Below are 72,089 nucleotides of genomic sequence, written 5' to 3' on the forward strand. Positions count from 1 at the left end.
GGCCAATATCAGATTTCCAGTGTGAACAGATCATGGTCCTAAGCTGACCCGCATGCGCAAAAGTACAATTACGGATAGCACAAACTGTCTAATTATGCAGTATGAAGTAAGCAAATTGTCAGATTATGCTCAATAGGATTATTGCCCTTTTCACAGACAACCATGGAGTATTTTATGAACTGTAAAGGGTTGAACTACATAACCGTTCACACTGCAGTCGCATTGCAAAACATCAGATCTGTATCTGAGTCACATCAGGGCAAAAAAACCTGTAATGTGAACATAGTCTAACATTAACTGATGGAACAGTTTTTAACTATTTATCAATACACTCTCATTCAACTGCCGTCTAATCTATGCATGTTAGCTAGTTAGTTAACAAACTGACCAGTCACAGTTTTCTCCATTTCCTGCTGCTGGCATGACTGTGGCTCAGTGTCTTGAAGAACACGTGCACACAAGTCAGCTAGCAAAGGCACTGCAGCTTGAAGGACATCATCCTCACTACAGTCGGACGTGGCACAGGCTGTAGGGACGTCGTCAATACTCTGAGCTGCAGCATGGTCTGGAGTTTGGAGGGTCGGTGTAGTGTTGGGAGAATGGAGGACATCACTGTGGTCGTCAACATGGACTGGACAGCCACTGGTGCTTGGTTCCTCCGATGACAGGTGTTCAGTCCTGCCATCAATTTCTCGACCTAAAAAGAGAACAAATATATAATAACTAAGGATTGTTTTATTCACATTTGATAAATGAAATATTAATTAGCCATATTAATGGTTGATATCAATTATGAAGTGACTATGTGGGGTTTAGTTTTGTGGTTTCAACATGCATGGATGTGTTGGTCATGCTTTTTGTGTTTTTACAGCTCCTATAAGTAAAGAATTGAGTTGCCAAGTCATTTCATCATAAAGAAAACCACCTTAAGTTCAGCTTAAAGCAATGAATTTCAGTTTTGTGTAAATGCATGACAATATGAACATGTATGCTACTGTAAGTAATAAACTGTAGGATGTTGAGTTTATTTCTGAGTTTTGTAATACAATATCTATTATACTGTACTGCATTACAGATTTTCACTTTGGTATATTTATTAAATCAAAATTGAAATTCTCAAAGCCGCTTATTCAGCCTCTATACTATACAGATTGTTACAGATTAAATTAGATACTGTTCATTTATTTCACCTATGAGACGTATAAAACCAAAAGATTTCCTGCACATGAGTTGTGATGAAAACTGCCCAGAGCTTCAAAAACATTGTAAACAGGCAAACTTGATCTAAATGTTTAAACAAGTTTATCCAGGAACTTGACGTGCTGGGTTAGAAATATGGAGAATAACTGAAGAAATATACTAACTCGACTGTAAATACACAATCGACTGTGTGTTTCAGACTTTATAAAACTGATTAATAAAACTAAATAAATATAGTTGTTAAATTAATAATAAAATACTTCAACGATAACGAGTGTAGGGCCCTATATGCAGACTTTGGTGCCGTTACAACATCGTTATATAATTTACCATCACTGGTCATCGTTGGTGGAGTGTTTATCTCCACGGGTTCTTCTCGATCTGAGTGGGGTTTGTTGACTGTCCTTCCCCGCAGGACTAAAGCAATTACTCCGAGTAATGTAAACATTTTCAAAGAGTAAATAGTCTAAAACACGAGAAAATTCGAAAAGTACAACAAAGATACGAACAATTAACTCAGTAAAGCCGATCTATCAAAGAGTCTTCGTATATCTGCACAGTACCAGTGAATTGTGAGTAATGGCGCAGAAATTCAGCAGAACGCCAACTTTAGAACGTGATGGAACATCAAATGACATTCTAAATTCCAATAACAAAAAGCTGCAACGTGATTGGCCCGTTTAAAAATGTATAAAAAAATTCAATACAAAGTAATAGGCAATCATTTTAGTGGCTTTTTTTCGTGTGTGTGTGTGTGTGTGGGGGGGGGGGGGGGGGGTATTTGGAGGGGTCTCATCGAGTCTTAGTTTTTGTATTCACATAAACAATCTCATGTAATAATATATCTTTTATATACTGCATATTTACAAAGTCAGGACTGGAAACATTTTATTTCGGCATTTTCTGCAAATGGCCTAAATTTAATTTTAAAAAGAAAAAGAAAAAAACGGGTGAAACTGACAATGTTTAGATAAGATTTCAGTTAAGTTAACTAATTAAGTTATAATATTATATAACCTTAGTATATTTACGAACATGAACTAATAATGAACAACGCTTAACTAGCATTTTGGGCTAATCATATTTCGACATTTAATAATGCAAAATTACAATTCAAAATATACTTGTTAAGTTAATGCATTAATGTTAATACACTATTATAATTATTATATAATAAAATTAATGTTAACAAGCTAACAACGAACAACTTCATTTTCTTTAAAAATGAATGAATAGCCTACTCTAATAAATGTGTTGTTTAGGCCCAACTGTTTGTTCATGTTTGTAAATACATTAACTAATGGACCTTCATTTTGTGTGTTTTGTCATTTTGTGCGATATATATAAAGTCCGTTTTTTCCTCTTCCTTTGTTTATTAAAATGTTTTATGTAGTCCACAAAAATAAAACGTTTTTGAACTCAAAGTGATTCTTCTGTGGTACCATAAAAAAACCCCATTCTGGAACATTTTATTTGTAATTTTAGGAGTCTAGAGAGTAAAAGGTGTTTATTCCTGCTAAAACAAATCACCACGTAAATAAAAAGTCAAGTTGACTTTATTGAATGAACATTAAAGGATGTAAATAGTCAAGTAGTCTGAATCCTCAAGCAATAGTTCTGTCCATCGTTATTGTCCCAGTATTCTCCGTGATCAGTCCGACAATAAACTGCGAAATGCACCGACGAGTCTTGCTTAGAACTGAGCGGCGCGTCCAAAGTAAAGTCGAACTGTTCCCAGAGCAGCTCTTCTTCATTCATTCTCGGTGAAGCCTGTATATCCGCAAAGGTCAGCCAGTTATTTAAAGTATACCTGACTCCAACTTCTCTTCTTCCTGCGTGTCTCTGTGTAACTATAATCACACCCTTCACTTCAGAAGCAGTTATTGAGACACTCTCCAGCGCGACTCCAAGACGACGAGACTTCATGTCAAACTCGGACAAACTCACGGGTAATTGAAAGAGCGGAAGTACTCGCTGCTGAAGCTCTTGATTTGAAGGATGATTCCGAAGTGCAGATGTATCATAGGCATCGTAAGAAAAGTGTCTGACGTTTTCCAGGTTCAGCCCCATCATGTCCGCAAACTGCACTCTCTTTCGATTGTGTGAGGAAGCTTCGTCCTGATACAGATCTGCAGGCAGAGATTTAGCTCTTTGTCTGTCCATTTGTACAGTTTTAGGTGAAAAGGGTGACAATTGATCATATTTTGATGCGTGTTTTGGTTCAGACAGAGCCTCGGTCTCGCCTGAAGGTTGAGTTTCCTCATTAGCGTTCATCATATCGAATGAGGCTGCTGTAAATGAGAAACAGAAAGCCTTTTAAATATAACAAAACTGGACCTGGAGACTTTGCGTAATAAAGATGTTGGACAAATACTACGAGCGCAGGAGTTGCGTCAAAGCAACGTCACCATTTACAAACACTTCTGTGATGGTGACCAATAAGCGAAATTGAAATTTAAAGTAGATATAGCCAAGGGCTCTTACGTAATCGACATCTTAGTTATTTAATAAAAGTGATTTAAATCAATTTATTATTAACACATTTTTATGTGTTGACTAAGTAGGCTAATCTTAACTCTATCAGCTCTCTTTTAAAATGTTGGCTATTCATTTTCATTAAAGACACTGTTTTAAGAATAATTGTTTGATAATTGTGATCATTTATATTTTTCTCAGCCCAAAAACTGATGGACACTGATGAAATAATATAGCTACTGAACTATATTTGTTGCTTATAATACTACTACTACTACAATAAACAAAATAATGATAATAACAACAACAATAATAGTCTTTTAAAGCCTCATATGTTAATGTAACCTAGAAAACGTCCTGTCAATCATTGCCTATAGCGCAGAAACACGATGACGACATGCTGAGTGTTTGTGCGCACATGTCAGAGCGAGCACATTTTTCTGCACGTGGATCTGTTTACACTTGATGGCGCAATAGCGTGTAGTTGCTTTTACTAGTATATGATGCACTGTAGTAGGCGTCTTCCACAAGAAACGAGTCGAGTGCGCTGGGAAGTTACAAGTGCAGGCATATTTGTTTTTTTTATTCACAGCTGCCATCAGTGTCCCAAGTAGCCTAAACGCAAGGAAGATCCTTACATGATTTATCTGTATTATTTTGTTTATGAAAATAGAAATTCTATCTATCTATCTATCTATCTATCTATCTATCTATCTATCTATCTATCTATCTATCTATCTATCTATCTATCTATCTATCTATCTATCTATCTATCTATCTATCTATCTACAGTCATTAATTTTCTTTTCAGCTTAGTCACTTTATTAATCTGGGGTCGCCACAGGACAATGAATCGCTAATTTATCCAGCACATGTTTTACAAAGCGGATGCCCTTTAATGCAGTATGCAGTAATGCAGTATTGGAAAACATCCATACACACTCATTCACACACATACACTTCGGCCAATTCACCTATAGCGCATGTCTTTGGACTTGTGGCGGAAACCAGAGCACGATGAAGAAACCCACGCAAACACTGGGAGAATATGCAAACTCGACATAGAAATGCCTACTGACCCAGCCGAGACTCGAACCAGTGACCTTCTTGTTGTGAGGCGACAGTGCTATCCACTGAGCCACCGTGTCACCTATATAAAAATGACTAGTGGGGGACACAGGGGAGTGTTTAGTTTTTTAGGTACATTTTTTAACTTGCATAATATAAAGTTGCAGTTCTCTATATTAATGATAGTTTTAGATGGAAATAGTTGTAAGTCATCATCAAATAATGTGTGAATATTATTTCAGCAAATTACTATTACTGCTCCCATGTGTTACCACTCACCCCAGTAGTGTGGTAGGTTGTAACTATGTAACTTGGCCTTAACTCACATCTGTAATTATGTAATACAGTTCAAGTCCAATAGTATCTATGTGCAGACTTGGATTTGCAAGCTGAGACTGCAAATCTCAGAGATGCAATGTCAGACACAATGCACTCAGTGGAGCTGGTGACATCACTGTGAGGGGCAGGGTTTATTTAGAGTAATATTTAAAATAGACACATTTGCCTACAATGTATGAAAGTTTGTGAGGTTTAGCCATAGACTGTAAAATAGGGTTTAGCATGAACAAGTACTAAGATAGCGACCCTCAAACAAAATGTTTCATTCATCCACCTGTTTATTAGCCTATTGTTATTAGTGTTGTTGTTGTCGTTTGTATATATATTTTTAAATACAAAATCATTTGGATAACTATTTAATAAAGGATTTGTTTCAAATTATGTTTAAATTACATAAATCTTCTAACATTGTTCATTTAATTAAAGACTGCATGAAAAGATCAAGTTATGAAAAACTAATTTTTATGATGAATAGAAATTCAATTATTGGTAAGAACATTTCAATAGTGGATGTTTGTCAGGACACGTTCTCTCATTCTACGCCTTTGGAGATTTGTCATGTGTGAAAATATAAGCTATATATATGTTGTAATATTTGCTATATGGAGCACGTTCATAGTGCATCTTCAGTAAAAGGGGATTTAAATGTGTTTCAAACAAGAGATCTGTATGGGATTTGTGTTCTGTAGTGATTTGCTCCAATTGCTTTACAGGTTCAAGAAGACTCACCTGCAGAGAAAGCTGGTTTGGAGCCCTTTTTTGATTTCATCATATCTATTGGCCATAACCGCCTTGTAAGTTTGTGGATTGGTCGGTTTTTGTTCTGCACAAAGGTTTATTTTAATCCTCAGACCTCAGTTAGTGTCTGAGACCTCAGTGAAGTTATAATTGTCAACATTTATTGTGTTTATATAAAGAATAATATAAAAAATACTTATGTTATTATAAATAGTTTTTGTTATTTGTGTGAAGAACTTGTGTAACTTAAAAGATACAAAAAGTTAGAATCTCCTGAGAGCCTTTATGCTGACACATTAAACAAGTTCTTATGCAATGTTTAAGATAATGGAAAATTAATCGTTCTGTAATGTCAATGATTTATGCAGAGAAAGATAATAATTCAAACTATAATCTCACATAGCCAGATTTATATAGTCTAAGCATTACTTTAAATCAAACAATCATAAGAGTCTAGTTGTTATCACCTCACGGTTCAGTGTGATGAGGAGTTATTGCATAGTTTCTTCAAAACATCTACATTGCTATAATTAGATACTTTCTTAACTGCTATTGTCTCACAGGTGTCAGTTTGAGTTCTGCATACACCGTCCCTTTAATAAAACTAACAATTTATTTAAAGGGTTCTTATTAGTCTGTGAAACTGAATGGATATAATCACTGAAATGCACAAGAATGTTCTGGAATATTAAAATATGGCTAATTGTACTCTCTACTCTATGTGTAATCTACTCTACTAATTCTATTAATAGATCTCCTGTAAATGTGGTCAAATGTGATTTCTTGGATTGTAATGTTTCATATATGCTGTCTGAACAGATTCAGGAAACTCAAGGACCTCCTTAGTTCTATTTTCACAAGTAATTTAGCTACTTTCCTATTTTCCAGTGTAAAAATCTTTTTGGAAGTATTCAACATTCAAATGAACAAGCTGAATTACCCACTGAACATAAAAAAACTACTAAATGATGAAGGTGGTGGTTAGCCAATTTTCAAAATATTCTATCATAATTATTATCTAGTAATAAACGGCAGCTTTTCGCTCTAAATATGGGGATAAAAACAACAACAAGATGCTGGTGTCAGGATCAAAGGAATATTCAAATTGTAAACTGGAAGCTTAGAGATTAGATCTTAAAGAGGAAATCTCTAGAGAACTGGATGAAGACATGCGACGAAGCTCAATCACTAACAATGAACACCCGTCTGAAACTGTTACAATATAAGTGGTTGATGATAATGCACAAATATAGCCTAATGAAAATATTCCAGATAGATTGAGATACAGGGACCTTACAGGAACGCTGTATCACTATATATGTAAAGGAATGCAGAACTTCTGGAAAGGTGTGAAAGAAATGATAGAAAAGATTCTTGAGGTTAATATACCAATGTCTCCTTTATTTTTTTTATTTATTTTATATCCCAGGGAAATCAAGTAAAAAAAAATACGGAGCAAATATTTATGAATATGGGATCTGCAAGCAAAACGGCTTATTTCTGTAAATTGGAAAAGGCTATGTGCACCAAATATAGGCCGTTGGCTGAAAGAGATAGTAACAGACATGTCAATGGAAAAAAAATAGCTTATATATATTAAGAAATAAATACATAATTTTTGATAGAGTTTGTGGAGCTGTTCTGTTGTGTTTAAAAGGTGGTGGATTTGGAAATGTTTTATTAGAAGTTTATTAAATGAGGTGATATTTTGTTCTGATGTAAAATACTGAGAAGTCTTTTGTTTTGTTTGTTCATGTGTTTGCTTGTTGGTTTATGTTGTATCTGACACATGGAAATGTGTATGTACATGTTAATATATAATAAAAATGAATTGGGGGAAAAATAACCAACAATGCTTGTCGATTTCTAATAAATAATAATAAAAAATCCATCCAGTGAAAAATATTATGAATCAAAGGGCGTTTTCAAAAACTCGCGAACTGCAGCTCGAGTTCTGCTGACAGCAGGAACTGACGTCAAACGTTCGCGACAGGCGAAGTTGTCACTATTTTGAAACATTGAACAGGCTCGCCGATTACATTTAGTTTAATAAACTCGTTTCTTTATTTCGCTGCTTGATGTAATAAAATGTAAGTATTTCATACGGATGAAAAAATGTCGCCAGAGCTGGAAAAGTACCCGAGAAACCTGCTGGTGTGCGAGAAATCAAACTTCTTGAATGAAAAGTCTCGGCATGACATCCACGTGTCGAAGCACAGCTTTAACTACAAGGCAAGTTTTAATAAGAAACATTTGCTCAGCATATCGACTTTGATTGTAAACACTGACCGTGATGGTTAACTGAGGGAATGCTTTTCCCGCAGACCTCAGTGCTGATTCCTGAATGCGGGATCTTGCCTGCTAATTTCAGCAATGCCTTCAGCAGCTTCAGCCCTTACTATTTAGTGCGGGACCTGCCTGTGTATGAACTACTGGAAGAAACATTTCTGGAGTCACTCGTGAAGAAAGGTTTAAGAAATGTCCATTGCTAACATTTTGGTGTACCTCATATTTTGTTTTTAGGTAATGAGGTACATAACATGAGCTAAAGACGTATACAGCATTTGTTTCAGTGTTTTACTAATCCAGAGCTGTATGTTCACACTAATACTAATAATTAGAATAATAATAATAATATATGTTATTTATGGCCACCTTTCTCAAACATTTGAGATATAGATAAATGTATATTATAGATAAAAGATATATTTGATAAATATAGAACACAACATATAGTAACATTGCATACATTGTACAACAAACACAAACAACAAGTCCAAAAGACTTGCAAGTGAGATTGTGAGCAATAAGATGCTGGACTAAACAGTCTTAAACAGTTTTGACCTGTAAGCTTGTGAACTAACATGAGCCAAAACAAAAGATAGCTATTTTATATTTACTAAAATGAAAATTAATAATGCTGTCAAAATATATTTCTTATTTTTAGCCAAAGGATGTATGTGTATGTATAACTGTTACTGATTTTTATTTATTCATTTATTTTTACACAGGACATTTCTATGCACTCTCTTACAACACCAAAATTGATGAAGATAATTCCATTGCACTTCTTTCCAGTGGTAAGACACAGTTGTGCTGTGATTCTAACAGAGCTGCTTTATTTTATTGAACTGAGTTAATCAAGTTAATTCATTTAGTAATTTAAATGAAATTTGTCTTGCAAAGAAACCCAATAATACGACAAGATGGCAGTCAGGCAATTTAACTTTTTATCTTTAGAATTTAATGGAATGAAATAGTTTTAAAAAGTTGAATTTAGTTAAATATAATGAAATAAAAATGTCAAATCTGCACTCACCTGAATAAAAAGAATAAATCAAATCTTTCAAACAGGACAAAAGAACAATATTGAGTACAACATTATCAATTTCTGTTAAGAGTTTTTTTTGTCAATAATATTTTTTTTTAACTAAACAGTGAGAGACCTAATTAAAAAAAAACAACAACAACTATGGGCTACTTTATATTTTACTTTAGTTAATACCACAAAGATCAAAATCAGTAAACTAATAACATCTATATATCAGGCAGTGATGTTCGGTAATCCAGCAAAGATTTTTTTATTCCTTAACAGAGCATTTTTTCCATCTTATGTCACCTGTTCTTTTATTAGATTGAAAATGAAATGTACTCATCATTTACACACTGTCAAGTGGTTTCAAACTTTGCCTTTGTTGAACACAAAAGAAGATCTTTTTAAGAATGCCTGACGCTGGTAGCCATTAATAGGAAAAATAAATACACTGGAAGGCAATGATTACGAGTTTCCAACATTGTTCATGTCTTTATTCATGTTCAATAGAAGAAATAAACTGAAACAGGTTAGGAACAAGTGAAGGCTGAGTAAATGATGACAGAATTGTCATTTTTAGGTGAACTGTAATTTTACAGTACTGTATATTGCTGGTATTCTGCAAAATCAACAGTCTGAATGTACCTATTTAATCCCTTAAATAAGTAATTATTTTATTTTAAAAAATAAATATCAATGATGTATTGACCTTATTCTTCAATGCAGAAGTGCGCTCGTTTTTGCGATTGTTGCAGAACTTGTATTTCAGAATATGGGAGAAATGACTAGGAATAATAAACGGCAGAAAACGGTCAAACTATTTGCTCTACAAACAAGTGTTTGCATGACTATACAGACAAAACAGAATAATATAATAAGAAAATATCAATTTGCAACATCAAGCAGCAGAACCAGCTGTTTTTTAAAGTCTAGAAATCAATGGAAGTGAATGAGACCGGAAGCCTCACGAAGAACAAGGTCAATATAAACAGCTAGTGTTTTGTCCCACCAATAAATGTCTGGTGAAAGGTTAATGTGACTATTTTCAATTTCATACAGTTCCTTTTACAGCATTAATGTTGTAATTATCATTCAAATATAATCAGTTAAATAGACTTAAGCATTCATTTAGATGTTCCAGCTTAAAATGCATCGCCAGGAGCAGTAGGTGAGTGCAGAAACACCATTGAAAATACTGTGGTAAAATAAATGTTCATATTTAAAAGACATGGTGCTGGAAAATTGTATTCAATGCAGTGCTTCTTGTGCTCTCTAAGACCCACTTTATACCATATTTCAGTCAGGCAGTAAAGATTTTTACAGAAAACAGACCTTAAATGCGGTGATTTTGTAATGCCATACAGTTCATCAAAATCAATTGAACTGGGTTAGTAAAAATTAAAAGTCCTTCTGCACATACCGTATTTCATTAAAATATTTGAAAATGTTAATAATAATTCAGTATTATAAAGTTTTCAGTATTCATGTTGATATTACACATTATTCCCCCCAGGTCAGTTCATTTTGTCTTTAAATAAAGACACGTACGAGCAACTTGGCTTGGAGGGCCGACCATCACAGTACAATCACAGAAAGGCTATGAGATTTGGTAAATGTCTTTTCTCTGAGCAGCATGGAATGAACTACTATTCAATAAACAGAATAACAATTCTACAATGTCTTTATTTTTGCAGTTGTGACTCTTGACCTCACAGATAAAAGCTTGGCGCCAGGCACCAAACGATATCAGCGGGTTCTGTCATCTTTAAAAGACAGACTTCCACTTAAATATGACTTTCTTTTCACCAAATACAACACAGGTTTGTAGCAGGTAATGCATTATTACCATCACTGGCCTTTGTGATGGATTTTTCATTTGCCTTAGCTGTTTGTATTCCAAACCTTTTCAGGTTGTGATGAAGACGAGGCTCTTCATGCGCTGCTGTCCCGTTACTCATACAAGGAGCACAAACCTGTTTTCAGCCAGCATGTCCTGAAAAATATTCAGTGTCCCACACTTTACCCATTGGATATACAAGGAAAGACGCTGTCATGTGACCCGCATTCTTTCTTGGAGTGGCTTGGAGCAGTTAATCTGGATATTAATTGGTGAGTGAGCTGAGAAATGATTTTAAAGACTAAATTCACAGAAACCAGTCACCGTGTCATGAGTTTTTGTATAATCGTCTTCTATTGTTTATTGAAATGTTAGTTTTAACTTCAAGTCACACATAGCTTTGTTTCCAATCAAATTAGCAAATAAAAAAAAAAACTGGAATATCACTTAATTCAATTGATAGTTGACCCCAAAATGAAAATTCTGCCGTCATTTACTGCTCCATCCTCCACTTGGTCCAAACCTGTTTGAGTTTTTTTTCCTCTTCTGCTGAACATGGTGGAAAATATACTGAAGAATGTTGGGAAAAAAACAGCCATTGGCTTCCATAGAATTTTGCTGTGTTAGATGTCAGATCTATGGATAAAAGAGGTAATTACTGTATTTTTGTGTAAGGTTGGTGGCAAACTGTGACAAAGGTATGCCAGAAGAAAGGGAATTTATTACAGTAGTGGAGAGAATTTGAAAAGACTAAAGTATTTATACAAATATTTACAATGGTTTATTTTAGCAACAAATTTTAGCAACAAACCAGTAAATTGTCTGGGAATCGTCTTAATGTATAAAGCTAAGGGAAAAGAGAATTACAAGCTGCTCAAGCCCCCCTGCTCCGAGTCAGCGTAAAGCATTCAAGCACATGAAAAGATAACATTTGTAGCTTTAAGAAAGATGAATTTGCTTTATACAGTCAAGACTCTGCAGTTGTTATAGTTATTTAATTTCTGTACCTCAATACTGTTAGTATTCTTTATTCCATTTACACCTTAGTTTGTAGTGTAATGAACAATTCATAACAATATATTTCCAAATCCTTTTTTCATTCATTTTCTGCCGCTTTTCCGGAGCCGGGTCACGGCCTTAGGAGAGAACCCCAGACGTCCCTTTCCCCAGACACTTCCTCCTGCTCCTCCGGGGGGATCCTGAGGCGTTCCCAGGCCAGCCGAGAGACATAGTCCCTCCAGCATGTCCTGGGTCTTCCCCGAGGCTTCCTCCTGGTGGGACATGCCTGGAACACCTCCCTAGGTAGGCGTCCAGGAGGCATCCGAAACAGAGGCCCGAGCCACCTCAGCTGACTTCTCTTGATGTGGAAGAGGAGCGGCTCTACTCCGAGCTCCTCCCGAGCGTCAGAGCTCATCACTCTATCCATTAAAAGTGCACCCTGCCACCCTTCGAAGGAAACTCATTTCGGCCGCTTGTATCCGAGATCTTAGAGTAGGAACGTAGATTGACCGGTAAATCGAGAGCTTTGCCTCTCCGCTCAGCTCCTTCTTTACCGCAACAGACCGGTACATCAACTGCATTGCTCCTGCACCAATCTGTCTGTCAATCTCACGTTCCATCCTTCCCTCACTCGTGAACAAAACCCGAGATACTTAAACTCCTCCACCTGGGGTAAGGACTTTCCTCAAACCTGGAGGTGGCAAACCACCTTTTTCCGGTGGAGCACCATGGAGGTGCCGATTCTCATCCCAGCTGTGTCACACTAGGCAGCAAACCGCCCCTGTGCATGCTGAAGGTCCATGCTCAATGAAGCCAACTGAACAACATCATCTCCGAATAACAGAGATGAAATCCTGTGGTCCCTGATCCGGACCCCCTCTAGCCCAAGGCTGCGTCTTGAAATTCTGTCCATAAAAATCATGAACAGAATTGGTGACAAGGGGCAGCCCTGGCGGAGTCCAACATGAACTGGAAACAAGTCTGACTTATTGCCGGCAATGAGACACTCCTACTCTGTTCATACAGGGACGAGATGGCCCTTAACAGAGCGCCTCTGACCCCGTGCTCCCCGAGCACCCTCCACAGAATGCCATGAAGGGACACGGTCGAATACCTTCTCCAAGTCCACAAAACACACGTGGACTGGTTGGGCATACTCCCATGAACACCCTCGAGGGTGATTCAGTGTACCACGGCCCGGACGAAAACAGCATTGTTCCTCCTAGATCCTAGGTTCAACCTTATATTAATATTTCCAAATGATTTGGTGAAATTGTTGTCAGAGCACAATTTATGAATATTGTGAAGATTTTATGTGCAACTCGATGTTTTTACAGTGCCTTTTGTAATGCAGTATCCCTAAATGTGCACAAAAATATGTGGTTGGAAATGTATTTCACAAAATGGTATTTCATAGTGTGTCTGTGTGCATCTCTAAAGTGAATCGTGTGTTTTCAGTGAAAATGCAGCTGACAGTTTCCTGTCTACATACGTGTGCCCGGAGCCTCAGAGCTCTATTAGTCAGGCTGTGGTGTGCAGCGTCACCGGCTTCATCTCACCTGAGAATGTGTTTGTGCTGCTGCAGGAGCTCAGGTGAGCTTACCGTCACTTCTGTATCACAACCAGCCCTTTTAAACAACAACAGTGTTTTGAAGGCATGAAAATGTTTTAAAAAGCTGGTTCAAATGTGTGTTTTTGTTCCTCTCCCAAAGTTGTGAAAGTGTATTGTTTACAGCAGAGGTGCCCAAACTTGGTCCTGGAGGGCCAGTGTCCTTTAGCTCCAACTTCAATATACCTGCCTGGAAAGTATACCTGGAAAGAGCTTGATTAGCTGCTCCAGGTGTTTAATTGAAGTTGAAACTAAACTATGCAGGACACCAGCCCTCCAGGAATGGGTTTGGGCATCCCTGGTTTACAGAGTGACATCACCCACTGCTGGCCTAACATGCATAACAGCATTTTTTTGGTAGCTATTGTATGGAAGACATTTTAAAAATGCAGCTGAAAAAAAGCTTATGCTTCTAGTACACTGCTGTGAATATGCCCTTCACTATACTGGGGCATTAGGACCCACACCAACCGCAGGATAAGCACCTCCTGATGGCCATCACTAACACCTCTTCCAAGGGCAACCTAGTTTTCCCAAGTGGTCTCCCAATCAGGTCCTTACCAGGCTCAGTGGACCAGTCAGAAGAACTCAAAGTTTTGTTTACAGTAGCAAGTTAGAATTTGATGGCAAAATGGTGGAGGCACCTTTAAAATAATAATTCTTAAACTGCGACTTGTGTTTTATGATGCAGTCTGTATGATAACAGCATATTAAAAAAATAACATATTTAAAGTGTTATATTTCATGCAATACTAAAATAAAAACATTTATATTCAGTTTGTAAGTATGCATATGCTAAAGTTATTTTCTCAAGTGGATGCTTGTGGTGTAAAAAGCGAGGAGGACATCTGAAACTTATAAGCTGTCTATTTCTTTAACGTGTCTTTCAGGAAGTATTTCGATGAACCCAAGTTCACCCCATGGCTTTCCGTCACAGTGCATGGATTTATGGACAGCCCTGTGTCATGGGGAACATCAGAGCATGGCTTTCTCAAAGGTGGTGAAAACTTCTACAATTTTATTTGTTTCAAGAATCAGGACTACTGGCTACACATGGCCACTGGTGCTCAAGACGCCTGTCCACCTTAAAACAATGGATTCTGTGTTCAAATGTAACATATGGAAGTTTTTTTTTTATTAAAAATCATTTAAGAGGACCAAAGTAAAATAAAATAGTATATCAATTTATTTAGACCAGTCATTTTCACAGCTGTTACATGTTCAGAAACCTAAAAAATGTACAGATTGTACAATTTATAGCATTTAGTATACCAACTATAAGAAATAAGCATTGCCATTATATTTATAAAAAAAGCTAGTTTTGAGCAGCGTTTGAAACTAAAGGCAGATGACATATACAGCTATGCTGAAAGTCAGAAAACGATAATGATAGATCTTTTGTTTTTATTTGTCAGTGAAGTGACTGGAATAAAGCAATATTTCCTCTGATATAGCCATGTTGAACATTACACTACACAATTCCAATATGCCAAGACATCCATAAGAGAGAGAGAGAGAGAGAGAGAGGGCCGAGCTCGCGCACACACACACCAAAAAAAAGACTTCAATGAATTTCAGATATTATTGCAGAGCTTGAGTAAATTGGAATCTGTTTCTGGGTTGTTAACAGACAGTCTAGGTTAATCCTCACAGATCAAACTAGCTTCACTGACATCAGTTATAAGCCAGAGAAGCAGAGTTTACATTACAAACACACGTTAAAACAAAGACATTATTAATGTCACAATCCACTTCATAATCAAACATGACCTGTCACATTGTTCTGCAAAAATGTCTTAAAACAACTGAACAAAAGCATTCAAATAAGTACAAATGAAAACAAATCTATTTGCACTATCATAAATATAATTCCATAAACAAAACAAGTCATTTTACAAAACCATTTGGAAAGGGGGAAAAACACACACACAACCACCTGTTATTCCATGTTATAGAAACTACTACAGCAAATTCAATCTATAGTCAATAAATACTGAACAGAATTAATAACATATATCATTTACACTGCTGGGACTGATTACTCACTTCAATTTTGAGTTTCTGTGGAGTATTTAGAGCAATTATTTTGGAACAGAACAAAGCAATAGTGTATCTGTACCAGAACATAGATTAAAAAGGAATTGGGGTTCAAACCACACACGCTTCATAGCTAAAAACCCCTACAATTTTGCGAGGTAGGGCCTTAATATTTCTGCAGGAATCGGTCACGTTCAATAGTTTTGCCTAAGCCATTTTCTTTAACCTACTCTATTCTCACCCACATTATAAAACATTGTATTCCATTGACTAACAGTGCACACTAGCTAGTAACTACAGGCATTTGTGGAAGATTTCAGTAGATCTTCTATTAGAGATTCTTTCTGATAATACAGCAGTCCAGTCAGTTTGAACCAGCAGAAGAAGAAAAAAAAAACGTAAGGATGCAGATTTAAAATGCCAGCATCCTTTATTGACTAATGAGGAACGTCCCTCCTTCAATTTCATAAGTTATTAAATTAGAAAAATTTGTCAACAAACATGTACATCAAAATTATTTGGTGGTATAATGTTACTCCAAAAGCAAACAGTTTGTATGAGAACATACAAATAAACACCGCAGAAAAAAAAGGTTTAAAATGAAGCTGGCAAAATGTACAAAAGTGAACTTTGATACAAATAACTGTTAATTCCTAATAAGCCAAGGCCTCGTCCACATACTTGAGTATTGATTTTGTCTTGACATCATTATTAAACAGTCCAAAAAATGTATGTGCTTTTGGCCTTTGATGCATTAGTGGGGCTCAATTCTGGTCCTCGGGGTCTCGCCGACCGGCACATTTTGTATGTCTCTTATGTGAAACACAAAGATCATTTCATGGATCTCCCTGTTAAAAGTTGATCTGAATCAGGTGTGCCCTCATACAAAATGAGCCTGAAGACCGCAATTGAGAACCACTGGTTTAAAGGAATAGTTCACCCAAAAAAAATCTCCTGTTCATTTACTCAAGATGAAGGTGGCAATTTTACTCATTAGAACAATAAGGAAGATTTCTAGCTGGAACTGTGGTTCTTGGTAACTCAAATGCAGCAGAGTAAAGCAAAACAAAACAGCAAAACTAAATTTATACCGATGACTCCTGATGATGCATTACAAAAGTGATCAGTCTGTACAAAAACAGAACATTATTTACAGCGTTATTATCCTCAAAGAAACACTCCACATTGTTTTAGAAATGAGCTTATTTTAAAAGTCACTTAGAGTTAAACAGTGGAATTTGACCATTTTTGAATCCATTTAGCCAATCTCCGTGTCTTGCAGGAGCAGTTTTAGCTTAGCATAAATCATTTAATTGAATTAGAACAATTGGATTAGCATCCCGGTCATTTAAAAAAAAAAATAAAATAAAATAAAATAAATAAATAAAAAAAATTAAAAAAATATATATTACACATACATACATATATACACACACACACTCACACATATGAAAAATTACAAATAGAAAAGTATAATTTTCCTATTTAAAGCTTGACATTGTGTACTAATAGTGGAACAAAAACTAAAAGTAGCCATTTTCTAGGCCGATATGTCTAGGAACTATACTCTTATTCCTGCATACTAATCAAGGAACTTTGCTGCGGTACCCTGAGCATAGTTCCTAACCTTATTGACCATGAAAATATCAACGTTACATTTTCCATCTGTCTTAGTACAGTAAAGTCCAGCTTTAAATAGGGTAACTATCGAAACTCTTTTTTGTGCAAAATGCGAATGGTCTAATCTGATTCAATGATTTATGCTAAAATAAGCTAAAACAACTGCTACAAAACCCAGAGATTGGCTGAATGGATTCAAAAATGGTAAAATTCAACTGTTTAAGTCGAGGGAACTTGTAAAATTAGCTTATTTTCAAAAAAAGTGGTTACTTTAATCCACAGACTCTGCAAACGTTTTTGAGTGTGTTCAGAACAATCTGGGTTATGAGTTCATGACAGTTAATGGCGTGTATCAAACATTAGCAAACTGTGAAACAGAATAAATACAAATATCTTAAACAACAATAAAACATAAGTGCCCACCCTCTGCTGAAAACAGCTCATGAGTTTGTGCCCACACGTACATCGTGACAGGAAACTTGAGGATGCATTCAGGATTATTTGCAGATGGATGTGGATTAAAAGTAATAAGGCAGTAAATACTGTTCACTTTCTTACACTAACGGATCGTTTCACTTCATAAGAATTTTTTAAGTATCATTTATTTCAGCCAACCAGTTTTTGACTTTCAAAATACCAGTAGCCATGGATTCACATTTTATAAAAATCACCAAGGACCATAGGTTAGGTAAAAAACTTCTAAAAGGTTATACTTAGGATAACCAACATCTTGGATGTTCTCAGAGTAAATTAGAGGGGTAATTGACCTAAAAAAAAATTTCCTTACCATTTATTGATTAACACAAAAGATGATCTGAAGAATGATGGATAAAAGCAGCCATTGATGATAGTATGAACCATAGTATGAACAAACAATACTCAATGAAAGTCAATGGCTTTTTCCAACATTATTAACAGAAGAAAACCCAAAACAGGTCAGGAATAAGTGGAGGATGAGTAAATGATGACAATGATGATTTTCATTTTGGGTGAACTGTCCCTTAAACAGTTTATTTCTGGGTGTACGGTCTTATATCTTTAAGATCATGTTAAGTCCCCAAGAACTGGCGACATTTCCATTGATAATCTTCTTGATAAATGTGTCTACTCGTATAAAGAGTACAAAGGGCTGATCGGCGTGAACGTCTGCTAGATTCACCTGAATATTCAAGGCTTGAGACGACTTCTAGTTCATGCCATAAAAGTACCTACAAAAGAAAAGTTAGACTCGCAGACCTGATTCTAATGCCAACCTGTTCATTTAGCAAGAACCAGACAGAGACCAATCACAAAATGGAACTCATTCAAGTCTCATGCATCGTTTTTTTAAATGACACTACCTTGATCCAGCTCTTCTCAATCATTCTGCATAGAGGGCTGTCAAAACAATCCAAAGCCACTTGCGACTTCAGTCCTGATACAACAGAGGATGACAGGAATTTTGTCCATCTGCGATGATGTGCAAGACTTATCTCAAACTTTGCATTAACGTCATAATCAAGTGTGGCAGAATGAGATGCTCGGTAAAAGCAAACCGATCCTGGACGACGGAGAAGTGCAGGTTAGTCTTCCTGTTTGGGAAATCCAACTAAAAAAAGTAGCCATGGACAAACCTTGTTTATTTAGCATTAGGCACTTGAGGGTGGAGGTTTCGAGACCCGTAGGAGTTAGAATTCATCAATTTTCTTCTGGAGATATTTGAGGATGGAATCCATGCCCTGAGAGGAGCCCCACACCCTCTTGAGGGCTTCACACTCTCTCTCGTTGGCCTGCTCCAGAGCTGCTCGGTTTATGTTCCTCACCAGAGCTTTGGACTCGCGCAGAACCTTTAGTGTTTCCGGTGGCATCAGCATGAACAACACAAGATGAGGGGGACAAAATGAGGAAGAAAAGGAAAACAAAAAAAGAAGGCACATGACTTATGGATGTGGATGCATTGTGAATTTGTATAGAAGTGCACAGTTCAAAATATGTGTTCACCCAAAAACTTTAATCCTGTTATTAATTACTCTCCTCAGTCTAACACAATGAAGATATTTTAGATGAAATCTGAGAGCTCTCTTTTCCTTTATAGACAGCAAGGGTTGTGAGATGTTCAAAGTCCAGAAAAAGAACCAAAAACATTATTTAAATATTCCATGTGACTTCAGTTGTTCAACTATACTCACACAAAGCTCTGAGAAAATGGATTTTGTGTCAAAAAATAAATCAAAAACAGCATTGTTAGCCTATGTTCTCTCTACAGCCAGGTCAGGTTCCGGTAAGCATTTACTACAGGCAATATGATGCTTGCTTGTTGCGCTGCCGACACTAAAGCCTGTTTCACACCGCAAGCATGAGCAGAGCGTGAACAGCGTGTGTTTTTTTTCGGCGTGCATGTTAACAGATTAGAGCTTTCATACTGTATGCAGAAGCAGCAGTGCCGTGATAGTTTCGGCGCTGGGTCTATTTTTGCCTCGTTGCTCACGCTCAATTAAAGTGACAGTACATTGATAATGACCAAAAACACATTGAATGACAGTAAAAAGTAGTATTTTTACCCAATAAATGCATCAATAATATCGCTGGTTACTGACGTAACTGTGGTTCTATGACAGTGGAAGACCGCCAGAGGCAGTGCTGAAAACACTGGTGGAAAACCCCTCATGCTCGCACTTGACCAAGAATCGAACAAGTTTTCACTTCGTGACTTGTGACGTGCCCTGAGCTATAATAACCCTTTAGCACGTCACTTCTTTGTCTTGGATCATTCTCGCAATACCGAGTGACCAGAGACTCTGGCAGCTTCCACCAAGTCATAGAAACACAGTTACGTCAGTAACCAGCGATATTATTGATGCATTTAATGGGTAAAATTGCTACTTTTTACTGTCATTCAATGTGTTTTTGGTCATCCAATATTAGTATCCAAAAATCCAATATTAGTTTTGGTAAAAACGTGCACTCGTTTTCCATATTAATTGAAATGGGCCTATGTTTGCTTTACTAATAATATTGAGAAGTTGAACATATTCTATTCTAAAACATGAAATCACTTACAAAAGCTAACATGTATTCTAATATCATGTATAAATTATATGAATAAATAAATAATGAGGCTATTTATTATAAAAAGAAATTTTATATTTATTATAAATTATATATTACTTATTATTAAGGAAATATAAAAAATCCTAATTTAATAATAATATTAATGATGATGATGATAATTATTATCATTTTTATAAATATATATATATATATATATATTATAATTTAAATATATTTAAATTCTACTTTTACAATTTGACACATGTAAACCACAGCAGAAAGTTCTAACCAACAGGCCCATGTCATATACAGTACAGAGACTTAATAAATAACCCAGTTTAAAAACTGTTTTTTTTTACTTTTTAAACACTTTTTAAAAGTAACGCATGTTATGTTTTTGTTTTCACAAGCTTTGGAGACGTAACATAAATTTCGTTTTTAAATAATAGGTCACCTTTAGCTTTCGCCATGAGGCTGTGTTCAAAATGACATCAAGTTTTTCAAAGTGCACTGTGAAGGGAGCACAACATGAAGAACGCTAAAACTGAACTGTAAAAATACTTTGAAAGCTAATTACACCCAAGAGAGATGACCTTAATGCTTTTTTATTTTTAGTCATTCCAACTTTGAATGTTAGAATGTTCTAAATGAATACGGCATAGGGGGGATAAGTGGGAATAGAGCACAGCCAGGAACTATGTTTCTAACAACAGCTCCAGAGTTGTAGTTGCAAGTGCACAAGTTTACGATGCAGTTTGCGAATGTTCGTTGAAACGATGGAAAACGGCAAATCAACGAACTATGTTTGTAACGACAGAACTTGCGACCTTAGTTGGCTAACGATGGTTTTGGGAAAGCGCACCCCAGGAAGAGAAAACATTGCTGAATAAAGTCATTTTTACATTTTTTCTGCTGCACAAAAGTGTTCTTGGAGCTTTGTATGATTACAGTGACTTACCACTGAGGTCACATTGAAGATTTTGACAAAGTTTCTGCTTAATTTTCTGGATTTTGAACGTTTCACAACCTTTGGGGTCAATAGAGAGTCAACGAGCTCTTGGATTTAATCTAAAATATCTTCATTTGTGTTCTGAAGAAGAATGAAGGTCTCGGGGAAAGAGAATGACATATGGAAGAGTAATTGATAATCAAATCTTCATTTTTATAGGTGAACTAAACCGTTAGGTCAAAAGTAGACTTTTTTTGATAACAGCAAATGTGACTCGAGTAATTCATTTGTCACATTGCTTGTCATGTAAAATAAATCATTAAAAAATTAAGTACTGCAATGTATAAGCAGGAAATGTATAGGCTCATATACAGTATGTGACAAAAGTGAGTACAACACCCTCACATTTCTGCAAATGTTTATTTAAATCTTTTCACAAGAGAACACTGCAGAAATGACGCTATGCCACAATGAAATGTAGTCAGTGTAAAGTTTGTATAGCAGTGTAATTTATTGTCCCCTCAGAAGAACTAAAAATACAGCCAATAATAGCTGAACCCCTGGCAACAAAAGTGAGTATACACCTAAGAGAATATGTGAATATTTTATGAATATTTTATGTGGCCACCATCATTTTCCAGCATGGTGTAAATTCTCTTAGATAAGGAGTTGACCAGAGCTTCACAGGTTGCCACTGGAATTCTCTCCCACTCCTCCAACACAACATCATGACATTTGACACCATGTTCTCCTCCACCTTCCTTTTCAGGATGCCTCAGAGGTGTTCTATGGGGTTTAGGTCTGGAGACATGCTTGGCCAGTCCATTACCTTTACCTTCAGCCTCTTTAGCAAGCCAGTGGTCATCTTGGAGGTATGTTTGGGGTCATTATCATGCTGAAACACTGCTCTGTGGCCCAGTTTCCGGAGGGAGGGGATCATGCTCTGTTTCAGTATGTCACAGTACCTCTTAGAATTCACAGTTTCTGAGTGTTGGCTATCTTTTTATAGCCTAGGCCATCTATATGTAAAGTCTTCTGAGAGTTGTTTGCCATGTTGAACTTTCAGTAGCCAGGTTGAGACAGTGGAAGAGCTAAATTTAACTCAAATTTATCAAATTTAACTGGCCTGCTATCTGGTGACACCTGAGACAGTGTAACCAGGGGCGTAGCAACTGGGGGGGACGGGGGGGACACGTCCCCCTCACTTTTCGGAAACAGGTTACTCTGTCCCCCGACTGGCCCGCACGTTTTATTTGACCTAGCGGCCGCAAGTGTTCTCTGATTTGTTACTTGATTTGAGTGAACGATCACTCAGCCAATCACAGCGCGAATCTCTTCCGCGTCTGCCACGAGCTTCATTCATTCATGGTGCGGAAGGGAGCAACAGCTACAGCTGGGTAAATCACGGTAAATCACTAACGTTACAGAATCCTACTTTTGTTCCATTTCAAAGTGAGAACCGTAAAGTCCCTGGTGCTGGTGTCTTGTCTGGTGCTGAGCCAGAGAAAGACAGCGGGGTTAAGTTGGTTTTGTTTTCGGTATTCCTGACACATTCAGTGACGGACGGCATTAACAAAAAAACCTCTAACCCTAAAAAGATCTAAACTGTATTCCCTACAAAAAGACAAAGCTGGTTATGTTTCACAGCTGTCTTTCTTTTATCGCTCGATATTACGAGCACTGCTTGAGCAGTCACAATATGCGTTTAGCCAGAGAGAGCTCGCGCTGACCTAAACTCTCAGTAAGGGACCGTCGTAAAAGTGCTTCTTTTTTTCGTTTTTTTTTTTTCCGAAAACAAGACCAACTTAACTCTGCTGAGAAAGACGTGTTATATTATCACAATTATGCAGCCTTTTTAACTGCCAAATGCTTAATTTATGGACACAAGGAAGTCTAACAATCCATTAAAATATAATTTGCTGATGTGTTTTAATCATATCAGATACACATACTGAAAGTAACTATAAAGTTGAATCTACTCCTCTCTAAGTTCACCAGCCACTTACTTGCATGTATTTGGGGAGTAATTGGTGAATTTACGTGTTGAATCCTACGTGTTCTGCTTTTGAATGATTCATCGCCGCAAGTACACATGGCGATGTCCATCTCACGTTATGTGTAGTATCAACTTGCAATTTTGCAATTGCATTGTAGTATTTAAAAATATTTTCACACAGAGTAATGCTTAATTTAAATGTGTGTGGTTCTGTTTATTTATTGTTATTAATATTTTGTAATTATTTTAGAATTTTGGTTAAAAGATTATTAAATAAACTTTATTGCTAATAAATCATTAATCACTTTTGGGTGACCATACAGCTGTCCCCCCCACTTTTAAAATGGCTGTTACGCTCCTGAGTGTAACACTAATGAATCACATGACACGGGAAGGAAAATGACTAATTGTGCTCAATGTGTACATTTTCATTTAGGGGTGTACTCACTTTTGTTGCCAGGGGTTCAGCTATCATTGGCTGTATTTTTGTTCTTTTGAGGGGACAATAAATTTACACTGCTATACAAACTTTACACTACTTTTCATTGTGTCAAAGAGTCATTTCTGCAGTTTTGTTCTATGAAAAGATATAAATACATATTTGCAGAAATGTGAGGGGTGTATTCACTTTTGTCACATACTGTATTATCCTCTCAAGATGGATCCTCTCAACCTACTCCTGCTGCTTTAAATCATTTGTACATAATTTGTTTATTCACAAAATAAGAAGAACATTAAACTACTGAAGATGGAAAAAGTGAAGACATTGGACAAGCATGAACCTTTTAGAGTTTGAAAGTTGTTGTGTGCCTGTGCACAGTAGCAAATGGGGTTTTACCATCAACATCTGGTATTAATAGACATTTGGTCAATCTCATTAAACGCACAGTGCAAAATTCTAAATTCATCTCAAACACTCAGAAAAGGTGAATCTCAACAAAATCACAGCATGCTGTGTGTTTGACTTGAGTATGTTCTCTAACATACACATAAAATAAAAAAAACTTAAGTATACTTTGGGTTTTATCGCAACTGATGTATTAGTGATTTATAATCTTAACAGGTCTAAAAAGGGTAATTCACCCAAAATGTAAATATCCTCACCATTTACTCACACTCAAGTGATTCTAAACTTTTATCAAGTTCTTTTTTTCTGTTGAACACAAAATAAGATATTCTGAAATATGTTGAGAAAAGGTTCATGTTCATACTAGGAACAAAAAAATTACCATGGAAGTCAATGGTTGATTTTTCCAACAATGGTCAGAATATCTTCTTTTGTATTCAAGAAGAAAAACTCAAACTGGTTTGGAGTGATTAGTAAATGACAATGTTTTATTTTTGAGTGAACAATCCCCTTAAAGTCCATAAAATACTCAAAACATAAAAGAAAATAATGATTTCCAGCTGACTTTAGAAAGAGTTTGAGAATCAGATGCATATGATCTAAAATGAGACGTTATTAAAAAATGTAAAGGCAATGTGTGGATGTATGCTTCAAGAAAATGTGACTGGAAAAAACAAAAACGAATAAAAAGATGACTTACAACTGAGTTACAAGATACTAGCTCCTTAATGCGAACCATGACTTCCTGTGTGAAAGTCCCGGGCCACAGAACCTGGGAAACGAGTCCTTTGGCACAAGCTTCCTGAGCAGTCAACTTCCTCCCGCTCAACAGCATTTCATTAGCCTGTGAGAAAAGCATCAATGAAGAGCCAATCATAACAAACTGTTTATCAAGAAGCATTGTACATATATAGCATAAACTTATTCTTAAAAGTTATTTTAAATCAGAGTTATCTGCAAATCAGAGGAATCTTATGCAGTATTGGGTGTAAAAAAGTTTTTTTTAGTCGGCTCTTAACAATAGTCAAACCTTTTCTATCTAGAAAAGATGTTAGAATAAATAATTCATGCTTTTATTACTTCTAGGTTGGACTCTTGTAACTCATTATATTTTGGGAGTAGTCAGACAACACTATCCCGTTTACAGTTAATTCAAAATAAATAAAATAAAATTCTGCAAGGCTTTTAACTGGTACCAAAAAACATGACCACATCCCACCAGTCTTATGTTCTTTGCACTGGTTGCCTGTGCACTATCGTGTCACTTTTAAAATTCTTCAGTTGGTTTTTAAATCACTAAATGGCTTTGCATCCCCTTATCTGTCAGATTCGTTGACTAAACATCAGCCTGGGGTGCCTTTCCCAAACAACGACATAACTCGCGACTGAACTATCATAGCACGATGCATCATTTGGAAAACAACGATGTAGTGATGAGTGTTTCTCAAAACTGTAGTTTCTCTGTTGGAGATCCATCGTTTGAACAATGTTAGTTATAACGAAAAAACTTCCATAATGATGCTCCAAATGGAGTGGAGTAGCTACTACTTTAGAAAAAAACCTTCAGAATGTTTTTTTGCAAATATTGCTTTACACGCATTTTAAAAAAATTCCAATATTAGTTTTGGTAAAAACATGCACTGGTTTTCCATATTAATTGTAATATATGTAAACGACACATATAGGACCTAAATATGTTTTCTTTGCGAAGTTTATTTATAAACTAATTTCGAGAGGATCATGTGCTCATGTGCCTTTCGAGAGGATTATGATTGCTTGCGGTTGGTCCCGCATTATCCAATTTCTGATTCACCAATCAGACGATTCCTAAGCCCTTATAAATAACATAAGCTCCATATAACAACCATCTTTGTTTTGAAGAATCCCCCCTTCCACCCCTACCTCTCCTCCTTTCCTAGACGGGTGGCACGGTGGCCCAGTGGTTAGCACTGTTGCCTCACAGCAAGAACGTCACTGTTCTAGTCCTTACCAAGCCAGTCAACGTTTCTGTGCAGAGTTTACACGTTCTCCCCGTGCTTACGTTGGTCTCCCCTGGGCTCCTCCCACCATCCAAAAACATGCAACTTAATGACTAATCCAAATCGGCAACATAGACATGCTCTTAGTAAGTAGTTATATCTCAAGAGCAACCACTATCTGTTCATTAGCTACTACAGCAGGGGAGTTCTCGAGATTTACCTGAGCTCAAACTCCCCTCTCGCCTTACACACCGGAGGGAGCCCCAGGCTCGAGGATCTTATGAGCTCAGGGCTCTCTCCCAGGACAGCATGCCAAACAAGCTTTATAATTAATCATCAGCTAAGTGTAAACTCTTAAAACAAATATTATTGAGAATATTCCAAATAAAATCACTAAGCTAACACATATTCTAATCTCATATATAAATCATATAAATTGTTAATGGTCGTTAGCCTAATTTACAGTAGGTTATTTATTAGGAAATGAAAAAAAAAATCCTAGGCCTACTTAATAATAATAATTATTATTATTATTATTATTATTATTAAGTAGGATCTTGTTTATTTTTTGTTTATTTTTTTTGAAAAGTCTACTATATAACCTACTATAAATTAAAAGCATTAATGTATGCTATATATATATATATATATATATATTTGTTTTAACAAGCTTTGGAGATGTAACATGAACTCCGCTTTTAAATAATAGGTCACCTATAGCTTACGCCATGAGCCATGACTGTGTTTAAAATATCATAAATGCTTTCAAAGTGCACTATGAAGGGAACACAATTGTCAATATGAAGATTGCTAAAAGTGAACTGTAAAAATACTTTGAAAGCAATTTACACCTAAGAGAGATGACTTTAATGCTTTTTAAAATCATTCCAAGTTTAAACAGCCAGGAACTATGCTTCTGAATACAGCTTGAGAGGTGTGGTTGCAAGCGTACAAGTTCACGATGCAGTTTGCGAATGTTCATTGGAACGACGGATTTGGAAAACGCATGTGAGGAACAATTACACAGCGTGAACTATCAAAGATGCAATCTGAGAGAATCGCCGATGCGTCGCCGACACCCATGATATATTTGGCATGCTAAATATCTGGAGCTGTCGGCGATTCAAATCATGCCGTGTGAAATGTGTTCTGATTGAAAACAACATCAACGATTGCCTACAGCCAACGAGAGGTTGGGGGAGAAGTTAAAAGCGCTCATTTTCAGTCTATTTGGACCCAAGAAATGAAGCAGAAACTAGTGGAAATTTGGCAGGAGCACCTGTGTCTGTTTGCCGTGTCATCTGAGCAATACCACAACCAGGTCGAAAAAGAAAAAAAGTTGAGGAGAAATTGCTAATTCCCTTCAAACCCAGGTGAGCAAATATGTAATTTTTCTACCCCACTAAAGGCTTCTTTCTTATTATGTATTTAATAACAAAACATATACTACATGACCTTGCATTGTTTCCATGTCACTTCTCGCATGTGTGTGGTTGTGAGACGTTTGGACAAAGTTTTCGGTGACTCTCCTTTTGTAATGTCATACAGTGTGAAAATCCCTGTCGCCGATCCATCTTGCAGTGTAAACACAGCACTGACAGAACGCTAGCCCAGATAGTCAGGCAGTGTGAAAACATCTGTGACACGACCACTTTGAAAATCCTGCAGTCTGAACTTGGCATTAGTTGGCTAACTAGTGCGTTTTCGGAAATGCACCCCTGATTGGTCTCTTTGGTCATCAAACTAGAAATTATTATGCATCCCTAAGTCAAGGCTGAAATGCAGGGGTGACTGTGCTTTTGCAGTAGCGGGTCCTAGATTGTGGAATGCTCTGCCCCTCTGTATTAGATCTATATCATCTGTCTGTTTTTAAATCTAGGTTGAAAACATTCCTTTTTGATTTGGCATTTTACCAGTGAGAATTGTTTGTTTTAGCTATCATTTTATATCTTTCTCTTTGTGACGTGTATTGTGCAGCACATTGGTCAACCTTTGGTTGTGTTTAATAGTGCTATATAAATAAAATTGACATTGACGTTTTAAATTTTTTTTATAACTATAAAAAAAAATCTGTGATCGTGATTCATTATGTGTTTGAGTAAAATGTTAATAGCCGTTTTATTCTATATAGATCTGCTAACATTTATTCCAAACTGAAAATCATCATTGGAGCATTTTTATTTTTCAGAAAATGACAACTGGTCAGAATAAAAGGTTTGATCAAATGTTGTAATTGAAAAGTAATATTGGACTAAATTTAGCTTTCTTAAGGCTGATTTATACTTCTGCATCGCGTGATCACCGTGACCCATGGTACTTGCCTTTATACTTCTGCGCGCTGTTTGTGTTGCTCTACAATAACACTTTCGAAACGCTAGCTGGCAATAGGTTATGTTCCACTGTGTTGAGTTTCTTCGTGGGTGTTTTGTTTTTTCTGAACGCTACCTTAATGTACAAGTAGCTAAAACTCACTCATTCAGAGGTGGGAACTGGCGGACATGCAACACCTTTAACGATAAGGTAAACACCAAACAACAGTTTCCATCTAGAGCTACTTCATGAGACTCAACACTTGTAAACACTTGCTCCAACAGGTTCGCGCTGCTCTCGGTCCCGCCCACACTGGTCACAGCTACCAAGCCGACCAATCACTGAGTCAATCACATGTCGTTGTGACATGTAGTTAAATTTTTTTGAGAGGTGCACATCAGCGTCGGCGTCAGCCATAACGAGGTCTATGCGACCACGCGAAGGCTGTGCCGGAATGTAAATCGGAATGTAAAGGCTTGATGCAGGAGTATAAATCAGCCTTTAACCTTTCATTGGGTCTTCTAAACCTTTCAGTTTCCAAGTGGTCACTTTTTTGCTCATGTATTTAAAGGGCAAATAAATACCTTTACATCAGAGTAAGGCCAAGAGATCAACATATCATATAAATGAATTCTTTGGCTAGTGTCAGTTAACAGATTAAGGCTTGCACATAATAAATGAATACATGCATATGATAAATTATAAATGCTATAAATGATGTATTAAATTCAAATAAGTTGAATATTCAAGTGTAAAAAAAAACTTAAATGTACTAACCGATGCGACTCCCATGATGAGAGGGAATGTAACAGATGAGCAGGCATCTGGGGTTTGGCCAAAGGTTGTGTAAGGAGTCTGAAACCAAGCTTTCTCATTGGCCCAGATTACATCGCACAGGGGCAAGATAGATGCTCCAAGACCAATGGCAGGCCCATTCACAGCAGCAATGATGGGCTTCTTGAACTGGATGAATGTGTTGACGAAAGTTCTGAAGACAACAGAAAATACACTAAATTCTCTCACTGAAATATGGTCAAAAAACACATATTTAGCGCACTTCTACTCAACCAATCACAGGACAGCAACTTGATGTAATTAGGCATGAAGACATGGTCAATATATGCTAAAGTTCAAATTGAGCATCAGAATGAGAAAGAGGTCATTTAAAGTCTGCATGAGCCGAAAGTTCCGAGACAATATTTCAGTATGTTGACGTACTTCCAACTAAAACTAAATACTGAGTTGGGGTGGCACTATGTTTTTGCACATCATTCCCTCATAGCAAAGGTGTGCTAACAAAATCAATACTGTAAATCTTGATTTCACAGACTGTAACTTAGTGTGGCTTTGAATGTGCCTGGATCAGTAGTGTCAGACAGACTGGTCTGAAGATTTCAGCAACTGCTGATCTACTTTGATTTTCATGGACAACCTTCTCTAAGGATTACAAAGAATTTTCAGAAAAGGATAAAATAATATCCAGATAACAGATGTTTTGTGGGTGAATATGTCTTGTAGATGTCAGAGGAGAATGACCAGACTGATTTGAACTGATTGTAAAATGACATCAACTCAAATAATTACTTATTACAAGTGAGGTCTGCAGAAGAGCATATCTGAATGCAAAACACATTGAACCTTGAAGCAGATGAGCTACAGCAGCAGCAGAAAAAAGAAGAGCACACAGGTGACACTTTCAGACGAGCACAGAAAACAGGCTCACCAAAAGTTGACAGATTAAAAAATTGAAAAAGGGTCTGCTGTAGAGTGTTGGTTTCTGCTGCAGCATTTGGATGGCAGCTTTAGAATTTAACATGAACAACAGGAAAGCATGGATCCATCTTGTCGTTTATCAATGGGTGAGGCTGATAGCCTTTAGTACCAACTGAGCAATAATGCATCATGTCACAAAGCTCAAATCAACTGGTTTTCTGAACCTGACAATAGCTGTGTTTCCATCCAAGTTGTGAATAAATTTTAGCACAAATATTAAACATTGCAAAAACATTTGCAAATAAAATCACTGTTTTCCATCCCATGTGTTTAAGAGTATAACAACTCTCACTTCCTGGCAAACTAAGTTCAAATTATCTCAGCAATTGAACTTGGGTTGCCACTAGGCTATTGGAGCCAACACCAAATCAAACATCAAACTTACTTTAGTGTGAATTTTAAATATTGCATAAGCATTTGTAAATAATCTCCATGCACTCTTGCAATTATTCGAATAATAATAGTATCATTTCTGCGAGCTAAGAAACAACTTTACCTCTATTTTCCTCTATATGCACTTCAGAGTAGCAGACACACACATGCTGAAATTAACTTGTGGATGGATTATGCATTTCCATACAGCGTTTTAAAGTTCATAAAGTTCACTGTAATCAAATAAAGCATTTTTGGTAAGTGGTGGAAATGGAGATTTGCATAATGGATGTGCAACCGATAAATTTGCAGCAACTGAGTGACGCTATCCTGTCGATACAGACCAGAATCTCAGAAGAAAGTTTCAGCACCTTCTCAAACCTATGCCATGAAGAATTAAGGCACTTCTGAAAGCAAAAGTAGGTCCAGCCAGATACTAGCAAGGTATACCTAATGAAGTGCCCAGTAAATGTATGTTCTCATATTTTATTTACCTGATTGTCTCCGCCATTTTGATGCTTTCTTTTTTCCTATCATCAGTGAGCCGCCTAATAAAGTAGATGAAGTCAAGGCCAAAGCAGAAGACGCTTCCAACACCGCTCAGTAGGACAAGTTTACTATCATCAGCTGCTGCTGTGGCCATGGCACTCTGAACCTCCTTCATTACCTGAAAACCATTTGAGTAAAGTTGTCAGATCAAATCAAGGCAGGTTGAATGATCAAAGTCATTCACAGTATAAGCAACTTCATATATGGGAAAAATATTTATGCACCTATAATATCTGTACATGCAGAATGTGGCTATATGCTTCAAAACAAACTTCCATTTCGTTTCAAAATATACACTGTAAACCCCAAAGTTAAAGTTAACTCAAACCATTTGAGGAAACCGATTGCAACAGCCAAAAACTAATCCTAATGAGTACTGTGAACTTAATCCATTTGAATAAACGAAGCAATTGGAGCACAGTAAACGAAGAGAACTCAAAACAACTGAGTACTGTAAAACCCGATATGTTAAGGCAACTCAAAACGTTTGAGGAAACTGATTGCTACAAACCAGTTGAGTTAAAAAACTAATTTACATGAGAAACTCTATTTAAGTTGAAATAATGAGGTATTTAACTCATTACCTTCAACACTGAGTTCAAAACTTTTTTCAAATGGGTAGAATTAACTTTCAGTCAATTTTGAGTTAACTACACTCTTTTTATTTGATAAAGTTGACTGTTGGGTTTTACAGTGGATAAATAATAAATATGCATGTGACGCTCATATACAGTTTATACCCTTATACTGTTGGGTTTTACAGTGTACAAATAAGATAACATATTTTCTTTATGGCATGAGATTTTATTTTTACTTACTATCATGACACCTAGCGTTAATTCTGAGGTTGAGGTATCGGATTATAAAAAGCAATGAGTCAAATGTCAGAACACTTAAAATAGAATTATTATTTAGGTGCATTTAGAACTGAAAACGAAATCAACATGCAACTTTGGTATATTGTGTAATACATTTACACTTACATCAGGATTCAGCGAATTGTTCTCAGAGGTCTTTGTAGAAAACAGAATGTGTGTAAAGCCGTCCTGTTTTTTAACAACTATGTCCCTGTAGCGGTAAGCACTCTCAGTTTGTCGAACACTGAAACGCAGGCGCTTGTCAAAATTTGCCCGTTCCTCAAAACGCCTTTTGCCTGTCAGTCCTGAGCTGCTCATCACTCCAGCTGCAGCACTCTGTGTGATGGCTGTTCCATTGGCAGATGAGGCCTCCATTAGAGTAGTCACTCCTATGAAAAAACAGCAACAAAAGCAAAAAAAACAATGAATCAAATAATTATGTATAATAGTATGATAATCTATAGAAACTGTACAGTAATAATCATATAATAAATACACAAATGATACTGATAACAATTAAATTTTTTTTTACTTATGTAGACTAATTTAAATCTTGCATTTCTAAACATTTTATTAATACAATATTTAATATAATTATGTTATTACAATGAATACAATTTGTATATTTCTCTTTTTTATAATTATTTTTCAAGTTTTTTCTCCTTTTATTGGGATAGGACAGTGGAGGACAAACAGAAAAGCATTGGGAGTAGGACCTCGAGCAGAGAATCGAACTTGGGTTGCTGCAAGCACCATGGTGCCTAATGTTGGCGCACTTAACCACTAATAATTCCAACAGTTATATAGCACTTTTCTGGGCACTCTTTTTTGAAGGACATTCTGGGATTTTTAATGACCACAGAGAGTCAGGACCTCGGTTTAATGTCTCATCCGAAAGATGGCACTCACTGAGAAGTATAGAGTCTCCGTCACTATACTGGGGCATTAGGACCCACACAGAACGCAGGTTGGGCGCCCCCTGCTGGCCTCACTAACACCACTTCCGGCAGCAGCCCAAGTGGTCTCCCATCCAGGTACTGGTCAGCTTTGGTGGGCGACCATGTGAGAGTTGCAGAGAGCTAGCTGCCGGCTATTGACGAATTTTAATATTTCTAAATGTCATTTTATCACTTTAATATATTTGAATCTATGACCTATTGGTCCAAAGCTTGGGGTTAGTTTGTTTTTTCAACTAATATTTTTCAACATGGATGCAATGAATGAATGAAAACAATGACACTAAATATCTCTAGAATTTTATAAAGGATTTCCATAATATTTTTGGCTGAAAATTCAACTTTGCTGAATATCCTAATTTAAACTTAGTCTTGATGAGCATAAGAAATGTACTATTATTATTAATTTTAATTATTCAAATGGGTGTTCATTACGGATGCACAATCATTAACAAATACATGGTAAAATTGTTATGACCTGAAATGAGTAAGTTTAACACTATTACTAGTTAAAAGGTATGCTTACAGTGAAATATAATAACAGTGTCTATTTTTGGCATCGTCTTAGATCTTTTGGAGCATCAAAAAAGATTCCTGAACTTTTTTTTATGTCTGTACTTATGAGTGTTCTGCAATAATGTAATTCTGTATGGTATTTGAGTCTGTCTGCGAGTCTAAAAACAAAGTCGAAGAACCAGATTAAAATCTGTTCAATGATAGTGGGAAAGCATCTTGAGGAATTATATGAACGTTCGTAATACAAGAACCTCACAAGGCTGGCATAGAACATCATTTCAAACCCTAGTCATGTGTTGAATCATGAAATTATAATTAAAGTCTAATGGTCGATTTAGAAAACCAAGTTTTAATAAAGTGAAATTTAAAAAGTCTTGGAGCTGAATAAGGTCCATGTAAAATGTTTTTTTGAATTAGTCATTGTCCCTTTGTAGGGAGTATTCATCATGCTGTTATGCAAGAAAAATCTCAGATGTAAGTCAGATGTAAGTTTTGTAATACTGTATTTTAGTTTAGTTAGGATACATTTGATATTAAATATGAAAATACAAAATCTCAACATTCAACAAAATTTTGATTAGTTTTGATGGAGTACTTGCATGATCATATTTAGGATAACCAAGTGTACAGCTGATAAACACTCCAGGAAGTGCATGATGCTCAGCTAAAACACATTTGCTTTTATTTATCAAGAGCTTGTTTATTAGCATTTATTGTGTCGTTCTATGACTGGAAACACATAATCCATTAAATTACTGACTGAAACAAACAAATTTAGTGGTGATTCCAAGCCTGAAAGTAAAAAAAACCCTCATGAGAAAGTCATGCGCCCAGTCAAGATGTCTTTACCTTTTCCATTCAATGTGCGGACGGCAGCTGGTGTAATGGGTATCTGTGGTGGTGGAAGTGCCGTTTGTGTTCTGGGCCTTGTGCCCATTCGGGCTCGCTCTTCTCCTGGCACCCGCATGGCTCCAGCAGGTTTCTCCAGCAAGGCCACTTCAGGAGGAACAGCATCTGGCTCTTGGCTGCACTGCTCCAGACTATGAGCTGCTTCACTGGGAGACTCCTCAGTGTCTGTGCGGCTGTTCATTGGGCTCTTTGGCACCAGGATTTTAATGCCAGATTTCGACAGGTCCATACTGCGGCGCAGAGCACTCACAGTGGGTGCAGCAGCTGGCGCTGCTGTGGGGGCCGTGTCAGTGACTGTACCCGTGATGCTGCTCGTACCAGCCGAACGTCCTCTCTTCTGCTGTGGCGAGTCGCTGTCGTTGGGTGAATTCTGTGCTGGCTGAGGTCGTTTTGTGGGGTGTGTGTTTGGGGTTGGCGTGGAGGTTTTGGCTGTGTTGGAATTCGCTGAAGGGTGTTGAGGTCTGCTGATCTGCTTGCGGGCATTGATGCTAGTGTTGGCTGTGCTCGGGGAGCTGCGTGTGGATCGGAGCAAAGTTCCATCTTTCTGCTTTTCGCTGTGTTGTCGATTAAACTCATGGATGAACTCGATGCAGCTGGACAGGTGACCCTCAGGCTCCCAGGTGTCTCCCTCAAAGCTGTAGCCTCGCCAGTGAACCAGGTACTCAGTCTTGCCCTTTTTGTTCTTGCGTTTGCCCATTATTCTTTCCACCTACAGAAAGGCAAGCAGATGAAGTGCGGTTTAGTGAAGTGTATGTGAAATAATGAAGTAATGGCAGAATAAAAAGACCATCTCTGAATTGGGATGGAGCTAATGTCAAACTGAATATAACCAACTCATAAGGCGTAATTAAGCTATAGGACTCGCAAGGAAAGCTACAATTACCATGCACATCTTTTCAGATGCACAGTGTGAAGAAATCCAGGAATTCCATGTAGCGGTTGCTGAATAAACAGAAGACTTAACTGCTTTCACTGATTCAGCATAACTAATAAACACACAGCTACTGAATCATCTTATATAAGGATTTATTTTAAATGATATTATGAAGTGTGTTTGGGGTAAAAAAAAGTCCCTCGCACACGTTTTTAGCTAGGTATGGGCCGGTATAAGATTCTGATGGTATGATAAACTTGGATAAAAATATCACTGTATCACGGTATGGTGCTCACTGCTCTAAAATATATTCTTTTTAAATGTCTAGATAAAAAAAAAAACACCTTTTGAATACAATATATTTTATTGTTTGTAAGATTTATGATATTTTGGAGCAGTAAACATGTCAGGCTAAATAATTCAAATGAATCATTGACTTCTGCCGTCTTAATTTCTTTAAAAAAACATAGATTTCTTTACAATTTAAAATGGTCTCTTTGGATAATTTTGTAAATGTAAATAAAAATGGTTATGTTACACATACCTTAGGAACGGTATTACAGGCGGTTTTAAAACCTTGACTTTTCCAAACTGCGGTATACCTTATAAATGGTTATCGTCCCATGCCTAGATTCAGCATTTACAAACTAATTTTTTTCAGCAGTAAATAATCTAATGCCTTTGAGCATATTCAGAGGTCTGTAGACTAGGCTTGTCATTATACTGGAATTTGGTACCAGTTGGTACTGAGATTATAAAAACGTCCTATGTGAACATTTCAGCACTGTTGAGCACATTCTTAAACACTGCTAACAGTCATGTCGATCAGCTGGTTTGTTTATAAGCTGACATTTGAGCGATCTGCTGCTGAATCGTGGTTTAAAAATGCTCCAGTGTCCCTGTCTCTGTGGTTACACTCTGTAACAGGGTATATGCAGGAATCCTACAGGTAATTTCAATACCTTTTTAAGACTTTTTAAAGACCTTCTCAGAATATTTTAAGACCTCATCGCCACTTCAAATTCTAATCAGTATCAAGCCTTAAACAGTTATTAATAAACAGTTGTAGTTAAATAAATCAATGGAGCACAACCATGCAACAGAACTCAGATAAGCTCGAAAGAAACAAAGCTTGAAAGAATAAACTATGCAGCTGTTTTCAGCATTGTTAAAACTCGTCTTTCTCCAACCAGGAGTACGCGAACCTAAATTTTCCCATTTTGCCGACTGTTTCTCTCTATGGTTTCGCTACATGTGGAGAGCATCACATCATCTTCCCGTGCTTGTTGCAAATTACAAGACATCACCCGGACGGAGAAGTTACTGTAGGCCAGACACGTCCCAGCCTGAACCAATCGCGTGGATCGAGCATGCCGTTTTTAATATTAGGAGAAAAATAAATATATTTTACGCTTTTTTTGGAGTCAAACAATTTGGAAAAAGCTAAGACTTTTTAATACCATTTAAGGGCCTTAATTTTCTTATAATTGATTTATTAACGTAATACTTTAAGACTCCGCGGACACCCTTTGTAAACAACGGTGAGTTCGAGAACTGATAACCTTTACGGCCAGTCAGTCAGTTCTGTTGAGCTAATAAACATGATGGCAAATCAGCTGTGTTTAAGAACGTGCTCAACACCGCTCAAATGTTCTCGGGAATAGGATGTTTTTAAATTTTCTGTATCGATTGGTACCAAATTCCAGTATCATGACAACCCTACAGTATGATAAATCACATATGACTGTTGTGCGCATTTGTCTATAAATCCGGTTCTGTAATTAGCTGTGAATCTCCAGCATGCGTGTTCAGCTGTAACAGTGTTTATAGTTTATACCAGTGTTTTTCAACCCTGTTCCTGAAGGCACACCAACAGTACATTTTCAACCTCTCCCTAATCAAACACACCTGAATCAACTCAGCAGAACATAAGAAAAGACCCCAAAACCTGACACGAATGGGTCAGATAAGGGAGACATACAAAATATGTACTGTTGGTGTGCCTCCAGGAACAGGGTTGGGAAACACTGGTTTAAACTACTACTTTATAGTTTTCTACCAAGCTACAATAGTGCATGCGATAGTGAAATCACTAATAATCATTCTGCAATACTGACAGCTATTTTTGTGGTTACTCAGTGAACTACGGCCCTTTGTAGTGAATGTTGCTAAATACAAATACCAAATATAATAACGTTTTGGCTCAAAACTCACTTCATACCTTTAATCGAGAGTTTAAATTGATGCATCTTCTTAAACAGAATGAAGGACGCAACATATTTCATAATAACATTCTAATAAGCAGCGACAAAGGCATTGCATCACTGCATACTTTACAATTGGGAAAATTATAATAAGAACTCAGATAAACCATATGCTGTCTTGGTCATGTGCTTATTACTCCTGTTGAATCAAATAAAATCAGCTTAATCTTCCGTTTATCCTACGCTATGGAGATTTCCCATAGACTGGTATTTCCTGGGTTTGTTCAGGGTGTCCATAGAATGAATATTTTGACAACTGTGTGTATTCGACATTTCAGGCGCAAGGAAAACTAATTGCACATGTTGTCTGAAGCATGATCTAGAATTTTGCCTCGCTCCGCAGCATGAGCCTCAGTGAAATGAGAAGATTTTGACTTATTAATAATAACAAATATTGACTGAATGGTAATTAATGTTTTCCAAGCTTTACCTTTGATTAGGCGGGATAAACTAAACAGGACTGGTCTCCCTACAAGACTACATCGACCTGTAAGCCCAGGTATATCACTGTCACTGATTCAAAGATGTGCAGCCATTAAACACAATGATCCACAAGGTAAAGCTGTTGGTGTTACTTTGAAAGAATGTTCTTGCATTACTATGCTAGTTAATTGTCATACAGGCATTTTATAAGGAGTTGAATAAAATAGTTTAAAAACGACAGTAATATTCCTTATTTTAATAGATTTTAGGGCAATATATCACACAACAAAATCTAAATATTGTGACCTCCCTATGGATGACTTTTAGTATTTATTTTCAAACATTTGTTTTATTTTAATATGAACTAAACATGACAGAAAAAAGTGTGTCCTGATTTATTATTTATTCTGTTTATTATTATTTTATAATTTAGTTTATTATTATTTTATTACTTGATACATCGCACTTATAAAAAGCTCATCTGATTTACAGTGAGAATACAGAATTAAAAGCAGCTCAGTTTTACATGCATAGGTATTTTAGGGAGCTAATGAAAAATAATTATTTTCCATAAATGGTATATATGATTATTACAGAGTAGGGGTGGGCGATATGACCTAAAATTAATATCACGGTATTTTTCATCTTTTGAACGGTGACGGTATAATATCATGGTATTACTTTCAATAGCAAAATAATATACATCTCAAGAACGGACAAAAGAAAGTCTCACTTCTATCACTCTTTAAAAGTTTTGGTTTGGGTCATTGTAAATGCTCAGTCTCGTTATGAGCTGATCTTCATTTCTCTGTGCTGGTGGAATAAAGCAGGCGAGTCAGCCACACCAATTTATGAGCAGACAGAGCAGGATTCTCATGATGACCACCGGCGCAATTCCGCTCTTTGTTATGAGCCGTAGTTTCAGTGTAAACTTAGTAAAGGTGAGTTTCTTTGGCGATGATGTCTACAGTATTAGACTTTATATTTAGCGGACATTTGCGCTGAACACGCGGTGAATGCAACGCATCGAGATTCGGGCACCTTCTCCGAAAACACTCGATTGATCTCAGCTGGCGGATCAACATTTACCTCATGTTATGATCGCTGTCATCTGCGCCATTATTATTATTATTATAACTTTAGGTGAGGTTTGCAAACCTGTGCACTTTTCACTCTTCAGCCGTTTGCATTTCCTGCAGTAACAAAAACTCCCTGTTATCTGACAGCGGGAAGCGTTGAGTGACTGACAGCTAATAACCAATACTTCAGCAGGGTAGAGCGATTCAGCAAGTTTTTAGAGAAAATCAAATCAGATTGCACTACAACCATTATATTCAGACCAGGGGTGTGACGGTAACCGCATCACCGCCATAATGAGATGTCAACCGCAGTGATGTGGTTATTACAGTCATCACCGCCCATTTTAGTTTAGTATTTATTTTTGCTTGTGAATCTTTCAGGATTGTATAGAAAAACAGAATAAACTAAATAAAAGGAATAAAAGGCCTGCCCTGAGTATTTTACACTTAAATTACAAATTTAGATTACAAAACGAAAACACTGAATCCTTTTTATAACCAGCATAGGCAGTTTTTTTTAAGCTTATTTTAATAAAGCAGACCTACTAACTCAAATCAATCGCTCCACAGAAAATAAGCATTTTTAACGCACCGCTGTAATTTCTATATCCCAGTCCCTTTATCAACATTTTTAATACAAGTCATTATTTTAAAGATTATGACTTGAGAATATAATTTTACCTCAGCGCTGCACTTTTCTCCTTCACCCTCGCGCTGAGTTCAGGTGACGGAGTGTTGTGAAGTAGTTAAACTATCAAACTGGCTCAGGAATATCAGTATATTAATATAGGCTTTGCTAAAAGGCTGGTCAAATGTGGGTCTTTTTTTACAGAAGCTATAAACAGACGCGCATCTGCGACCACGGTGATGAGTCAACAATCGCATATATTTGACTTATTTAAAGTAGGCTATAGCATATAATAATTGTGTGTAAAGAAGTTTATTAAAAATGTAGCTAATATATCACAGGGGTTTGTGTAGCAATTACAGTGGAGTATTAATTAAATCCTTTTTTTCCGTGGAGCGAAACAAACACTGCACAGATGTGTAGCGGATGGAGACGCACAAAAATATACAATTCAGATATTTTCGTCGGAAGAAAAATATTCTTTGAACGAATTTAGTTTTGTACAATTTGTATCTTAGTTTTTGTCGGTCAGTTATTTACAAAATAAACAAGAATAACTAACCTTTGAGGTGAAGCGATGTGCCTCATGGTCCGCTATATGCCGCGGCCAAAACACAAACTGGTCTGTTAAATACAATTGTAATATAAATAAAATAAAAGTGAAATATTCAGTTTGGAATATGGAATCTTTGTTAACTGTATGATCAAAATTAAAAGAGCAGCCTATTCGAAATATTCGAAACTGAATATTTCACTTTTATTTTATTTATATTACGATTGTATTTAGTTTGTGTTTTGGCCGCAGCATATAGCGGACCCTGAGGCACATCGCTTCACTTCAGTTTATTAGTTATTCTTGTTTATTTTGTAAATAACTGACCGACAAAAACTAAGATACAAATTGTACAAAACAAAATTCGTTCAAAGAATATTTTTCTGCAGACGAAAATATCTGAATTGTATATTTTTGTGCGTCTCCATCCGCTACACAACTGCAGTGTTTGCTTCGCTCCAAAAGGATTTAATTAATGCTCCACTGTAATTGCTACACAAACTCCTGTGATATATTAGCAAAATTTTTTTATAAATGTCTTTACACAAAATTATTATATGCTATAGCCTATAGCCTACTTTAAATAAGTCAAAATATTTGCGATTGTTGACTCATCACCGGTTGCAGCATGCGCGTCTGTTAATAGCTTCTGTAAAAAAAGACCCACATTTGACCAGCCTTTTAGCAAAGCCTATATTAATATACTGATATTCCTGAGCCAGTTTTATAGTTTAACTACTCCACAACACTCCGTCACCTGAACTCAGCGCGAGGGTGAAGGAGAAAAGTGCAGCGCTGAGGTAAAATTATATTCTCAAGTCATAATCTTTAAAATAATGACTTGTATTAAAAATGTTGATAAAGGGACTGGGATATAGAAATTACAGCGGTGCGTTAAAAATGCTTATTTTTATATATCTGCGCGGTTAACCGACATACCGCATGATTTCTTCCATTACCGTCACAGCCCTAATTCAGACACACAAATGCTCCCAAATATATTATGAGGGCGCATAGATTAAATTTCGGGCGCTCATGCGACCAAAATGGTTGCAATTTCGAGCCCTGTAGTATAAGGACATGTATTCAGACCACAACTGAAAGTTTGAAGAAAATTGAATGCCTTATTATTTAGAATTAGCTATTATTGATGTAAATGCAGCCATTCAAGGCGCATAATTGATTTATCACGGTATTGACGGTATTAGAAAATCCATGTCGTGGCGCAATGTCACACCGGTGATGACTATGACACCGGTGTACCGCCCACCCCTATTACAGAGTATACATATCATTTATTGCTCTAAATCTCCCAATGATCTGAAAAAACTTCAATCATTTTAGTTCTCTAGAAATTAGCAATATTTCCGGCAAAATATCCCTATCACCAAAGGTAAACCTAGGGGAAACACTTCAATGACTGTATTGTCATTTTATAAGTCTGCTGTCTCATTCCAATATAGTCCATTCTTCCTGTGAAGTTGCAGATTCTACTAGTGTAATTGCACTGATCTGCAGTATTAATGATTATGCAGTGTCATGATAATAACCGACTGTGAATGTCACCATAACAAGATCCTTTGTGAACTTTACAAGAAAAATTCCTTAATCAAATTCAATGGCACTACAATGAAAGTGTCAGCTGCTTCAGGTTCCTTTGCATGCAAATCTCAGCTGGCCTGGTCTGGTCTTCCAGCACTGTGGCCAATCTGAATAAAGCACACAAACACCTGCTTTCAAAGTAATAAATAAGGCACTTTATCACAGAATCAGTCCATTGTGTGAGGCTACCAAGCACAACTGGATAAAAGTCTAAATGTAACCAGTACAGTAGTAAAAACAGAACTAGAAGTACTTGTTAAAGATCCCATGAAATTAAAATAAAGCTTTTTAGATGTTAGTATTATTGTACGTTTTTAAGATATCTATAAGCTAGTGTGCTCCAAAACAGTGACAAAATTTGGGTTTAGAAGAAATAAAACTCATATAAACATGTAAAGTTTGTAGTTTGTTACTTTCGCCTAAATGGATCAATGATTTTATTCATGACAACCCATACTATAGTTGCTCTTAAAATCATAACCAATCAAACGCTCTCTAGTATCTGACATGCCCTGCCCCCTTCAAGATGCTTTTCATTTGATGCACTTCAGATCAACCATTCTCATGGCAAAGCGGTGATAAAACAAAACGCTACTGGCTGTTTTTTTAAAAAGGGGAGGCATAGCTACTCTATGGCCCAATCTCAATTTTCTTTTTGTACCCCTAACCCTTCCCCTTCCCCATGGCCCTTAAAAACAAGTGTGTGAAGGGGAAGGGCTTCAAAATTTACCCATAAGAAATGGGACAGCACTACAGCACCTGCACACGTCATCTTATGTCATTGCGATCTCTTGCTTCATATGAGAACAGACGATCGCGACTGCTGTAGTTATCCCGGTTGTGTTATTTTTTGGTGTTTATCTCCAGGAAATCATTGAAGGCATATATTATGTTATCATAATGATCTCCATAATGGCAATAAGATCGTAACTGTACTGCGCATTTACACAGTGGTCATATTCATCTATGTAAACACAAAAAACAACATTAACATTATAGCAGACCCTGTAAAAAGCTCATTCCCAGCCACTAGACTTTCCTGATAGGGTATTTGAGTGTCAGAATGTTGTGGGACTGCTATACAGGTGTTATTATTAGGGGTTATAGATAGTGAAATTTAGCGGTTTTTATTTTAGTGTTTTTTTTAGCATGACGGTAAAACATGAGCACGGTTATGAATGCATTAAAACATGTGCTAGATTTGTTGTAAAAATGGTAATAATGACAAAAACAAAATACTAATTTGTAAACCTCCTTACTTCTGGGTGCAGCTATGCTGCCATTGTGGCTGGTGTATTCTAGAACATTTTCTTATCCTAGGGGTAAGGGGAAGGATTAAGGGGTAGAATTGGGATTGGGCCTATATCCCACCCTCTTACGTCAAAATACGCCAAACATCAAATAAAAATGCACATTTCAAAGCACTTCACAGGACCTTTAGGGTTGTGTTTATCTCATAAATATAAACTGAATTATTTATGTCATTCCAAACCTGTAACCATTTTTCTCTGGAATATAAAATCTGCTTTTCTTTCTTTTAGGTAGGTCAAATGTTGTTGTGAACACCCAAACACTCCCCTTTCGTTAAAAAAAGAAAAATCCTTCTCTATCCCAGCTTGTTCGGTTTTTTGAGTCTGGTCTTGAAAAGCTATACTGGCTTGAAAAATATCCTATCACATCTAACAGATTTTTGTCAGCTTTGCAAGCCTTGGTAGTTATCCTTTCTCATGATGGTCTTCTTTAGTTTTCTGTTGACTATATTAACTTGCCATGTCAACTAACACCTGTAATTTTAGTATTAAAGAAGTAGAAGTAAACTTTTAACATAGAGTTAGGTTCAGAGTTTCTTCTGCACAGGGAATTATGAGCCCATCAAATTTCATGCTGCCTCCAACTGTTGACAATGATCAGGCAGGCAGTCACGTGCACTGAAAGACCATAAGTAATCATGAAGCACATGACTTTTGCCCTCTGACTTGATAAGTGACATTTTTTGCACAACAATTTATATATTTTTATAGTGTTTTATGGTTCATGTTATCAGTTCTTAATTAAGTGTGTGTACGCATTTAAAGGTTCCATAGAAAGAAAATCTGAATATTGTTTACATAGCTGAATAATAAAAGTTCAGAACATGAAAAAAAACACCATTGTTTTCTCATTCTCATGTAAATCCTTTGAGTGTAAAATCCTTATAAAAAAAGTCCAATCAGAACAAAATACTGATTCAGATGGGATCCACAGGGGATCATTAATATGCACGGCCCAGGCTGCACTTGATTGGCCACAAAGTATCCTAGTGTGATTACAACAATTACATTTTTCTCATTTTTTAGTTTATCTAAGATTTTACTAAACATACTACTGTGGTTATAAACTGACTAACACTTTTCTGAGCAGCACACTGTGCATATATCAGAGAACATTTTAACATATTGAATCAATGCACCTTTAAGTTCTCATTCATCGAGAGAATAGGAGTGAGTCATGACTGAAATCTCTCCCAACAAGGCATGGGACCATAACCGTTTTTAAGGTATACTGCGGTATAGAAAAGTCAAGGTTTTAAAACCGCCAAAATTTTCTGTAATACCTTTCCTAAGGTATATGTAAGATTTTTTATTTACATTTTTTAGTTTTTTAGGACAACAGTATCTCCGGCAGAAAGAATATCCAAAGATGCCGTTTTAAATTGTAAAGAAATCTGAAACAAATGAAGACATCAGAAGTCAATGATTCATTTGAATTATATAGCCTGACATGTTTACTGCTCCAAAATATCAGAAATCTTTCAAAAAAATAGAATATATTGTTTTCAAAGGGGACAAAAGTTTTGGTTTTTTACCCAGACATTTAAAAAGAATATATTTTAGAGCAGTGAGCACAATACCGGGATATTTTTATCCTAGGTTATCATACCGTCAGAATCTTTTACCAGCCCATACCTACTCCCAACATTAATATTTGACTGATATCCAGGTAACGAACATTTTCATAATGAACGACAAACCTCTTTCAATTCTCTTCGACATCCACCTTTCTATCCCATGTATTAAGCCTGAATTATCAGGGTTCAAAATTAACGGTTTTGCTTTGTAGCACTGGTGCTCCCAACTTTAAAAAAATAGGGGCACCAGCCAAAATTAAGGCACACCCACCAAAAATGAAGAGCACCACCACTACAGATTTTATAGTAACACATTTATTGCATTTAAAAGCAACACTCAAAAACAGTCTAGGCTTAAAAAAAAAAAAAATAATAATAATAATCTGCATACGCCCACCAGCCCTGCATGACCGTTTTGACATGAACTGAGCTGACAATAATTTAACCGTGTTGTTTTCACGGATAGTGTCTGATATTGCATGGAAACTGGCATATAACTTTTTATTTGCATACATCATGTTAACCACAATACCAGCCTTTCCATAAGCTGCATAGTTTAATCCTAATGAATGCAAGCCCTGCAATGATGCACGCGGTGTTAAATTTTACGTTTAGCTTTCACAAACACACACACAGCGCAAGACACGCACATGCGCACACGAGACAGAGTGCGCGTTTAGCTTTGCACTTTTTGCACGCAAATGTGACAGGATACAGGTTAGTCTCCACTGCTGTATGGTTATCTGTTATGTTCATGTACAAAATAAACCTGTTTTAACGTCCACAAACCGGGATTAAAGCGTCGTCTTTTATAATTGTTCTGACAAGCAGCTGTGGTGATAAAGTAAAGCTGAAGTAAATCGCTGTACTTCATTAAATTCTTGATCACATTTGATGATGATTAATGATCCTAGCGAACTGAACAGACCTTTTATTCCTGGTTGCTTTGCGCTCGTCCTCTCTTGTTGATATGAATATACACGTGACTACCAGGACATGTTAATACGCAGCTCTCAATCAATTCGGTGGGCGGGGGGACTACACTCCTACGTCAAGTTGCGGTCAGTCTGAAAACTGCTCCAATTGGTCCACCGGTTTTATGTAGTTAAATTTAAAAAAAAAAAAAAAAAAAGGACTAGGTGTGTTTAGATTACCCCATTATGACGGCCTATACACTATACCTACACATATGTCTGCCCTAAAAGATACCGTGTTAAAGTTACAATTTTTGACTTTTACATGCAGTGCTGTCTCTTAGTTCCAAAGCAGTGGGCCAAACAGAAGAGCTTGAAGGTGAGGCAATAATTGTGGGCTTTTGTTTACTGTAGCAAGTTGGTATGACAATGTTTTAAACCATTTCTGAGTGCTGCGTTTCACAGTTTTAGATGCAAAAATGCATTCTGTATGGATGTCCCTTAATCGGTGCATGTAGAGCACATTTTGTAGGGAAAACCGGTTGCTCAACAACAATTTTATGCACCTACACAAATGCTCCCGAAAATATTTTGAAGTCGCATAGATTTAAATTCGGGTGCATATGCGACCAAAATGGTGGCAACTGAGCCCAAATTATACTTCTGCATTAAGTGATTGCCATAACCTGCGGAGAATGTCTTGTATGTAGCCGTGTTGCTCTGCAATAACACTTCCAAAACGCTAGCTGGCAGTTCTATGTTCCTCTGTATCAAGCTTGTTCATGGGTGTTTTGTTTACACTGGAAATACCTGTAGTGCTACCTTACTGTACAAGTAGCTAAAACACGCTCATTTTGAGACAGCAACCTGTAGACAAACAACAACATTAATCATAAAGTAAACAAAAGTTTCCATTAGGAGCTCCTCCACGAGACACAAAAATATATGGAAAATATATATATATCCTCCACAGGACTCGACACTTGTTAAACACTTGCTCCGACAAACTCTCTGCTCTCCCGTGGCTTTTTGCCCCACCCAAACTAGTCAATAATACCATACTGACCTATCACAGCATCTGCATTGCGCATTGTGACGCGTGGTTAGATTTTTTTGAGAGGTGTGCGCTAGGGTTGGTGTCAGCTACGGTGCTAATGCTAGGTTCTGATGCTCCACCCATGGAGAAGGTGCTTGTTTTAAAACATGCATTAGATTTGATAGTTTTAATCTGCAGATGTTAAATAAAGATTTGGTTCAATGTAAATAATAAGGTACTTTTGTATTTTTTAAAGCAGGCTATTATGTCTGAAAACCAAAATTATAGTAGTTTTCCACACACGTTTTTTTTTTCTTTTTGGACAATTACACATTTATTATAAACATTCTGTTGTTGAATTTATTTGTCAATAAATAAGTAAACTGAATTCAAAACTGATAAGTGTATAATTGTTTCTTGGAAAAAATAAATACATATACAATTATGAATATGGGCCGCAAAAGTGTTACATGCTTTGCCATGTATTTTTTCCAAAAAACTAGAAGGCTAGTGTTACCAGGCCATTTAAAATACATTTTCCACTTGCTAATTTTATTATACGCAGTCGTTTCCCCAATAATGTTGATTATCATCTGTTATGTTGTAATTAACATTGCCATGCTTGTGAGACATTGTTGATATAGAGTCTACTAATACTACTGTCTACTAGGGCCACAAGATTCTGGCTAAAATGAGAATCACGATTTGTTTTGCTTAAAAATCAAGATTTTCTCATGGTTCTGTAGATGTAAAATAAAAGTTAAAATGAGAAGGCTATTATTATTGTTTTTTCTCAAACATATGACAAAACAACAACAATAATAATATTAGGCTTATGTGTAGCTCTACTGTTGGTTAAAATGCTACATTTTGTATAGACTTTAAATTTGTCCTGGTTGTTAATTCACAGTAAAGTGATGATATCAGAATACAATTATTCATAATTCTGAAGTTGAGTAATTATGTTTGAGACAAATGCTTGTCATTTGTCATTGAAAACATTATTATACCCTTTTTTTTTTAACTGGTTAAATGAGACATTTGTCACTTTCAGATTCCCTCTTGCATTACATTTAACATTATATAGGCTAGAGTAGTTATACTAACCAAGTAAACATTTACGTTCATTTGCAACACTTTATGTTCGCCATGAAAGAAAAAACATATTAAATGCTTGTCGTAATCATAAATTTACAATGTGATATGATCATTTAAATGATGTGCGCGGTTTTGGTTTTCACCTCCAAGTGTGACTCATGTCATTGTTGCCGTTACTTTCATTAAAGTTTAGTTCAGTTTGCAACAAAATGAACGTTATTTGCATCTGTATAAATGTTACCTGTTATTCACAGCCTATGCAGATTCTGTTTACTAAAGCAGAAATTGGTGGGCACGCTCGTGTCCTTTCGGGAGTAAACAAACAGAGCGTCAGCTCAGATGTGTTTGTGGCTGCGAAATCACATCATTACATGAAGACAGAAACTATATTTTTGGGTGAATTATACCTTATAAATACAGTATGTGACACTTAACACCATCTGGAGATGTCCACATTGCTGAGCAACGTATATAAAACAATGTGAAGACTTGTGTGACCGCCTTTACGCTTCTCTCTTAACAGTGAAAATATAGTTGGCTGAATCGTAGAAAAGCTGACTTAAGATCGTGTGTAGGGTCAAATCGAGATCGGAATTTTTTTTTTGTTAATCATGCAGCCCTACTGTCTACTGATACTCAAATGACTGGTAGTTGACAAAGATGCAAAGTGAACCAAATACCTACAGTGGTCTACACGTCACCTCATACTTCAATTTCTCATCAAATCTTGACCAATTAAATGACCTCTACTATTTGACAAGCCCTGCCCCCTTCTCATTTGCTTTTCATTTGAGGCTTGTGCTTAACCACGCTCACTGGCAGAGCTGTGATAAAAACAAGCTGCTATTAGGGCTGGGTATCGTTCCAAAATTTTCGATACCGATACCCTGAATTCGATACCGGTTCCGAACGATACTTTTTTCGATACTTTTTATTTTAAGAAATATATTTAACAAGATTATTTTTTCAGGATGTTCGTGACACTTTTCACAGCAGGCTTATCTCTAAGACCAATAAACAAAGGAACAAAAGCACAAAATGAACAAAGTGTAGTTAACACAATATATTAGTCCAAACAGTTTTAATAAAGTTCAAGCAGTTTTAAGTCAATCAATTTTAAGCATTTGTGAGGCTTACTGCTGCTTAAAGGTTTAGTTCACCCAAAAATTTAAATTCTGTCATTAATTATCTACAAATTAAGATATTTTGGATTTAATCCAAGAGCTTTCTGATCCTCCCATGGATAAATCATTGAATAAAGTTATTTTTGATTACTTCGCACACAGAAGAATTCTCGCAGCTTCATATAATTATGATTGAACCACTTATATCGCATGGACTTATTTTGACTATGTTTTTGTTTCCTTTCTAGGGATTGAAAAATGCATATCCAGTAAATCTAATCTTTCTCAACAGTAGAAAAAGGCAGCAAACCTTTAACAATAAAATTTGTAACGGCCCTGTGGCATTCATCTTTCCTTTCTTTGTTCACTTTTACTTTTTCTGCCAATGTAAATGGATTATCACTTGATGGTCTCCTAATTCCAGGGTCAGCAGAAGCAGAGACTATAACATTAATGTGAAGAAAACATGAAAGCTAAACTGTTAATGCAGCCAAGGGTAAGGACATTTATACAAGATAAGTTTAATGTGAGGTAAACTTCATCATTTACTGTTAACCTTAAAGCATTTTAGTATTAACTTAGCCAGGTATTTAAAGCCATCGAAACAGTACATAACGTTACAGAGTTAGGTGAAAAAAGGATTAATAAATTTACCCCGCACAAACTTAACCTCCATTTACACTGTCGGGTCTTGATGCCCAATTCCGTATATGATACTGCCTATATCAGATTTTTTTTGTCTGTCCGTTTACACATTCTTTTAATTGTGACCCATATCCAATTCATGTCTTTACACTTGCTGTACAATTTACGATGCATGCATAAACGTGGGTTCTAGCATCTGTGCCACACTAGCCACGTTGGAATATGCGAAGCATAGCATAAGCAGTGAATGCTTCAGTCCAGATTTACCCCCACGCAGTTTACGTAATGGTATGGCCCTGATGCGTGTGTGTGTGTAGTTGATGTAGCCTTTACCTGTGTGCGCACTGGTGTTGTTGGAGAGAATAAAGTTGTTCTATGTGTAGCCCGCAGTGAGTGTATTATTAGCGACAAAAAGCAAAAGTTACAACACGAAGTTCGCCCAACTTTAAAATGATTTTGAGGCAGAGGAGGTGGGAAAGGGCCGTCATCGCAGCTCACGCTTATGGTTTATATGCTGTCCTCCACCATTCAGAGGAATGTGTGGTTACGAGAGAGATCTCAGGTCTGGTGGGAGCAAATTGTGGCGACTGACCACTTTCCTCCATGTTTCCTCTGTTGTTGTTGTTTACCACGTCGGAATCTCCACACACGCACTTCCTTCTACATCATTAAACCACGGAGAAGCACCACATTGTCACAAGTTTAATGATCATAAGAACAGAACGCCTCAAATTCAATCTGCCTGTTTACATGACAGTCGCATTGTCACATCTCCGATTTATATCTGATTTATTTCCACATATGAAGGAGACCTGAAACCGATCGCTGAATATCCGAATGCATGCGTTTTTTTTCTTCTGTTTACACGGTCATAGAACAGATCCGATCTGTGTCACATATGAACAAAAAAATCGGAATTGGGTCACAATTATCTGCAGTGTAAACGGGGCCTTAAACTTTAACGGTACACAAGCAAGAAGTGCTAAAAGTTAACTGATTTTGTATGTCTGTTTGACAATTTGACAAGCTCTGTGCGAGTGGGCGTAACCGCCTTAAACTGCTGATTTTCAAGACAATCACCAGCATTTGATCCGGGCACGTTAAGGATGCAGGTTTTCTCCAAGTGGTGCTCACTGACGTTGACAAGATTATACCCTTGGGTATCGAAATTTGGTACCGAACGAAAATGATTTTTTCGATACTCGGTAGTATCGAGACGGTTCGGTCGGTGCTTAAAAAGTATCGAACTCGATACCCAGCCCTAGCTGCTATTGGTTGTTTTTTTAAGGGGAGGAGCCACTCTACGTTCCACCCTCTCTACAAATTTCAGTTGAGATTACGAAAGACATTGAATAAAAAAATGCACATTACAAAGCACTTCATTGGACCTTTAACTGTAGTAAACTGCAGTTTTAGACAAACAATTAATGTATGATATAAACAAACACTGCATCTAAACAGCATATAGTCACGAGAATAGACAAACAATTCTGCTTAAAACAGCAGAGACTTAGAGACATCTTAACACTACTACTTACTGAATGTCATGAATAATTCAGGCGTTAATCAGTTGTTCTCAACATGTGTTCTAAACATCCAACCTCAGGAAAAATCATTCATGTTTAATTGCCAAAAAAGACTAAACTTATATTAAATGAAAGATATATGTTTTATAAAATCTTCATCTTTGAAAAAAAATTAAGATATTTTAGATTAATTCAGAATGCTCTGAGGTTGCTTTCACTAGAGGTGTGAACCTACACTGGTCTCACGGTTCGGTTACGATTATCATGCCACCGATTCGGTTCAATTCGATATCTCGGTGCATCGACTATGCTTTCCATACACAATTTTATATTTTCTTCAAAGCACAACAATTCTTGTATTAAAATGTATAAATTATATTTATATACTATTTGTTATACAATTTTGTCCTTTAATACAAACAGTCAGACATATAAATTGCACCTTTAAAAACTCAAGTACATGCACAGAACAACACAAGCATTTTATAGCAAATAAACAAATATAAATATCCCGCTCGCTTTCTGAGCCTTGTGAGTTCGTTCTTACACCCCTATTATTGGTCACGCGCTCAACAGAAAAGGCTGCGATTGGCTCTTGAATGCTGCGCTCTTCACAGATGAGTGACACTGATAAACGGCGGGGGCGATTACAGCTGATCCATGATAGACACGATGAAGAAAACTCGGCATACACGTGCTCGTGTCTGTATCCAGAAGTATCGCTGTAACAGCCGAGAGGAGAGAAAAAGTCACGCCAACAGGTCAAATGAGGTCACAGTGAGAGAGAGAGTGAGAGAGAAAATGAGTACTTTAATTTTCTCAATCGCAGTGAAATAGGGGCTTCTGCTGAAAGTGTCAGTGAAACACTGTCCAGGCAAACACACACGCAGTGAAATTGTGCAGTTTCTGCGTTTTTAAGTAGTTGGAGCGTTGTAAACACTCGCGCTCACCTCCCTCGCCATAGTAAGCTACGGAGACATAGTGCATATGAGATAAATGACGTCAGTACATAATAACCGGTTATGATTATGACTGAACCGATACCGAATTGTCCAAGTCTGCATCGCGGTGCACTGAAGAAACAAATAATTTTGACACCCCTAGCTTTCACACTGGCACATTTGGTCCACACCCAGGTTCATTTGACGTCAGACTTAAGTACGTTTAGCTAGTGTGAACAATGTCTTTTGAACTCGGGTGCGTACCCGTGAACCGTACCTGAGTCCACCTGAAATAGGTGGTCTGGGGTACGGTTCATGCGAACTCTGGTCTGATTCACTTGAATGCATTCATACCGAATGATGGAAGTGATCCGCCAACTGTACAACTTTAGTTTTCACAATGTTTATTCATGTCCGTATGTCTGTGTATCATCTTGTTGGTGACAAGCGAGACTGACCCAGTGCAAACACAGTGATAATATCTGCTTTTCTCCTCCAAAAACGACTTCTGCAGACATTGTGTTATGTTCTGAAGTCACTCTCTGTATGTTACCATAACCAAGAGATTCAGTAAAAGCAGAACGATCGTAATATGTGTATGTCGACAGTGACAGTGATGGAGCCAATTCTGTGGATGGGGAAAAATGGGAGGCCATGATCATAAGAGCCGATGGAGGAAATTTGGCCAGGACACTGGGGTTACACCCCTACTCTTTACGAGAAGTGCCAAGGGATTTTTAACGACCACAGAGAGTCAGGACCTCGGTTTAACATCCCATCCGAAAGACGGCACCTACTGACAGTATAGTGTCCCCTTCACTTTACTGGGGCATTAGGAGACCCCCTGCTGGCCTCTTGAACACCACTTCAAACAGCAACCTAGTTTTCCCATATGGTCTCCCATCCAGGTACTGACCAGGCTCAGACCTGCTTAGCTTCAGTGAGTAACCGGTCTTGGGCTGCAGGGTGAAGCACCCTGAATTACCAAAGACAGCAACGGTCCTGAGATCTTCAAAGTCCGGAAAATGAACCAAAACATTGTCAAAACATTCCATGTGACTTCAGTGGTTCAACTGTAATTATACGAAACTCCAAGAAGACTTCAGTGAAGAATTTTTTTTAAAAAACACTTGAAAAAAAACGTTTTTTGGGTTTTGAAATATGTATAAAACAAACACGAGGTACAGTCCATCCTGTAAAACGCACATCACATGACAGCAACTACTCAAACGCCCACAAACTAGTAAACAAAGAGTTGCTTTCATTTCTGGAGGAGATTCGCCATCAAGACCACTTGTGAATTACTTCAGAAGACCAGTGCGTTCTGACAAAGAATTATACAGAGTTTAATGATGTGTAACACTGAGGTTGGTGTCATGATCTTGTTGTTTTCGAGTGTGCATATGCATTAGCTTAGGCAATCTGAAAAAAGTGCAAATTTAGTTTTTGTTAAGAAACCAAACTCATGAGATTCCAAACATGTAAACATAAGCTTGGCAAATAATTTTGGAGAATTTGATGTTTCCCCATTCAGACAGAATGCCCGAGCATACTACCTGTCCTGGTAGTCCTGGACACACTGCTACAACACATTCAAGCTGCGGTCACACTGCACTTTTTCCCCATAGACTTCCATTTATACATACGCAAATGCGTCAGACTGGAAACGCAAGCTCATGCAGCAAGTTTCGCAGGTCGCTGCGTTGGTAAGTTAAGCTTCGTGAACTCTGACCTGCGAAATTGCATCACTTGACTGCGTGAGACCAATCGAGGATCAAAACATGACCTCTCTGGACAGGTCTACAACCCTCAAGGAGCTGATTTTGACACCTGTGCCTTAAAGGGACTTTGGTTTTCATCCGTTTCTGGTTTAACTGTTATATTAAAAAATGTGCATGCAATTTTGCCTTTTATGTGAGCCCTTTACTCTTTTTTTGGTGTAGTATGTTTGACCTACTTGACAGGTGGCTTTCTAAAATGTAGAGTAAGTGATTTCCTGAATTTATATTAAATTATATTGCAATGTGATGTAATTGTGTTTTTGGAAGGGTCCAAAGAACATATACGATCTGACATGCAGAATACAAAAATACTTTATTAAGTTTCAGGTTGTTTTAGTGTTGGTAATGTCCCTCATTGTCACCCAAAACCTGTCCCACATTTGGTTTGATTGGTGTTGGTCACGCTAGAAGTCAGAGTACTGCTTCTGTCAGATTATGCCTCAACTCGTTCACCAGTATAAGAATTTTTAGATGGATTATTGTGTGGTAGGGTTATTATTTGGAGGAGACTTGATTTGGATTAAACATTCAGGTAGCCACTTCAAGAAAGGGAAGTTTAAACTGACAGGGGTGTCATTTTTGCTGATAAAAAAAGCACAATTTTCACTAAATCTGGGTTACCGCTATATTTGCAGAGGAGAGGGAAGAACTGTTTTCCCCACACACCATCTATATGTGTGACCTTCAATATTTGGTCCAGTGAAATGCTGGCAAATAATTTAAGTTTTTTGGCACACAAAATTGTTCTTGGAGCTTTTTATGATTACAGTTGAACCACTGAAGTTACATGGAATGTTTTGACAATGTTTTTGATTACTTATCTAGAATTTGAACGTTACTGTTTATGGGCGATGACAGAACTCCCGGATTTCATCTAAAATATCTTAATTTGCCTTCTAAAGATGAACAAAGGTCTCAGAGGATTGGAACGATATAATGGTGAGTAATTAATAACAGAACCTTAATTTTAAGGTGAACTAACCCAGAACATTTATGTAATTTTTACAGTGTTCCCATTTTTAGCATGCTACAATATGGCACTAGACTGGGGGCTATTACTGTTTGTAATAGTGTTAGATGTAAAAATGTGACACTGCTGAGCGCTGCCACAGCTAAGAGTCCTTTTCCCCAAAGATACAAGCTGCCTTAGGAATTCAGCGTAATGACAGAAACTGCTGCAGGGCTTTCACTCTTTATGTCCTTCATCATCCTGAGCCCAACATTCTTTCAGCCATTATACATTCGCATTTCTATATTCTACCAGCTTTATAGTGTATTGCATCAGTTTGGAAAGAAGACCCAAAATAAGGATTTTATATTTATATAGATCAGTACATGACCTGCTACTGAGAACACACATCAGAAACTTGAACGAATGTTTTACTACAGAACTTTGTGATTGTAAAACAGGTTTCAAAGAGTTGGGAATAAGTGTTTACGGATTGATGTGATCTGATGAAGCATATCTTATTCATCAGACTGTAGTTCATGTTGTAAATGTACTCCATAAGCTCTCGTTCCTGTTCCTCTTGTTCCCTTTAGCAGCACAGTGGACATGTTTGTGATTTCTGTCATATTCTGTCATAAATCATCAGATAATTCTTTCACTATAATAGCAACTCAGAACACCACAAAAATTATGTTCAGGTTTCAAAATCCCATTTAATATAAGTTTTATTGAACAGCATAAGTAATTCATCATCAAACACCTTTTGGGAAACATGCATGTTCTTATTGATTTCAGCAGAAGGGCAAAGTCTTCAAACTCATTAGGGACTTAAACTCACTTTCTGAGGTAACCAAGATGCTTCAGATGATGTTTATGTTCTGGAAGTATTTTGACTATTCATTATCTCCATTAGGATTAGGAAGTTTCAATGATGGAATAATCAAACTAGGAAGTATTTATGCACCAAGACTCTTGACACCGTGTCATTAGATATAAAACTTAAACAGGCTAGCATATATTTGTACATTACAAAATACTTACATATTTGTAATTCAAATTTAGCAACAAAGTAAAGTTCTTATATGCATCATATTTGGTGTCCAATTTTGCATTTTAACTGTTTAAAATGGTGAAATCACACCCCAAATTTGAAAAAGGTGAAATTCCGCTAAATTAGACACTTTTATAACATTAAAACATCTATAACATTAAGATTACTGTCAGATTGGTCTAGAAAGATTAACATTGCTAAGAAAAAATTACGACACTTACTTCCAGAACCTTTATGCTTTATATTAGGGCTGTGCGATTTGGGGAAAATATCTAATTGCATTTTATTTGACAGATATTGCGATTTTGATTCAATTTGTGATTTAATTTTGTAGTTAATCTTCATCTCAATAATCTGTATCTGCTTCTTACTGCTAAACTGCAGTAAGTGTTAACAAAATGAACTGAAAAGATATCTTACAAAAGTTATTCAAATTTGTTTTTAAATATTCAGAAATTAAACTTTTTTTTTCTAGAGCAGACAGTACGAACAAATAAAGTGACTTTAAGTTCAATTAAAATTAGGGAGATAGTAACAAAAAAATAAGAATATTATTGTTGTTGTTGTAGCTTGTTCTCTAAAAACAAAATAATTATCACGGATGCTACACAAAATATCACAAACTTACAGCTGTGGTACTGCAGAAATATGTATGAGACAGCAGTGTATATCTCCTATCCAGCATTTGGATGGGGTTTTTAAAATCCCTCCTAAGTCACTGCATTAAAAGGCACCTTCACGTTAGTGACGTCGTGAGTTATGTTAGTTATCTCCTGGTGTCTTCGTGATGATTTTTTATAAGGTGTAACAGCCGCAAACAACTAAAATTGTACTTTGCTGTTGCTTGCTACTAGATTGAGTGTCACTGGCAATGCTTTAGTTGACTTTTTAGCAGGACACTCCTCAAAAAACTGCCTGTGGTGCTTTTTAGGTGCTGGTTGCTGTATTTCCTTGTGCTGGCAAAAATTCTGCGACAACTCTTATAAATTACCTGTTTTTGTTCGGTGTCCATGACTTTGAAACCAAAATATTCCCATATTACCGACGTGGTGTTTTTTTTTTCATATTAATTCATCTGTTAATGCTTCTGAAGCAGCAGATGCAATCATCCCACACGTCTTCACTTTCCTGTTTGTTTGTTTTTTATTGTGGGCGCTTCGCATAGTTCGGTTGCACAATTCTTATTGGGTAAAAACGAAAATGTGCTCACTCAATTGGCTAGTAAGGCTGTGACAGAGACGACAGTCGCAAAATACACATTTCATAATCGCAGCCTCTTGCGATTAGCTAATCGCAACATTTCAAATCACAATTGCGATTCAATTAAATTGCACAGCCCTACTTTATATGCAGACTTTTGATTAACCTAAAAGATTCATTTAATAGAGAGATTTCATAAAAAAGGAATTTTCATTTAGATTTTTCTTATCTTGTTGGTTATATAGCTAGGTAAAAGAAAAAAATCCTTGTTATTCATCATTTTGAAAGAAAATAAAACAGCAGAGTGGGCAGAATGGATATTTATCAAATAAAATCCAGCACAATCCCCTTGCTTTTAAGTTACAGTAGTAGTCTACACTTGTGGTGAACGCATTTTTTTTACATGTATACACTGACACAAACCTCAACAAAAAGCACAATTATTCAAACAAGACATGGAAATGGATCCTGATGACTAAGAATTGTGGCTTAGTCAGCTGAATGGACAGTATTGTCAAGGTGTTAGAAAATAGTGATATTATTCATACAGGCCATTAAAAACTTGTCAAACATGTTTTGATAGACCTGTTCTCTTCATCACACACTAGGATATCTTCCTCACACCTTTGTGAAGCCTTTGATCAAATTGATGAATTTAGCCAAACAATAAGCTAAACATTCACCAGACCAATTCACACAATACAACGGACTGACCAAATTCATAAGACTCATGATTACATTAGTGTACTAATTTACAACTACATTCACACTGCATAAACTAGCAATAAACACTGATCCCCCAATGACACAGCTCTGATAACACATAAATGACTACAAACGACCAAAAGCCAACGTCAATCCACCAAATAAGTCAACAAGTGACAATGGATTGACTTTATGCCCAGTGATACGCCATGCTCAGTTGATTAACTCCAACTAATCAGTCCCAAAACTTGAAATGAAAGCAACCAAAGGCGACCATAACAACACAAGACTACCACACAACAGCTCTTGATGACTAGCTTAGACAGACAGGTTGAAACCTCACAAAACGAAGCTAAATTCGGGGGTCCTGCTTGAAAGAAGACAAAACAAAGTTCCCGCAGAGCCGAAAACAACGTACAGCACACGGTTGACTCTCAGCTGTCCTGTTGTGTCCATCACAGACACCCCACAGACCTCATGGTTAGCAACTAGCTTGATTAAATATCACTCTCCAAAGTGCCCTTCCTTCCCTCCCCCGCCTCATCCACTGCCTCCACCAGCATCTCTGCACACTAAACTCCTCAAACTAACAACCACACACTCCACACTTCCCCAAGCTAACGTTACTGGTTTGTTTTGCTAGCACGGAACCCTGCCGGTGTAGTTTTAACTAGTACTGGAACGGGTAAGTCAGTTGTTAAGACTAGTCTGCACGAGCCTTGGGACGCGTCGTATATGTGCAACTACACAAATAATCGATTAACTGCGTCTAAACGGACGCGAACGGTAAAATCGCCGACGTTTACCTCGTACAGTTCCTCCGTGGCCATCATGTCACGATAATCTTCGACGTTGTGGCAATCCGTGAAGATCGTAGACACTTTTCCTCCAGTTGCAGTTGTCTTTTTTGGCCTCTCCTCCTCCTTTTTCAGTTGGTCGGGTTGAGATGTGCTTGACCCGCACCGAGGATCGCTTTGCTATGTAATTCTCGCACTCAGCGTCTAACCAACAACATTATAGCTAGAATGAAGCGTTTCATTCCCGACAAAGTCCAATCGAGCACTTTTGTCGGTCCAGGCGTCAATTTTGGAGAGTGTTGCCGCGAACTAGTCTGTAGGCAGTGCTGATTACGCGCTCGCCTGCTCTCAGTTCTGCCACACAGGAAGTCTCAATCGAACGCAGATTAGAGTCGAGATGAGTTTGCACTGCCTGCAACCCTTGTGATAGAGCCGTGGACGACGGTCATCTGGGTTTTCAAATCTTTATCCGTGTTGATTTTAGGTTTAACGTTAGGTTCTTCACGTTACCGACGCAAACAGGCGATAGTTCAAACAATAATACGGCGTTTTGTGTCAGGTGAGTTTAGCCAATAATTCGGCGTTATGTGTCAGGTGAGTTTAGCCCATGACTTGACTCAGACCAAAACATTTCCATGAATGCAGTGTTGTGAAGGTGTCTTACAATCTGCTACTTTTACAAGCACAGAATTACAAAGTCAGTTCTTTTTATTTCACCATAAAATATGTACTAGTATAGACTATTTTTCTCCAAGTATATGTAATAAAAATAAACCAAGATGTTCGTTAATTGTAATTTAGATGTTAAGTTAAACGTTGAAAGCTTTAAAATGTCTGATGTAAACCTGAAACATAATGCGTTGTTTTGTGATTAGCACAACTGTGTTACCTAGCTTATAAAATGATCATTGGAATTGTTAAACCATGATTAAATTGTAATTGGGTTTACTGTATGAACACAGAGTAATTTAAAGGAATAGTTGACCCAAAAAGTAGAACCAGTACAAAATCAGTTATTTTTATTTTCACTCTATACTATTTTCCCACTTATTTTTAATAAAAATAAACAAAACCAAGATGTTCAATTGTTGTAATTTAGATTGTCACACTAAACGTTGAAAGCTCAAAACAATGCAACATTGATAAGCATAATTGCGTTACCCAGCTTAAAAAATCACTTTTTGCAAATGAACATTGGTGGGAATTGTTAGTTAAACAGTAATTAGTTAAATTGTAATTGTTATTATCGAAACACAGATTAATTTAAAGAGCTAGTTCACCCCAAAAAATAAAAATTCTGTCATAATTTACCCACCCTTGACTTGTTTTTTGTCTTTTCTTATTTTGTTGATCAAAAAACAAAATATTTTGAAGGTTGTTGGAAACCTGTAACCATTGACATCCGTAGTATTTGTTTTTCCTATGAAAGTTAGGGATTACAGGTTTTTGACTTTCTTCATTATATCTTCCTTAGTGTTCAATTGAAGAAAAAAGTCCTGAAAAATTGGAACCACTTAAGGGTGAGTAAATGGTGAGTAATTTTTATTTTTTTTATTTTTGGTGAACTATCAAATATGTTTATTTAATTCATAATATAAAGTCAAGACCTACTGACAGGGTGACACAGTGGCTCAGTGGTTAGCACTGTTGCCTCACAGCAAGAAGGTCGCTGGTTCGAGTCTTGGCTGGGTCAATTGGCATTTCTGTGTGGAGTTTGCATGTTCTCCTTGTGTTCGCGTGGGTTTTCTCTGAGTGCGTCGGTTTCCCTCACAGTCCAAAGACATGTGCTATAGGTGAATTGAATAAACTTTTCGTAGTGTTTGTGTGTGAATGAGTGTGTGTGGATGTGTGTGTAATAAAAATGTTAGATTAGCTGGTGGTTCATTTCGCTGTGGCGACCCCTGATGAATTTAAAGGCACTCTGCAAACAGTGCCTGGCTGCATTTCTCACAGCTAAAAGCTAAGTTGATCATAGCGAGAAGAGACCACTTGTGGTAATGGTTCTACGATTGAGTCACAGTACTTTTAGGAGACACAGCCCATGGGCGCATACTCAAATGAGAGCTGACATTGTAGGTTTACATTGGTTGCAGTCAGTTTATCATGCAACATCATGAAAATATTTCTAGATTGGACTGGGTTATACCAACATATTCAGCAAAGCAACCCAGTATGATTTAAGAGGATTAGAATATAAGAGGCTTGAAACATTTGAAATAAAAGTAATAGTTTTATCAAGTTCAGGATCTGGAAGATTTTTTACGGTAAAGTAAATCTTATTTTATAATTTCTATAGGGTAGGTTATGTAAAATGGAGTTGAATAACTGAATATGACTTACAAATTGTCAGAGAACAGATACTCAGTCAAAGCAAGCTTTTCTGTCTGTAATTAGAGATTCAGATGGCCATAAACAGCCCTAGCTCTTGCAAAATCCTCCAAAACACGCTTCCTATGTGAGCCTACAGGACACTTGCCAGACATATGACCATGTATTGAAATGTGCTTGTTTGTCCCTAAGACAATTATGTTTTAAGAATGTTCAGTGTCTGATTATTTTACTTCATAGGACCTCAGTTTATTATCATAAGCAACAGATTGATTTTGATTTCTCTGTTTTATTTATTTATTTATTTATTTTATTTGCTGGTAGCTGTTGACCCGTATTTTGCCAAGCAACAAGGCCCATGGGGTCAATAAAAATCTTTAATTATCAACTGACAAAATAAGTCACCTACATCTTGGATGCCCAGAGGGAGAGTTTATTCAAAGAAAATCTTTGTTTTTGGGTGAAACAGCTTATTAATGGAGATATCTGATGGATAATTGTCACCTTTGATAACCAGAAACCAAGTTGTATAAAACATAAAAAGCAAACAGTTTAATCAGATGAGCATCAAGTCTTTATATGTTAGCAGAATTTGCACAAGCACACACTATGATGAATCAGACTGAAAGATATGAACACATGAAGATTGCTAGCCTAATAGTTACTATGCTGACAGACATGTTGAGTTTTTTCAAAGAAAAATGGAAAATGATGTAATTTTACACTCAGATTAAGTTTTTTTCTCTTTAATCTTATTATAGGTCTGGTACAGTACTTCGGTACAGTGTTGTAGTGTTTGGTATTGGTAGTGTTTTTAAATGTGCTTTATAAATAAATTGACTTGACTATGAAATAATAAAAATACAAAAAAAAAAATGGAATAATAAACAACATTAGAAGTTGATCAAAGAGTTTTTACAGTTTTTTCCCAAGACAAGAATGGGTGTTGTTCAGTAGTTTTTTGGACAACTTTGATGAAAGGTTTTGATTCACTTCAAGTATTGACTACTGTATACATTGAATGCGCATACATTCACAAACCTGTTTTTCTTATGTTTCTTTAAAGATGTGGGAGTTAATGGCGAAAGATCTTTTAAAGTGGTGTATTCCAGTGATAATTCAGCAGATGCCAGAACAGAAGAAGGAAGTAGGTGAAAGAGCAGAGCAGAAATGTCACAGCAACTTCTTAATGGTCCCCTTGAATATTACATAATCTTTACTTATGTGTGCCGGTGCTGAAGTGGTTCAGATGAAGAACATGCCTTTAATAGAAAGCATTATTTCAGTCGTGAGTCTGTAAATAACTGTAAATAATAACTGTAAATAATATTAATTTGGTTTATTGATAATTTTCCATATTTGTGTTTTGTGGGTGTTTTCTCTTCATTTCTGCTTTAAATTGCTTCCGCTTAAATTGTTAAAAGTTTCCAGATCATTGGTAAATAAATAGAAAAATAACCCTTGAGTCAAACTACAGATGAGAAAAAATCTATAGTAATTTATTGTAAATACTATAGTGTTTTTGAACCTTACTGTGGCACAGTGTTACACTGTATATAGAAATTTATACTTTGTTAATGAATGATCCTACTGTATTAACTGTTGTGAACTGATAAACTGTAAAAATACTCTAGTTGTAATAATGGGGGTACAATAAAGGTTTGATCCAAATACAGCTTTATTTAGAGTGGTCTGGCTGGTAAGTTTCAAACAGGGTCAGATAGTTGCATGTAGATAATACAAAGAGCAGTCGGTGTACGACTATACTACACTTTGCGCGCCATAGGCTTCCATTCATATGCATGCGAATGCTGCAGACTAGAAATGCAAGCTTGTGTGACAAGTTTCACATTTTGCTGCCTTTGAAAGTTCAAGCTTGATAAACTCTGACCTGCGAAATCAGATCACGTGATTGCGTAAGACCAATCGAAGATCAAAACATGACCTCTCTGTACAGAAATTTTAAATATGGAGCAATCACTCGCTTTTTTTTAATGTCTAATCATCATGTTTAATCCTGCTCCTATTCAGTGCCGAACAACTTTTGCATGAGAATGTAAAATGAGACGAGAATTTTGTATGCTCAAACTCTAGTGTGACCGTGGCTTAACAGTTGAAATATCAAGGCATGTGGCAAAACAAACATAAACAAAACCAAAAAATGGTCTAGACTAGACAGGAGAACACTTAGTAATGCTCACTACAGGATAACAAGATTCAGCAAAGATGTTCTTCTTCTTGTTTTATGGTGACTTACTCATTAAAAGCATTATCGTTACCAGATGTAACTGGTGATGAGTCTGAAAACTAGAAAGGGGCAGGAAAAAAAATGAGAAGGGAGGGAGGGAGGGAAAAGGACACAGAAAAAAAACCTTTGGACGTTTCACATTCTCCAATCTAGACATTCAGACCACATATTCATGTCAGCGCTGCATGTTTAGCTCCTCTAACATAAAGTGTTTTTATGTCCATGATTGAGAATACTCTCATCCATTAATAATATAATTATAGAACCATTACAGAACCTAAACTTGAATCTTCTATATATCTAATAAACGCTCTATATATTTGCCAAGCCATTATACCTTTTCCTAAAATAGTTTTATATATCATTTTGTCTTCCAAAGACTGTGAAATGTTTGTTATATTTGCTACATGTAAAAAGTACATGATCCACATTTTCAGTTACACCACATACATCACATTTCTCATCTTCATGTAGACCCATCAATGTGTTGCTTTTAATCCTCTGTGTACCAATCTTAATCTTGATAACCATACTTCTTTCAGCAAAGATGTGTGTGAGTGGTGTGTGTAAATATTTCATGTAATCAGTCATGCCGAGCTTCAGCTGTGCGTGTATCAAGAAATGACCTAAAACCGGTGTGTGACAGCAGGGCATGATGGTATATGTAGTTCAGTTCAGTGGCAGGTGTGATGTGTAGAGTGCCCTCAACTTGGTGACTGTGACAGTATAATTTTTACTACAATAAACTCTGGTGTATTGTACTATAATACAGGCTGCATCTGAAACCGCCTACTACTCAGTAACGTACTGCGTTTAAATTGAAACATACTACTCGGCCGTTAGAAAAGTACATTCTATACAGTATGAATGGGAGAAGTATGAATGGAATTCGGACATACTACATCCGCCATTCATACCTGCGTCGCTGCGCCCCCATTCATGAATTCTCTCGAGGGGCATCATGGAATGCGCACTTCAGATTCTCGCTGGAAGAAGTAAGTCATCTGGGTACTTCTCGCATACTGATTTTCGAATTCTATGAATTCAGAAATACTACTCGGCTCGCATACAGATTTTAGCCTATTATATAGTATGGAAGTATGCGGGTTTCAGACGCAGCCACATTGACTAGTTGTATAAAATTTACTGCAGTTGTTGTGTTACCATAGCAACTATAGAATTACCTATAAAAAGTATTATTTCATGTGGGTACAGTCAATAGACCCTTTTCACATTTTTGGGTTTATCAGTAGCAGAAGGTGTCATAGCTGGTTAACCTTAGATTTTTTTCAGTGTGAGGTTCGTTTGTTTTAAATCTGTTCTCATCTGTAAAGTCCCAGTCACCACCAGAATGGCTTTTATCTCTTCTGTAGTCTGACACTGTAATCCTTAGCTTGTGCTGTGAAATAATTGTAATTAATAAAAATGTGTTACATTCATTCATTACTTTTATCATGCAGTATCGGTTGGATTTGCTGTTTTTTTATTCAGCTTTAGAAGTCGAGGTATGATTAGATAAATATCATTTGATAAATATTTATGAGGAAGAATAAATCACTGAACTTTTACATTTTAATAAATGAATTGAAGTGAATTTGTCTTAGTAAATGTCTTCATGTGTTTAATTATCATTTGGCTTCCCATGGGTCATGAAATCTCTGGAATATAGTTATATTAAAAGGTTTGTTATTCTAAACATTGAAAGTCTGGACATTTGTATATATTTTTGGTTTCAATCCTGGAATAACATTTTTTTTATTTGTAGCATTTAATTTTGGCTTCCATTTATCAAAATGTAATCTTTCTGTACCATATTTTTTATTGCATTGCATTGCCTGTTGTTATGGTTATTTTTTTTCCAGCTCGAAATTTATTTTTTTCATTCTCATCAGCTGGCAGCCACTTAGTCAAATGCAGCCACCAGGCTGTACTCTTTAATTAAGACTTACATGTCAGGATAATCTCAGCTTTAGGAACTTTGACTTCAAAATGACCACTTCAAAGACTAGGTGTTAAAAAGTAGATGACAGAAAAGCTAAATGTAAAGTTTGTAAAACTACTGTCAATCTATCAAATATTTGAGAGGGAACACTTCGCAGCCATGCAAACAGTATCTCATTTTATTTTTTAGATCTAAAGTGAATTAATCCTTGTTTTATAATGGCTATAAGTCATGCAAAATGCTATTCAAGCTAAAAAAAACATTTAGAAATTATCCAAAGCACAACAGCAAAAGTTTTCAGCTTTTTTTCATGGATTTATGTAGTTTGAGTTCTTTGAGTGGGAACCCTGTATCTTGTACGAGATATGCCTCAGAACGTTCTGTCCTTGAGGGCCAGTCTGGTGATATGCTAAAATATTATGAATGGATTTTAAAAACACCTGCTGGGTCACTTTGTTTCAAGGGTTAATAAGTATGATCCAGATTCAGAAATGTATGGGATTTGAATCAAATTTTGACAAATTGTATTGTCTGCTGTCTTATTTTATCGTTTATGCAGCTCTGTATTATGTGAATGGAGTTGTGAGAATTTTTACTTGGTTGCAGTTTTTGTCCTGAAGTGTGTGGGATATGAATTAACAATATTTTACCATATTTGAAACATTGAAAGTACCAGAGCAATACTGCACTATAGTGCTAAAATGTATGTGCTTTATATGAAGCATTGTTTTCACCAACACTAAAATTAGATGGATTTGAATGGTTTAATACCAACATACTAAACCTCCACTAGTTTTGACTGTAAACCTACAGTTATTGTATAGGCAAAACATCCATTTTAAAATCACTGTAAACCACAGCTTGATGATGTGTGTTTCTTTTATAAAATGCTTAAATGCCTTGCATGGTTTAACAAAATAATTACACAGCAACAACAAATATGTATTAAAGTTATTTATAACAAACAATTGTTATTCTGACAAGCAATGTTTAAGAGAATGGTTGCAATGTGTTAGGCCAGGGGTATCTTGGCAGGAGGAGTTTTGTGCATACTAGGCCCACTGGAGGAAACGGTTCCAGTTGTCCTGGTCCTCTTGGCAGTACGAGTATGGAGGTACCATCCAAGTTCTTGAATCTCCTGCTCAGTCCGGCCATTTGTCTTCAGGTGATAACCAGAAGATAGATTAACAGACACTCCATGTCATTTGAAAAATGCTTTTCAGAAATGAGAAGTGAACTGGCGACTCGGCCATGATTTCCTCAGAGAGACCATAGTTGCAGAATTCATGGTGGAAGAGGAGAGATTGTCTGAAGAGTGGATTCTTGACAGGACATTTGTGCCAGTCAAACAACAGTAGTAGATAATTAGGTAGTTGAAATAGGTGAAGAACAATGCCAATCAGGCTTGACAAGACTTCAGATGCTTGGCCTCGCGCATGTACTGCAGGTTCCTATGGTTGTTAATTACCATGAAAGGGTGTTCTGTGCACTTCAATTAAGTCACTCTGCCAGAGCTAATTTGATGGCAAGAAGTTCTCAATTACCAATGTCAAAGTTCTGCTCCACTCCAGACAGTTTCCTGGAGAAGTAAGGGCAAGGATCCCTGGTCTGCTGAGATAGCACGGCCCTTATCTCGGTGGTGGAAGCGTCAAACTTGATAGTAAAAGAGAGCTGAGGGTCTGGGTGGTGTAGAAGGGGGCCATGCTAAATCTCTTCAGGTGAAGGAAGGCTTTGTGTGCTTCTGGGTTCTTCAGCTTGCCTTTGAAAAAGGGAGGTAATTGGAACTGTTAGCATACTAAAATTCAGGATAAATCTTTGGTAGAAATTTGTGCATAAATCCTAATACGTATGTTCCTTCACAGTTGATGTTTCTTGGATTGCCTTCCCCTGGCCTATTTGTAGTCCAGAAGTTCTGATGACATAGCCATGGAACTCTAATTTCTCCAACATAGGTGGTGTTTCTGGAGGACCTGCATAATATGGTGGTGATGGATGGCCCGATTTTGGGAGTATATCAGTATCTTATCGATTCAACCACTGACAAAGTGGATGATGAACTTCCAGAACATTTTATTCATGAAGGTTTAGAAAAAGGCTGGGGAGATGGAAAGTCTTTATGTCTTCCATTCGTGTCCTATTCGTATGCGAATGAGGTTGTACACAGTCCGCAGGTCCAGCTTGGAAAAATCGCAAGCCCCACTAAGTTTTTCCCAGAATTGTTGGAACCAGAGGAAGTGGATAAGGAAGCTAGAAAAATGTGGAAGTTCAATACTATATAATGGATGCATGGCCAAAGACCCCAACCCTCTTGCCCACAAAGAAGCTTAAATTAGTTGAGGAAGATGGTTATAATCCTTGTTGTAGTGCTACTACATATGCCTCCATGGCCTTGTGTTCAAAGATAGACAAAGTGTAAACTAGATAGTTTAGGTTGTTTGGTCCCAAATAGCAGGTCAGTGACTACGTGTACATGGACATCAGTAATCGAATTATTTGCCTTAATCTAACTAAGACAATAATATGATTAAGGTGTTTACATAAGTTGCTTTTTGAATGTTTCTTCCATGATCCCGTTTTACATGTTATTGCACATACTTAGCGCTGTGACGCAATGACGTTAATCTATCTGCATTTCCTTCGGAGTTTCATGTAACTTCAGGTGTTTCATTATTAATTTGTCGACTTTACTGCAGTTTGGTACTTTCACTTTCATTTGGGCATGCCCCCTGTGTCAACGAGATATTGGATGCAACTATGAACTGCTGGAGGACTGTTGTTTAAATGGAAGTTCATACCGCATGCTGTATGGAAGAAATAAAACCTCCTCATTTCACAATGCATGTGTCTGTGGTCTGCACTGACTCGGTAGGTACAAAGAGTGTTGTGTGTGTGTGTGTGTGTGTGTGTGTGTGTGTGTGTGTGTGTGTGTGTGTGTGTGTGTGTGTGTGTGTGTGTGGGGACTATCCTGTCGCAAAATGCGGCGAAAAGCCCTACATGACGGTAATTGTTCGATTAAGATGTTTACATGTCTGCACTGCACTTCGGCATACTCCACATGTCTTAATTCGATTTCTCTTTAGTTCGATTATGGCCTTAATCTGATTAAATGAATCAAAAATAGCTGTTTATATGGTCGACTCTTAATCAGAGTATTGTCTTAATCGCATTATTATCGAATTATTGGTGTCCATGTAAATGTAGTCACTGTTACAGTCTTATGGATGATAAGTTGGGAGTTTGGTGGCTGCCTGCTTACTGTATACATCCTGGAATGCCCTGTAATCCTGGTGAATATCAACTTCTTTCTGGGTCTTTGGACTTTCAATGAGCGTGGAAGGTTCTGATACAGATAATGAGAGTGGATGGGGTAAGTTATGGGTAGGACAGTGATTCTTATGTTCCAGCAAATAATGTCACAGGGGGTTCATCGAAACTCAGGAGCATGTTGTGACAGCCAGGGGCATTCCGGGATAATACTGATGTTGAAATTCTACAGTGCCAGAAATTGAATGTTTTGTCGGTGGAACAAATCAACTTTCGTGGTGATGACAGGAGCACAGAACTTTACCTAACTGTGTCCAAGTGGTTTTCCTTGAATCCTTTGGACAGAAAGTTCATATTCTTGACCTTCCTTGACGAGTCTTGTTTACCTAGACATTCTTGGGAGATGAAATTCTCAGATGAACCTGAGTTGACATAGAACAATGAAGAAGTGGGGCTGAGTAATTTTACTTCTAAATTTGAAAGTTTGGTTATTTCAAGTTTAATGTAACCACTAGATGTGGGAGTCTGATAGGACATTGAAGGATGAAGTGACCAAAGTTTCAACAGTATAGACAAGCTTTTTCCACCAGGCGGCTTGCTTGTTTATCCTTGGTGAGCCGGGTAAACTTGCATCGACTTGCATCAATTCTCATACTGGGAAGCAGGCTCGGGTGAGGCTAACACGGTATGTTAACTCCTGGTAACACATCTTGATACTACTATTATATTTGTTTAATATCTACTTGTCAGAATAAGTATGTTGTTTCAATTTTGCACAAATATATCTATTTACTGAATGACAGTAATTTGTTATGCTGAAAAAAGGAAGAGAAAATTAGTATCGCAATGATTTTAATATTAGTCTAATATTCAACTATAATTGATAATTAATTGTAATCTGTCTGAGTAAATGACAGCAGTAGCAGATGTTGAAAAATAATAAGCATTTCATTACATTGTTCTGTTACTCCTCCTGTGCAGTCTTAGTTTGTTACTTTGTGCTTTGTGCAAAAAATGACTGCTTACTTGCACACTTTCTGTTTGCCAACAAAAAGGATGGTATCCTGATGTGTATATTTTTGGTGGATAATTCCCTAAATGATCTTAAACTTATGACATAGTGACGGGAAACACACTGTCCAGAAATAAAAGTTTGTCAACCATTATTGTAAAAATTAAATCAAATGCCTTCTTGCTAAAAATGACACTTTGTTTACTTTTACTTTTTGATTAACACCGCTCTGTGTGGGCATCTAGAATAAGTACACAAATACATTTTATTTTTTAGATCCATTTTGCATTACATTTATAATGTAATATAAATAATCAGACAATATATTACACTAAAAGTGTGATCTATGCAGCGATAAAGTAATTTGGGGTTATTGTACATACTGTGGTGACAACAGAGCAAAAACATAACATAGTCTGCAATACCAGCAATTCAGGTTATCAAACAGCCACTTAAAACAAGCACACAAAATAAAAGTTACAAAATGGAATTTTGTGGGGATGACATTTTTAGTTATTCCCAAAGAACCTTTCAGAAAACTGTTCATAAAAGGAAAAAAAATACACAGAGCATCTAAAAAACCCTGATATGATATAGAGTATATGAGTGCAGTGAGCATTACCATTAAAGATAACCAGTCTTTTTTTCTACTTATCTACCTATTTGTAACTATTTATGTCAGATCTTATTCTAAAAGCTTTTTTGGTATTTCACTTAATGGCTTTGTGACTTAAGATACTACACAATTAAAAATTAAAAGTTAAAAACAAAAAATCTAATAATTAAAATCAATAGACACGTTTGATTTATCACCACACACTCGTCATTGTGCCTTTTGATGAAGTCCCAGGCAGCCAGTATAATGTCAGTTCTTCTTTACATGATTTAATACTAATGTCAATTCAATTACACTTACAACTACACATTCATTTATTAAAAGCCCCCTTTCAATAGGAAAAACAACAAATCCTGATGTGAATTTTTTATTCTTTTGCAAATATTTTCTAAGTGCTGTTTAAACTGAGAGAATTCCAAACACAATTTAAACACATTAGTTATAATAACTACATCCTAATTTATTTATTTTGTCTTTGCCTTGAAAACAGTACATAATATGTTACTAATATGGTACTAATCATAATTGCGTAAACTGATGTGGACACCAATGTGTAGTGTCCAAACTTTGACCTTTATGATTTCTTATAAGGAATGCTTAACAGTGGTCTGCTTGAGTCATTTGACCATCAACAGTTTCCAAAACTGCATGTGCGGTCCTGTGTTTCACCTCTGTGGCATTTCAATAAGCAGGCCATAGACAGGGTGTGGTTGATCTATGATTAGTGTTCATCATTGTAAATGTGGCATGACTTGCTTGAGAGTGCAACTAAACAATGTGCGGACGACCTGCTGATTGAGGACTCATTTAGTTAGTATTCATTTAAGAAGTGATGGGAAGCCAATGCATTCAGTTTTTGAATTTACTATTCAGAACATTTACATTCTCTGTTGTAAATACTGTAGTGTTTTTGAAACTATATACAGGTAAATTGCACTGATGTGGTAATTGGTTGTGGTCACTGCTCAAAGTAACCTACTTACTCTCAGGGCTGTTTATATCGAAGTTGATATTTAGCTGCACCATGTTGGTGTTTCATAACATCTAATTGTTTTACAAGATGGGTCATGAGCCCAACGCTCAACCCCCATCCTGGAGGACCAGGACATACAAACATACACTATGAACAATTTAGCTTACCCAATTTAGTTTATTCAATTGACATGAAGCGCATGTCTTCGGACTTGTGGAGAAAACTGGAGTACCCGGAGGAAACCCATGCGAACAAGGGGAGAACATGCAAGCTCCACACAGAAATGCCAACTGACCCAGCCAGGGCTTGAACCATTGACGTTATTGCTGTGAGGTGACTATAACTATAAAATAAACAAATGTACAACTTTTATTACTTGCATGTTGTCTACAATTATATGATATTGTATTTGTTTTTGGTGCGCGTACAATTAGGAAACATATTGGTTTTCAGGATTTAAAGCATGTTTTGATGTATTTGACATTTCGGTTTAAACATAATCAGAAACTGCCAACCAGATTTGCCTTGAGCATTAGCTAAAAAGATAAATGGTTTTATTTGATCATTTTACCACATTATAATGCATACTAGAACACAGTTACTCAACAGCAACACTGTTTTCCCATAAAACATCTCTTTTAAAATATTGAGTCTGTCCACTAATTTTTTTTTAGTATGGCACATATGGTAAAACAAGAGTAAACACTAATAAACTTAATATTATAATGATGTCATATTCCACAATCTATTAGTTTACTGTAGTAAAGTATACAAAAGAATTTACTATAGTTATACTATTAGTTGAATATAGCTAACACTATATAAGATGCAGTAAATGCTAAAATGTACTGTATATTACAATTTATTACACTTTACTATAGTAAACCATACTGGGTACTATGGTATTTTCTCATGTGGTATTGCACACACATATTCAGAACAATATCTGTTTTTTGTGTCAGTGTTTGTTTTAGATTGTGGATTTAGATTAGATTAATGTTGGTCCATGTCAGTGATGTATGGTGTTTGATAGTTGATATTGAAATTTTTGAAGTAACACGTGAACAATTGATAGACAGTAAGAGAGATGTGTAAATGGTACCCTTTAGTGATCTAAAGGTACCTAATAGTTCCTGAAGTGTGCCCAAAAGTACAAATATTAATACATTTTGAAAGTGTTTGTCCCAATAACAGCTTCTGTACTTTTTCTTTGTGAGAGTATTAAAGCAGCCAAATGTTGTAAAACCTTCTTTCTGTTTTACATTTCAATTTAGCACAGCCAAAGTGTCAAACTTTGCAAACATTTCAAGCAAGTTTGCACTATTAAGAACTTTGCTGGTGACAATAGCAT

At 36.7% G+C, this 72,089-nt stretch overlaps 3 protein-coding genes across 3 annotated transcripts; 1 reads left to right on the top strand and 2 right to left on the bottom strand.

Moving 5' to 3' along the window:
* Window positions 1-2,787: 2,787 nt before the first annotated feature.
* LOC130234776 (protein phosphatase 1 regulatory subunit 3G-like) lies at window positions 2,788-5,854 on the bottom strand. The gene is made up of 2 exons (XM_056465074.1): window positions 5,812-5,854; window positions 2,788-3,491 (listed from the first exon to the last, which is right to left on the bottom strand). Exons 1-2 carry the CDS (start codon window positions 5,852-5,854, stop codon window positions 2,788-2,790), a joined length of 747 nt encoding a protein of 248 aa, XP_056321049.1.
* A 1,954-nt stretch (window positions 5,855-7,808) lies between these two features.
* rpp40 (ribonuclease P/MRP 40 subunit) lies at window positions 7,809-14,980 on the top strand. Its single transcript, XM_056475300.1, has 8 exons — window positions 7,809-8,052; window positions 8,145-8,289; window positions 8,832-8,900; window positions 10,647-10,742; window positions 10,828-10,953; window positions 11,044-11,242; window positions 13,428-13,562; window positions 14,469-14,980. Exons 1-8 carry the CDS (start codon window positions 7,936-7,938, stop codon window positions 14,665-14,667), a joined length of 1,086 nt encoding a protein of 361 aa, XP_056331275.1. The 5' UTR covers window positions 7,809-7,935; the 3' UTR covers window positions 14,668-14,980.
* Window positions 14,968-58,707, bottom strand: cdyl (chromodomain protein, Y-like). Its single transcript, XM_056475288.1, has 7 exons — window positions 58,365-58,707; window positions 34,219-34,987; window positions 32,024-32,286; window positions 30,986-31,158; window positions 29,124-29,334; window positions 24,758-24,901; window positions 14,968-19,061 (listed from the first exon to the last, which is right to left on the bottom strand). Exons 1-7 carry the CDS (start codon window positions 58,389-58,391, stop codon window positions 18,903-18,905), a joined length of 1,746 nt encoding a protein of 581 aa, XP_056331263.1. The 5' UTR covers window positions 58,392-58,707; the 3' UTR covers window positions 14,968-18,902.
* Window positions 58,708-72,089: the final 13,382 nt, after the last annotated feature.

Source organism: Danio aesculapii, chromosome 2, assembly GCF_903798145.1.
Source record: "Danio aesculapii chromosome 2, fDanAes4.1, whole genome shotgun sequence".
Taxonomy (NCBI): Eukaryota; Metazoa; Chordata; class Actinopteri; order Cypriniformes; family Danionidae; genus Danio; species Danio aesculapii.

Excerpts from the sequence above, each read along its gene's own strand:
- LOC130234776 (XM_056465074.1), bottom strand. The coding sequence starts at position 5,854 with ATGATGAAATCAAAAAAGGGCTCCAAACCAGCTTTCTCTGCAG. Across the intron at positions 3,492-5,811 it reads CAAACCAGCTTTCTCTGCAG|CAGCCTCATTCGATATGATG; the intron begins GTGAGTCTTCTT and ends TCTCATTTACAG.
- rpp40 (XM_056475300.1), top strand. The coding sequence starts at position 7,936 with ATGTCGCCAGAGCTGGAAAAGTACCCGAGAAACCTGCTGGTGTGCGAG. Across the intron at positions 8,901-10,646 it reads CATTGCACTTCTTTCCAGTG|GTCAGTTCATTTTGTCTTTA; the intron begins GTAAGACACAGT and ends TATTCCCCCCAG. Across the intron at positions 11,243-13,427 it reads GTTAATCTGGATATTAATTG|TGAAAATGCAGCTGACAGTT; the intron begins GTGAGTGAGCTG and ends GTGTGTTTTCAG.
- cdyl (XM_056475288.1), bottom strand. The coding sequence starts at position 58,391 with ATGATGGCCACGGAGGAACTGTACGAG. Across the intron at positions 34,988-58,364 it reads CCACGGAGGAACTGTACGAG|GTGGAAAGAATAATGGGCAA; the intron begins GTAAACGTCGGC and ends GCCTTTCTGTAG. Across the intron at positions 24,902-29,123 it reads TCATCATGGGAGTCGCATCG|GCTAATGAAATGCTGTTGAG; the intron begins GTTAGTACATTT and ends CTTTTCTCACAG.